Here is a 72,089-nt window from a genome sequence, read left to right as displayed (position 1 = left end):
GTCATGACAGTGCATGTCCCAGCATTTTCTATAGGTATTTTGGGGGCACCAAAAAAAGGGTGCAAAGCATTTTTAGATGGGTAAAACATTTGTTTTTACGGTTGAGTAACATCCCACCTTGGGCATTTATATGCCACAATGGGAACAGATCATAACATATACAAATGCAGTAGAAATGACCAACAAGCCAAAATACTTGTCATTTTAATCCCTGTGCCCCAAGGTACACAGTACTGAACACCACTAGTGCTGTAAAACAAGCACACCGTGGGCGTATTACAGCCACACTGGGCACATTGTGCATGAGCTGTAAAAAATGTCAGCTCAAGAACTATTAAAATACAGTCCAGCCTGCTGACCAACCCTCTGATTTACTGTGAAAAGGGAAGTGAAATGGGCCTGCTGATTCATATGTCTCTTACTAGCTTTTCTTTGCTGTCTTACACTCCATAAATGGATTTTCAGATTTTTAAAATGTGAAGAAATGCTTTCTACAGACAATGGCACACCATCGCTCATGCCTTTGGCAATATAATAGGCATTAGGAGAAGTGTGTGTAGTGCCATGGTCATGTGATCTCCATCAAAAACCACAAAGACACTCGGTCCAGTCAGCAGAGCGTGTAACCGCTGAAACGGAAAGTGAGAGGAATTATTAAGTGCAAATCACAGTGAGGTGCTTCCACTGAGAGCCGAGCTAATCACAGTAAATGATGACTTTAGAGAAAACACACCGGGGTTACCATAGTAGTGGCTGCTCTGGTTCTGATGTCCAGTTGTTGAAGGGTGGAGGGGTTAAGCAGAATGAATGCAGTACGTGTGATTTACATTCAGAATGAATCATTAGCTGTGTGGTCTCAGATAAAAGGCATCTCTTTTGCAATCACCTAGCGCGACTTCAGAGGGCTGAATGCACATCTTACAAGTGATACATCATGTGTTACTTGTAATGCAAATAGGAACATGGATCATAAAATGCACATCTACCAGCTTCTTTTTGAAGGGGGTATTCATCATGGTGAAAAAAAAAGCTAAATGTGTGTTTGTCCATGTGTTACATGCATTTTCGCTATGTATGCTGTCAGTACATAGGCGTATGTCTGACAAGGAATGTGTTAACGCATATAAATGTCTCACAGGATGGAGTGTGTAGGCGGTTATCTATTGTAGTCCTAAATTATAATGAGGGGAAGACATCCTCCCACAACCCCACACACCAGAATATCTCACAACACAGTGCCCATAATGTGTCTTCTATGTGGCTCATCCTCTCCTTAACTTGTGTTTTTGCATTGGAACAAAGTCCACCCAAGGAGGCACTCGATAATAGTTTCACATTAAGCTGTGACATGTAAACTATTCCCGATTAGGTTTGATGGACAATAAAGCCTTCATCGCGGCCCGAAAACTTCAGATGAGTCGAAGAAAATGGAGCAAGCGACAGCAGGCTGGAGTTTTGCAGTTTCCAGATAAGCCCCGAGTCTCTGAGAAAGACCTCTTCCTTATCTTCCACTCTTTTATTCATACGCTGCTGTGTATCCGCTCCTCTTCACACAGACAGGCTGAGACTGCAGAGGGAAATGTGTGACTTTGAAACGCTATACTTGTTAGACAGAGAGGGGAGAAACCGAGGAGGTCAGGAGTTATTTCTTCTCTCTTGCAAAAACTTGGACTACTATGTCTGCAAATTTCTTATCAATACTGTGACCTTTGTAGAAACAGAAAACTGTTTTACCAACTCTGAGTGTAAAATGTACTCGCAAGAGAAGAGACACAAGAGGTTGCACACTTCATACACTTGATACTATCACTAGCTCTAATTCTGCCAGTCTCTGTAGCATCACAGCCATTTGTTCAGCGAAACACTTAGCAGCAGCTCATGCAGAGTCCTCGGCCCATTTTTCAGCTGGAGAGTCGAGCCTGCAGAGTCGCGGCAGTCTGAGACCACCGATGAGAAAGAGAGCCATGAGGAATGTTCCTCAGCTCAGTCAGAGCCGAGTGGTGATGATAGAGATAATTATAATGATCGAGATGATGAATCAGAGCGCTTCAAGAGCCAAAGTGACAGTGAAGAGTTTAACACATCTATTATCCCTGGAGAATAGAATTCAGCTTCTTCTTCTTTTTTTCCCCCTCTGACATTGTGGTGAGATTCTTCCTCCCTCTGTCTTAAATCTGAAACCTCGATGAACATGTTTTTAACTGGACAGTTCACCTGGTGGGTGAACTGTTTTTATTTGTGTATGTCAAAAGAGGTTTAGCTCCATTTATGAAAACAATTGGCTTATTTCATTTATGCATGGATAATTCGCATTAACAGCCACAGCAGCAGAAGTATTCAAAATGTTTGGGCTATTCTTAAGCCTATAAGCTGTTAATCCATCAATCAATCATGCAGGCAGCTATTAATATTAGACAAGACTGTATTACTTTTAATTGACAACAAAGAAAAAACAATCTGTCCTGTTAAAAATGTTTAGAGTAAAGTCGGAATATGTTGGTTGTTTGTTTGTTATATGTTGAGCAGAATAAGATGAATGCAAAGAAATTTATACATCCACTAAGTAAAATCTAGAGATGCACCGATCTGCTTTTTTTTCAGTTCCGATCTGATACCGATACTGATTACAATAGTGTATTAACACAAATAACAGTGTGTTTGTTGTTGTAGGTGTTGCGGGTAAGGCTACACAAAGCTGTAGTAAACCTGGCATTGCAGTGTGCTGGACGCAACCGTTTTAAGGTGAAGTGTAAGAATTTGCCCCTTGATCTTTAATAAGGAGCTGTTCCATCTCGTCTGAACATCATCATTGTGGATGTTCGATTTGTGGATACTTGTAACAGTTCAGTCTGAATGTCTTGAGGCTGTGCGAGCTGAGAATGTTTAGCGTGCCCAACCATCTTTCATGATCAGGATCGTCAGTCTGATTTCGTCAATATCGGGCCCTACACCAATATAGGACCCGTCCCATCTCTACTAAAACTATCATTGACATCATGTGAAAATGTTTATGCTACATTGAAGTCAGCCAATAAAAATCAAACAAGAGTTCTGTGGTTCCACTTGTATGGTAGAGCATCCTGATGCTGGACCAAACCACAGAGCTGCCAACAGAACAAAAAAGTCAAAAGTCTTAATGAGTCAAATTACTTGAAGTAATTCACTCAAATTAATGAGTGAATTACTTCACAATCAAAAATGCAAGTTTGTTCAAGGGGTACGACTAAAACAATGAAACCATGGCAACGACATGAAAAGAGATTTTCAGACAGTCTAACATATTCTATGTACAGACGTAAGGCTCTGGTGTCACTGCACTGATGAACAGATTGCAGTAAACAACACACACTGAGATTATGTCGTTGAGGACCGTGAAGCAGTGTGCCTAATGGACGAGTTGGCATGTTGTAGTAGTCGTGACCATGTTGTGTTTGCCCACACAGCTTTATGTAAGCAGCAGCAGTTTGACAACTTTCTCCAGACGACAAAATGAGATGATAGCCCTCCATGTTCTGACACAGCGTGGCTGGATTGCATCAGTTTTCATCTCCTTAATGTTTTGTGATGTGTTTGAATACCTTTTCCATTACTTTTTTTTTTTTTTTTTACTTTTATTGCATTGTCTCTGCCTCTGTTTTTCATTCTCCTATGTATGTACTTAAAGTCTTTTTGAAATTCTCCATAAATGTTATTTGTAAAGCACTTTACTGTGATGCACTTAGAGAGGCACAAAAAAAAAAACCTTATCGTTGTGACAAAGTGGTTTAGAAGTGATACTAATGTTGCGCAAAGTATGGCTTCTTGTGAGGCAGCAACTTTGTCAGTGCAGAAAACAACTGTTCATGTTTCACGAGATATGTTACAAGCGTGCAGTAAAAGGAAATACACACAAATTGAAGCATCCAATCGGATAAAAATACAAAAACAAATTCAACTACTGTCAATCAAACATGCTGCTCTGCTTGAGCCTGAACCTCCTGCACTGATCTGCAGCTTCTATATGCTTTTATGTTTTATTGATCTCCTGAAATCTGTTCATGCACAGACTTTATATTTTGTACCATGCCCTCTGTAATTAGTTTTCCAGCTACTTTTAATATCATGGTTGAGTGACCAGAATGTGGTCGAAAGTGTCAGTCCCTTCCAGCGAAGATCTTGTTTGAGGTAAACCCTCAAATTCTGATCGTTTTGTTTGATTTATGGACCGTATAAACATGGGCAACTGTATGTTTTTCGAAGCCAAACATTGGTGATCCCCATATTATAAACGTGGACACTACCTAACTCTGGTCATCCTAGTGGAGTTGAGGCACGTTTTTAGCATCCTGGAAAACTCTACAACATGCTCATTTGTCAGTTAAATAAGACACAGCAGTGATAATGCAAATCTATGCAAACTCTTAGCCTTACTACCCCCCCTTTGCTCTTTACATCTTTGGTACACTCTTTTGTAAGTATGTTTATCGAAGCCTTTCTCAAGTGAACACACAAGGAACTGCAGTCATTTGCACGTCCACATTGGCTTCGCCTATCTTTTTCGACAGCAGACGTTGACAGCTAGGTTTGATTCCTTCAGTCTAGTTTCATAATTCAGTAGGAGAATGTGAAATGATAATGTAACTCTTCCTTCAACAAATATCGTGGTGTTTCCCTTGATCCAGACACATATTCCCTTCCTGGCACAACAGGACTGGTGACCTGCCTTCTTTAAATGCACAGCTGGTAAAAGCTAAATAATACAGAAAATATTCTGTCCGACCTCTTCAGAGCAAACGCGCTTCAGAGAAATACTTAACCTGAGTGCTGCAGGCGTTATTCACAGTCTCTTATGCGGCGGTGTTTTGGCTTTTAAACTACCACATATAAATTCAGTCAGAGTGTCTTGAAAGAATGTGAGCTCACTCTGCACGTATAGTTAAGACTTTGGTTCAACTTTTTTTTTTAACTGACAAAAAAAATCGGAATAAATCTATTTCTCTGCTCTATTTTCTACCAAAACAACCAGAAGGAAGCTTTCACAAGCAGAACAAAAAGACGGTTGCACCGACTTCTCGAAGCCTTGTTATCTCAAAAATCACAACTTAATTATCTTGTTATCTCCAAATAACATGCTCTCTCTTTCTGATCACATATTAATTATCTTGTCATCTCAAGACAGCTAACTTTTTTTTTTTTCTTTTTAATCTGCTTTACAAAAACACAGACCTAAATTTGTCGCTCATGTTTGGAGCTCAAGCGAGACTGCATGCTGGTTTGTGACTCCCTTCAGTTGTTCAGACACTGTGATGAACACATTTCAACAGTGTTGGACAAGTACTCTCATAATAACGCTGTCAATCAAAGAGCCATTACTCCTGACTCACTGCATAAATAATTACTTACCAGAGAGATAATTTAATAACAACTCTTGAACATGTTACTCCATCTCACATGGCGGTATTTATAGATGAGTCATGTTGTTGTTTAACTGGAGCTCAGGCTGTGTTCATATCAACATATATCAACCTTTTCCTATTTTTAAAGATTAATTTTTTTAAATAGGTGATTTATCCATTCAGCCATGGATTATTTCCCGCCTTCCTAGGGCCAGGTTGCGCTGGCAGCAGGCTAAGCGAGTTACCCCACACGTCACTCTCCTCAGCCATGTTTTCAAGTTCCTCTGGGAGATCTCAAGGCGTTCCAAGGCCAGGATGGATATATAATGCCTCCAGAGAGCTGTGGGTCTACCCCTGGGCCTCATCATAGTTGACATGCCCTAAAGACCTTCTTCCAGCAAGCTCCTCACCTTATCTTTAAGGATGAGCCCAGCCACCGGAGGAACCTAGTTTCGGCCGCTTGTTTTCCGAATAGGTGATTTAACTTCCTTCTTTAGAAATATGAACACATGGGGCTGCCGGTAGCCGCATGGTTAGTATGTGGCCTCATGTGTTGTAGTCCTCAAAGTGGGCGGCCCAGGTACAAATAAACCTGTGGGCCTGTCCCACATTTCATACCCCACTCGTTCTCTTTCCACCTGATCTGAGCCTATCCACCCTCCTGTTTCTAAAATAAATAAAAGCCCCAAAAACTAACCTTAAAAGAATAGATGTCAACTAATGTTTTAAAAGTGATCAAATTTAAGTTTAAATGTTGGCCATCATCCTATTGGACATCTGAACAAACTGATCAGGCGGGCTGGCTCTGTGGTCATCATGAAGCTGGACTCTCTGGTGACGGTGGCAGACAACTACAACTCCTCACTTGGGGAGAGGAGGACTAGAGCACATGGGACAGAGGGGTAGGAGTAGGAGCGTCCTTCCTTCTACCCTCACTGTGCAATAACACATGGACACTTTCACTTGTATGTGCAATAATCTCAACCAAGTGCAATAATCGCAATAATAATCATTGTCTATAGCCTTTTTTGTATTTTTTTTTTTATTCCTCCATGCGTATTTTTTTTTTTATTTTTTACGTTTTTTTTCCAAGGGAAGAATGTTCTATTATTTATTCTATCTTATTCTTTATATTGTTACTTTTTTGTTACCTGCTACATTTTATTGTATATGCTGCTGGAACCTAAATTTCCTTGAGGGAGTCATCCCAATAGGATCAACAAAGTTCAGTCTAAGTGTAAGTCTAATGTGACAGGCAGAACTGCTCAAAGCAGGCCCATAAGTGATTTCATTCAACAAAGTCAACAAATGAACGTGCTGTGCGAGCTGCGTAATTTGCACCCTGAATCATCACAAAACAAACGAGTCGTTCAGTGAGTAATCCCGGTTATGCACAATTAAAAAATAAAGACAGCAGAAACAAGATAACAGGCTTGTCTCATTGAAACACTTGCTTGGAGCATTTACATGCACAGCTGTGATGCCATCAGGGCAGAGATGATCAACAAGCTCCTCACAAGAAGACTGACTGAATAAGCTCAGGTGGAAGGAGTTTGAAGGAGAGGGAGGGCTACGAGCTGCAGGTGTTCATTAAAAAGAGCTGCAATCATCGTGAATATCTTGGGATGGAACGATACATTTGACACGGTACGATCATTATATTGGTTTCATGATGCCATTTCGTCCTGTTCTTATTTTCAGAATGAAATTCAGATAATATCTGTTTACATTTTTTTTTTAAATGAATATACTTTTTTTATTTAAGGGATTAACACTAATTGATAACTGGTAACACATTTATTGCAATTAGTTTTGAGATACATATTTTTGTCAAATCGATAATCCATATTTGTATCGGTTTTGACTTGACTTTGGAGGTGTCATTACATCTCTATGAATAACTGATGTGCAGAATGTCTATAAAGAAAGTGTGGTGAACTTGTTGGCTGATCTTGCAAAATGCAAAGAAGTGAGACATTATATTATCACATGGAGCTGCAGTGAAAATTCAGTAAGTGTATGCTAGCTCTGTTGTCCATTCCTCATAGTTACTATTCTGCATTAGACTCCGACTTCACATCCCAACTCATGTAGATCTGGCAACATCTTAAACTTCTGTCGCGCACAACACCACAGCCTGACATGACTTGTGTTTTTTAAATATGGCTTTTTTGTCTGCGTCCGCTCTATTCACATCATCATTATGTGCAGACTTACATCTCATCATGCATAACCAACACCTACCATTTTAGTCATGCCATGACCACTTGCTGATTAATTTAAAGGCAGGGTTGGTAATTTTTGAAAACTAGCATGATTTGTAAGTAGCATTACTTCAGTGCACCGTTTTCACCCAACCCTCTCGACTCTGCGCTCCCTCAAAAGCCACGCCCCTCACTTAAATCAAAATCAAAAAATCAAAACTTAAACAAGCTTGGTTGCTCCAGAAGCGTACACTGCTTTGCGTAGAATATACTTTGTTTATGTCTCATTAAGCAGGAAGTAAACTGACAGTAGAATCTCTGTCATCCATGACACGCTTTGAATGTGGGTTTTTTTTTCTGACAGGGTCAAAAGACAATTTCAACCAAATTCTTGACATTTTTATCTGGAGAATATTAACATCACCAACCCTGCCTTTAATTTTTTTTTCAGCATATTTTGCAAAAGGTCTACATTGTAACAATTTATTAAATCATGAGAAACCTCAATGATAAAAATGTGTGCAAACCTGCTGCAGTTCTCTGGACCATTCAGGTTCGGTTTATCTTCTGCATAGTTGCTCTTACGAGAGGAACACACTGGAAAAAAAATGTCCTTTATATTTCTGAGCTCTCTTTTTAGAAGAGGCATTCTAACACAAGACACGACACAGTGTTCCAACTCAATTAAGTTCAGTCTGTCTGTAGCAGCCAGCCAGCAGACGAGTACTGCACACGGTTAATGTCAAGAATTACAAAACAGCAGGAGCCTGTGAATTCGTTTGTAGTCAGTTCTGCTCTGAGTGATCTGAAACTTGTTTTTAAAGTGGATGTCCTCGCTCCACTCCAAAGAAGAATTTGGTACCATGAGGCCAGAGACCGATTGGATCACTTGTCCTCTTAGATATCAATGACAGGCTTTCATAGTGTGCATCTTACCGTCTGATCACTTAAGCTCGTGATCAGTATAAAAATAATGAGAGGGTGAAACTTGATTGATTGTATACTCAGTAACTATTTCAAGCTAACACCACTTTTCGTTCATGATCCTGCATTTACAGTACAGAGCGTCTTGCATGACTTTCTTTTTCAGTGCTCTCCATCAGTGACAGGGTGAACCGAGGCCTCCGGATATCTACGAGGACAGAATTTGAGCATGCACAGAGTTGTTCCTCGTCTCCCTGCTATGCCAACAGCTCACTACAAATGACTCCTGTTGGAGCTCAAAGTAGAGATAGTTGCTCAGGCTGTGAGGGCAAGCTGCTTTCTGCTGCCTTTCTAAAAGCCCCCCCTTCAGATGACTGTTCTTCTGAAGGGCCCCCATGGAGGAGCTGCTGAGGCTGCAACAATGAAGCAGTCCCCCTCCACCCCCCCCCCCCCCCCCCCCCCCCCCCGACAGACATTAAGTCAAAGCATTGTGTGAGTACCTCAGTGAGGAAAAACAGAATATATGTTGAGAGTTTATGGGGTTGTATCTTGTGATGGGTTTTTTTTTCCTTGGCAAGGACTTAATAAGAAGGGGTTCTATTTGCATAATTGTCCTTGTTTATGTTCTAACGGTTGTCTTCATGTCTGACCATGTGTTCTCTTCACAACGTGCTGTCTTCTCCTTACAAAAGAGCAGCTCCCAGCCCTTTTTTTCATCTCCTATGGAAAAGGCCTAAGTGAGCACTTATAGCTAGTGCATAGGGACTTGATTAATGGTGTTTGGATGGACTGCAGAGGTGGGTTTGCTTCTCTAAATCATATAGCACAGGAGGGTTTATTCAGCAAACTGAACGAAAACACAAAACTCTAATAGTCCCAGTTGCAGGTTAACGTGCAAAACAGTGTTTAGTTTTTATCATCATTAAGGAAAAAAAAAAAAAAAAAAACGAAGCCTAAAGGAGCATCTCAAAAAAGTGAAGTAAGAATACACAATTTCAAGTAGAATTGGAACAAATATGGATACAGCAATATATTGGCTTGTGTTTGGAGGAACAGGACAATGTCATTATATTTTTCCACTGTTTTTTTTTGCACTTGCCTCAACTAAGCTCAGCCGTCACCACGTCTCTGTACATTCACGTCAATTCCCAGACGATGTGTTTTGGTGAATTTCAATTGCAGGAGCATGACACATTGCGAGCTGAAACCGCCATGGCCTTGTAATGCATTTATTACATCCTCCAAAGAGGGTGCAGTGGGGGAATACATAGTTAAATTAAAACAAAGTTAAAGTCGATGGGTAAGGTTAGGTAATATTTCTGTTGTTGTTATCCATCACCGATTGGACTCTGCCCTCAAAGGATATGTTTGACCAGATCTCTCATTCAGCACTTCACAAATAATCAATATTTAACAAATACAAAAACGTAGACTGGTAAAAACATCTACCCGTTGGCTGGTGCCTCAAGTTGTTTTACAAAGATACATTTCAAACTACAAGCCAGTGGTTTAACGCTTTCACAGACAGACGTTATCGTTATTCGTCTAAAGCAAAAAACATTGAATTTGAACTGGCCTGTTTCCATTATACTGCGGGGATAGTGTCCGATTTCAACCAAGGCAATAACTCATGACTGGCAGCCAGTTCACTGATAAGAGGCTCTGGCCTGTAGTGTTGGTTTACTCTGCAGGAATAATACAGTTCAGAGCAGAGTTCATAAGAGGACATTGAGTGTGGCGGAGCTGCACTGTATGTACTGAACGGCACAAACACAGAGATGGGAATTAAATTCTCTGTAGGACAGGAATAGATCATATAAATAGTTCTCCCTGAAATGACTGTGCACTTGTAAGCACGTTCGCACACACTAAACACTGAGAGTAATTCAGGCTACATCATAAGGATTTGTTCATAAATAAAGACTGGGTTTTTTTCAGCATTTTAAGTGTTTCTGAATGTAATTCACACATAAAAGGGAAGAGTTCTCAATGGACCTTAATTGCTGTAAACAAATATAATGGTATCAGTGTTACTGCACCACTTCAGAAATGCTGCTGTTAGTAATGTAGTACAAAGTAAGAAACTACAAAGGTCGTCTACGGCGGACAGTAGAGCGTGGTAATGAATTTGCATCCTTGGAGAACACTATGTAAGAAGTTGATGGAGGAGCTTAAATCCTTAAATCGGTTGATGAGCTTCTTTTGGTTTGGATGATCGCACGCGTTACTTTCTTAGGGAAGATGAGATTCATCCATTTGGCCTCCAGGGTTGGGAGAACATAATAAAGAACAATAAAGTATTTCTTATCTTATCGTAAGTCAAAACAGCTGTCAAGATTTTGGACTCTCTTATTTTAGAAGAGACTGAAGACAGTGAGGCAAAATATGCCATGCAGCTGCTCACAACATTGATGATTGTTGCCCTCAGTGTTTCCCACTCATGGACAATAGTTGGCCAGGCTGCCCAGGTGGAATAAAATGCTGCCCAAGTTCATTACCTGAAATGACCAATCAATTGTTTTATGCAAGGCTGTAATTTCAGTCAAAGTTTACTTTGGTTGAACCTATAGTAAGAAGTGAACACAAAGCAGATAGATCTGCAGCCAAGACAGATACTGCACTGTTAACCACAGAGCATATGGGATCATCGGAGCTGTTTCGGTAGCATTGCACTGAAAAGAACAGAGAAATGTTGCTCAATGCTGAATCACTGAGCTGAAGGGGCTGGACCTCGTCAGACTGTGGGTTCACCATGCACAGAGCCGTGAGTCATTGCTGAGTCAGGTGTAAATCGTGTTTGTGGGTGTTCATCCAAGTTTTAGCTTTCACATCCAAAGATCTGAAATTTCCCTTTGCTTATAATTTACACACAAATCTGTATTGACAACAAATCTCTGCCAACAATCTGAATACATCATGTGTTCAAGGTAATATGATGTCTGACATGTCTAAAACAGCTTGCCAGATGCTGCTAAGGGTTGCATTAAGTGGATATCTCCCATGCTTGACAGAATATTTTGTTCAATGATGGAATAATCTGATGGCTGTCTGTCATTTTGACAGGATAGAAAATTGAGGGCGATCCAGTTTACTGTACTGCAATACTCTCAAGGCAATTTCTTTTAAGTCTGGCAGTTATGATGCTCCCCATGAAGTTTACGATGTCCCCATATGACGTGCAGCAAACGTTGGCATGGTTGTGAACAGGACTGACAGACCAGAGGGATCGAATGTACCTGTGTTACTGGGGAAACAGTAGGGAGAGATAATGCAAGCATATATGTGCTATGACTGCCAACAGCAAGTTTCAACAGCAAGCCTCACAATCCGTCTCGGGCCAGAAGCGCCACTTCGCTCCGCTTTGTTTTAGATACCCTTGCAAGTCTATTTTCAACGCTCGTTGCAATCACATGTCAGGCGAGACAAAATAGATCAAGACAGACAAGGAAGTAAGACAAGGCAACAAGAAACACATGCAGTCAATTTCAAAATAAAACACAATATACAGACTCACAATTGGTTTTTTTTTCTTGAAAGGTATGAAGTTCAATTGTAAAAACACAGACCGGGGACTGAACAAGATGTTTTTTTGTTTGTTTATGAGACTGATTTAGTAATAGCCTAAGGCAGGGGTGTCCAAAGTGCGGCCCGGGGGCCATTTGTGGCCCTTGAGTGGATTTTTTGTGGCCCTTGACTTCAAATCGAAGAATCAGAAGATTTTGGCCCCAGGCCTCATCAGATGGCATATTTTGTTCTTTTTTTCTTTTTCATGTTAGCGAGGGAGACCTATAAAAGCCTGACTATTCTTTCCAAAAAATTAGAACACAACAGTTTCCCACTGCAATTAGTTATTGTGTATTTAAATTATTTTTTGAACAGGTCAAAATACAAAAAGTTCCTTCCAATATTTAAAAAAAAAAAAAAAAAAAAACCCTGTGGCCCGTGAGCGATTCTAACGTGACAATTTTAGCCCGCAAGAAAAAAAGTTTGGACACCACTGGCCTAAGGCAATGTACTGTAGCTTTATCATTAGAAAAACTGAAGCTTAGATGAGAGGTATTGACACATTATGCCATCATTTGTATAACCCTGTTCGTCAAAGGACTGAGAGGGATAAAGCCTAATGCCACTTCAAGATACTTTATCTCCTGTTGATAACATTGAGAGCCTATCATTACTTATATAGCTGTGCGACGAGGCTGTTCATTTGTCATCAAGATAATTAACTTGAATATGACCCGAGTGTAGTTCTGATACCGCCTCTGACTTGTCAAGAATTGCGATGATGTTTAGTGTTCTGTCAACAATGGCGGTGTGAAGTGTATAATTACCCTTTTCATACACTCCCTTGAGTTGCAAAGCATTTTTCCTTATGTCAGATTCTTGGCTCTCGATACCTGTTCTGCAAGTGCTGCACAATGCTAGCAGTGACAAAGACGGAGATACAGAGTTATTCCAGGACACTGAGGATGTGTTGGCCTATTATAACTGTGGAGTAATAGGCTGACTGCTCCACTCATCCTCCCTTCGCTTTCATTATTCTGCACTGATAAATGACTCTCGCAGCTGCCCCTGATAAGAGCCTTCCCTACCTATTCATCAGCTCTCAATTCAAGGCTTTACAACAGTGCCATAGAAAGATCTACAGTAGCAGTTTTAGTGAGTCATGGCTGGCTATCAAGGAAAAGGATACCCCCACATCCACTGCATGTAATGTTCTCTTTAACAGAGTGTTGATCAATTCCAGCAACATGTAGGCGGGGGCACACACACTCGCAGACAAAGCTACACATTCTTTCTCAACTCCATTTTCAGATTAACACCCATTAAGATTTGAGTTCCTTTATTATCTTTTTTTGTTCCAACTTTCATGTGTCAGAGTGACTTCAAACAAGATACTCTAGAGCAGGGGTGCTCAATACGTCGATCACGATCTACCAGTCGATCGCGAAGGCAGTGTGGGTAGATCGCAAAGCATTATAAAGTAGACGTCAGCCTATCGTCCGTCCTCACTATGCAAAAAAAACCGGCTCCACGCCTCCGCATTTTCCTCTTAAGTTTCGTTTCATTAAAACCAAAAGTAAAGACGGTCGCAATGTGACTGTATTTGCTGAATGAATATTAAAATATGTAACGTAGTGTTAAAAGGCTGCATCAATCAAGTTATCATTTGTTGCAGCAAGAAAGGCAGAGGATCATCAGGCGAAGAGGAGAGGTGAGAACTGTAATAAGCTAAGAGAATGAGAAACATAGTGAAGGAGCCGACAGATGAAACAGATAAAAAAATAGAGATGTAAATGTAGCCGAGGCTGGAAAACAAAAGGACATGCAATGAATCAGAATATTTCAAGGCCATGTTCAGTGACAGTATGAATTATCCAATAATATTATTTGGGTGGATAAGTAATAATGTAACTAAACATGGCATTACAGTTAAAGTAATCAGTAATCATGACTCAGTAGTATACTTGGACTTTTCATTTAAAAAAATTGAACAGAGAATGAGACAGGAGAGAGACATGAAGACCAGGACCCAGTTACATACAAAGGCCAGAGTCATTCTCTCTCTCTCTCTCTCTCTCTCTCTCTCCCTCTCTCTCCCCCCCCCCCCCCCCCCCCCCCCCCCCCCCCCCCCCCTCACACACAACCTATACCAAACACTTAATATACAGGTATAGAGCTAAATTCTAAATAAATATATGTTTTGCATGTTTATATTAGGTAGATCATTTTGACTTGGTCATTTTATAAGTAGCTCCCATGCCGAAAAAGTGTGAGCACCCCTGCTCTAGAGGGTGATTGCCAGGTTGTATGAAATGTTTCAGTAAATAAACACGTGTATAATTCACTTTTTTTAGCCACCCTTAAGGCTATATAGTGTCAATGTCCGTTTGTATGGTCAGCTTTTAACGGTGTGATCAAATGCTGTGCAAGTTGATGTTCATAGTTTTATATCTTTCGACAAAGTTCAAGGTCGCTTATTGGTTTTCTTTCAGTGGAGCAGAGCTTCTCGTTTTCATTGGAGTCATCTCCATCTCTTCTCATATTCGTGATTCACTCTGCACATTTTACTCAATCAGAAGTACATTTTAAAATGTCTTGGTTTTATAAATATTAAAAGGGCTGATTCTACAGTCAACGAAGGTCTGTGTGTTCAAGTGTAAATGATACCAAATACACATCGATAAAATACAATAATCACTTTTCAATTCACAGGCTGTGTGGCATTCAGGGGTGGTTTCAGTTGTTCAGGTGGTTTCAGGTTTTACAGGTTGAGCTTTTAGAAAACTTATTACATTAAAATCATCAAGACGGGAGGGAGGTCTCACAAGAATAAATGTCACCAATATCCTGATGCTTTTAAATTCTCAACATATCATACCAACCGTCTTGGTGGTCTATAAATGTGTACTGTTTTTTTCAGAAAGTTTAGCAGGGACCCCAATACAGAGTTTAACAGCTTTGTGAAAATACTTAATTCACTGAATAACATTGTGAAAATAAAGGCAATCCAATCAAAAAACAACAACAGATTGGGCTTTTACTTTGAAAGGTTCAGTGTATCCGACTTAAGCACATAGTGCCTGAAAGCTGAGCTGTTGATCACTGTTTTGAGTGTGAACTGTTTGAGTTGCAGATTGACTCACCAAAATATGAGCACATTCAAAGAAGTCAGACACAACAGTGGCTTTAAAACCTAAAAATCTTGACCCAAGTATAAGCAAGTAACTTCAGGTGCACATTAACAAACAGCAGCATAAACACTCAACAACAATAAAAGAACCAGAAATTATTACCTCGTGTCCAGCGCTAAGGGTGTTTCAGTTACCTCTTGTAAAAAGTACATTGAGTGCATTTGTAAAGGTGGAAAAACAGAAGAGTGGTGCTTTGTTTTGAAGATCCATTGACTGAAATCACAACTATCAAAATGCTCATCATTTAATGGCTCGTCCATGTATGCGAGTGGCAGAGAGTCAAATACACTCAACAAAAATATAAACGCAACACTTTTGTTTTTGCTCCCATTTGTCATGAGATGGACTCAAAGATCTAAAATTCATTCCAGATACACAATATTACCATTTCTCTCAAACATTGTTCACAAATCTGTCTAAATGTGTGATAGTGAGCACTTTTGCTTTGCTGAGATAATCCATCCCACCTCACAGGTGTGCCACATCAAGATGCTCATCAGACACCATGATTAGTGCATAGGTGTACCTTAGACTGTCCACAATAAAAGGCCACCCTGAAATGTGCAGTTTTTGCTTTATTGAGGGTCTGGGGACTCAGAACCAGTCAGTATCTGGTGTGACCACCATTTGCCTCATGCAGTGCAACACATCTTCTTCGCATAGAGTTTATCAGATTGTCAATTGTGGCCTGTGGAATGTTGGTCCACTCCTCTTCAATGGCTGTGCGAAGTTGCTGGATATTAGTGGGAACTGGTACGCGCTGTCGTATACGCCGGTCAAGCACATCCCAAACATGCTCAATGGGTGACATGTCCGGTGAGTATGCTGGCCATGCAAGAACTGGGACATTTTCAGCTTCCAAGAATTGTGTACAGATCCTTGCAACATGGGGCCGTGCATTATCTTGCTGAAACATGAGGTGATGTTCATGGATGTATGGCACAACAATGGGCCTCAGGATCTCATCACGGTATCTCTGTGCATTCAAAATGCCATCAATAAAATGCACCTGTGTTCTTCGTCCATAACAGATGCCTGCCCATACCATAACCCCACCACCACCATGGGCCACTCGATCCACAACATTGACATCAGCAAAGCGCTCACCCACACGACGCCACACACGCTGTCTGCCATCTGCCCTGAACAATGTAAACCGAGATTCATCCGTGAAGAGAACACCTCTCCAACGTGCCAGACGCCATCGAATGTGAGCATTTGCCCACTCAAGTCTGTTACGGCGACGATCTGGAGTCAGGTTAAGACCCCGATGAGGACGACGAGCATGCAGTTGAGCTTCCCTGAGACGGTTTCTGACAGTTTGTGCAGAAATTCTTTGGTTATGCAAACCAATTGTTTCAGCAGCTGTCTGAGTAGCTGGTCTCAGACGATCTTGGAGGTGAACCTGCTGGATGTGGAGGTCCTGGGCTGGTGTGGTTACACGTGGTCTGCGGTTGTGAGGCCGGTTGGATGTACTGCCATATTCTCTGAAACGCCTTTGGAGACGGCTTATGGTGGAGAAATGAACATTCAATGCCCGAGCAACAGATCTGGTTGACATTCCTGCTGTCAGCATGCCAATTGCACGCTCCCTCAATGCTTGCGCCATCTGTGGCATTTTGCTGTGAGACAAAACTGCACATTTCAGAGTGGCCTTTTATTGTGGGCAGTATAAGGTACACCTGTGCACTAATCATGGTGTCTGATGAGCATCTTGATGTGGCACACCTGTGAGGTGGGATGGATTATCTCAGCAAAGCAAAAGTGCTCACTATCACACATTTAGACAGATTTGTGAACAATGTTTGAGAGAAATGGTAATATTGTGTATCTGGAATGAATTTTAGATCTTTGAGTCCATCTCATGACAAATGGGAGCAAAAACAAAAGTGTTGCGTTTATATTTTTGTTGAGTGTAGAAACATTGTGTTGCTCTGGGGCCGTTAGCAAACTCCAATGGGAGACAATGGAATCAAGTGGATTTTGTCACTAGTGCTTAATCACGTCCAATGCTGTTAGGCCGTTCATTAAAAACACAAAAAAAGGAGTTTTAGATTGGAATGAATATTGAAACTTTGTACAGTACAACTGTGTTGGTAAAAAATAAATCTATCTGGTCTTGCTTGTCAAGTAGCAACATGGAGTCAAGCTATTCATTCATCTTTTACTCGGGTTAAGGATCAGATGCCCACCAATCTATCGACATATCCATCAATGTCTATTCATCTATTGACATATCCATCAACTACAGATTCTTCCTAAATTGAAGGACTTACTACATGTCCATTTAACATCTTTGCAGAATGTTTTTTGCATCACTGGAATAGTGCATTTTTCCCATGTTGAATTCAGGACAAAGAATACCATCCAACATTTCAAGGAGCCATGGATCTCAAATTCATGCTTCCCAAGGAAAGCTTTTATTTTCAAAACCTCAACTGTTAGGGGAAAGAGGCCTTTCTACCAGACATGACTTCCAATGTAAATAAACACAGAGTGAAGTATGTTGTAGGGGTGGTAAGTATGCGTGGTGAGCTAAGGAGTTATTTTAGCTTGGCCTGGTTCCAAAGGAACAGCAATGAAGCAAACTCCTCAGCGCCTGACTCACTGCTAATCCTGGATGGGAAGGCATGTCAGCGACAGTCTGTATCTGCGCTGTCACATCCCATCGCTCAGACAATGTATCACTCCATTCAGAGCACATCCAGGCTTTGATGTGCCTGAATACTCCCAGTTACACTGTCTCTTTTAAGCCGTTAAGTGGGTGGATGTTGCTGACTCTCAATCTGGCTATATCTACATGGTTCCCTTCTCTGTGATCAAGCTCGCAAACTTCAAATAAGAGCCGCAGGGCCCGTAAGTGTGTTTGGCAAGGGAAGGGCATTGGTTTATGAAGCATAATTACCGTTAATAACCTGAGGGCTTGCAAGCGTTCTTTTCAACACTGCTTATGTAAATATTATCACAAGGCCCTCAGTAAATTAAACAGTTCCACTTGCTAGCATAGCCGGGTGCAGAAGTGTGTAGAGCCAGAGAGGAAAGCCTCAAGGAGCCTGATTATCGTACCAGGGAAAGATGCGCTCACTGTGGACGGACAGAAAGATACTCTATTGTTGTTGTTAAAAAAAAAGAGTTCGCTAATGCCTTTACAGACTGGAAAGCCGTCGTTTTAAAGCAAGAAAATAATCAACTTCATGGTACGATTATCTCACAAAGCCATTTTGCAGCACTGTCTACCTCAGTCTGTCTGCTGGTAACCAAGAGAGGTATTTGTGCCTTCCTAAGTTTGCAAAAGCATCTGTATGATATTCTGAGAGCAAAAACAAAATCTAAATTATGCCCTTCCAAATGTCTACAACCAGTGTGCAGTGATTTGAATTCTTTTTTCTCCCCTGAGTTATGCAAATCATGTTGGTGCACAAGGTGGCTATGCTAGTTTGATGCTAGTAGTTAGAACCAAGTACGCCTGCAGCTAATAAAAATTAGTAATGCTGTTGAGTTGGAACATTTATCGGAGGTCACTGTGTTTTTGTGTTGCCGAAACAGAAAAAAAATACAGACTGGCTGTGCTGTCTGGCCAAATGCCAGAGATAGATCAATAGCCTTCCTGTTATTCTTATACTTACTCAAGCATCTGGATGTATGAAGATTGGATTAATGAGCACTACATGCAACACTCGTCCCCCGTCCCACCATTGATTTGAGCTCATCAAAAGCTCATTGTGAGAGAGAGTGGTTAGCCTGAAATGATCTCAGCTGGCTTCAGTCAATTAGGCCGTGAATAAGCCTTCCTGCAGCTGACGCCTCTTCTTGTTAAGATGACAGTGATGACAGGGGACACTGAATAAGGGATATTGATGAAAAACAAGTTGATTAATATGTCAGCAGCGGGCTGGTAAATGATAAATGTCTCAGTGATGTCATTGGTGCTCTGGGGTAATTGTGAGAAATGATTTCATGCCAGACAATTAGATTTAAAACCTGCACAGCTGAAAATGCAACACGTGAAAACAACATCCACTTACTGCCGTAAGGATATGATCTATTGGTTGAGAGACCAATAGACAAACATCTAACAAAATCTATTGGTTGAGAGAGGTAGAGAAGACAACACAGAAACAAATGTTTTGAGATTAATCAAAATTGATCTGTTTTACAGGTTGATGTAGATTATTAGCAGATGCTATTTTGTGAGCTCAGTGTAGCTAAAAAAATTGACAGGAGAAATGTACCTAATGTAACGAGGAGCTTGAGGGAGTTTTAGGTGGCATGGTGCAGGATGCTGGCAGTCTTACTCAGCTCCACAAAGAAGGTGCTCTCTCCTGCAGATGGAATATTGGATGTTAAAAGCTTTAAAAATGTTAAAGCACGACACAGTTTAAGACAAAGACAAAAAGGAAGGAAAAAAAGTATCTTTACTGAATCTTCTGACCAAGAATGTTCCTAAGTGACCAAGAGTTGGTTAAACTGAAATTATAATTCAGACTAAGGCCGTATTCACACTTGACTTCTTTTATCATAAAAAAGTGCTTCTTTCATTGCTTTTTATGCGCTTTTACATGAATGTTCTGTAACCTTAACAATGGGATTAGCCTATGGCGCAACCATGCCGGAACGTATGGACGGCAAGGTTGAGTCCCGAGTGCATCTGTAAAATTCCCGCAGGAATTCCTTTGTCTCCACACTCCAGCTGCCCAAATGTGCTCTCTGAGCTGCAGACTGAGAATGCAGATGATGGGTGTTGACGGATAAGGGTGCACAGAGATGTAACGGACTGGAGCGGACACACAATCCACACACATCTTTTTGGCTACCAGTAACTGGGGATGTAGGTTCCTTGGGAAGGTAAACTCAGAACACTCAAGAAAACATGTTTATCCATTGAATTAACTTAACGCACACATCCCAACTTTTCACCATTTATCTCACTAAATCAGGTTTGATTATTGGATTTATTCCTCATCCTTTCTACAGATGGATTCATGAATAAGGGTCACAAATGAGTCTGATGTGCCTTTGAATTGAAGCTTGGTGGTTTTCAACACTGCTACTTAGGATAGGAAAAAGTCTGTCTTACCCCAGACCTCTTACAGGAAATGAAACTGTTTGGACAAATCAAAAGTTACAAGTAAAAATACAGCCAATGCTGAATTAAAATCCTTCAAATCCTCACCAAAGTTTTAAGTATCCTTTTAACTAAACCTATTTGGAATATGTTGCAAACTGGCGTCTTCCAGGCAAAAGCTGCTTAGTGCAGAGACAAAGATTACCAAACAATATTCAGTGTTGCATCAAAAGAGTGAGAAGAAATGTGTGTAAGACACCCATTTTCACAAACCTTTAGTTAAGAACAAATGAGCCACACCGCTTCCTACACTGAGTGCTTTACAGCAAGAAGAAATTAACTGCCACAACTTGTAACTCCAGTTTCCATTCTTACAACAGCATCGTTAATTCAAGCGTATGATAAGTGATAAGTGACGTTTGGCATGTACCACAGCGTGATGATTTATGGCTCAATTGTTCCTAAAACTCATTTTCCACCTCTACCTCAAACCCCTAAAGGACTTGGAACCACATCCAGAATAAATGTGCGCTGCATTTTATTTTAAAGGATACATTTTAAGGTCTGAGGAAGACAGTGTAACCTCTGCTTGGTGTCTAATTACTGAATTTTGTTTGAGTGGAGAGAAAAAGCTGAACAAGGGAAGCATCACACATAAAAAAAAGAACACAGAGCAATTCAGAGAGAGCCCAGGGATAGCATCCCCCCCTCCCTTCTTCTGCAGCAGGGATATAGCCCCATTTTTCTCCAAACAAAACAATAAAACCAGCCAGCCAGTAGTTGTTAATTTCCTCTTTGCTTCAATTGACTCCATAAGCTTTTTTTCCTTCCCCCCTTGGAGACAGCAGCCGCTACTCTACAGGTGAAAGCAGGGGGGGAAGATGGAGGAGGAAATGGAGAGAGGAAGAAAAGAAAGAGATAGAGTGCCAGCGGCAGAAAAGCAATCGAGGACTTGACTTCCACAAAACCCTGGAAGAAGTTAATCTAGACTGCCGTGGGAGTTTTTCATTAGCTTGGCAATCTGTTCCTGCGGTGAAGATGTAAGCTAAGTTATATTTTATAACTGTGAGCTGTGAGAATCTGAGTCACACAGAGAATAAATATGGGAACATTTCACTGGACAGACAGCTCCCTAAACTTTAACAGCCTCATGCTTTTGTAGAAAAACACTGCAGCATCCCAGGGAAAACAGATGGATAAGAAGAGTTTGTTGTCACTAAGTTTGACCTGTATTTATTTCATCTGTTGTATCTAATCTGCAAGTCAAGCATCTAAAAGCCATACTCAATATTTTGGAACATGACGGATCTTGTGAGAGTCACCCTGATGTAATACCCCTCCCCTTTTATGGCTTCAATGTTATTCAGGAATTTATGCTAATTCTGCAGCTCAGTTCATTGCGGCAACACAAGAGCGTTTATTAAACCCCTCATGTAAAACACAAGCTAGCGTGTCGCTGAGTAGCACATTCAATGCCAAATAAGGATAGAAGAGGCACAAACTGGAGCTTCTATTGCACCAGCATTTTTGGTCAAACGCCACATAACAGTAGCATTATGACCCGCTTACTTTCTATACGTCTTTTAAGCCAGAGTTATAATACATTCCTTGTTTTCTATGGAGAGGAGTGTGAACTCTCGTGATAGCAGAGCCAGCAGAGGCCCAGAATTATAATCAGCTCTTTCCCACAGAAAAGTCGTCCCGCACCGTAGCATACTCGTGATCCTTGGCAACTTTTAATTAGTGTTTGTCCTTCAAGCCTGTGCTCCTCATAGCTATAAGGGCCCTTAAGCCCTTTGCAAATTAATTATAAAAGACTCAGCAATCATAGTAATTCAATTTGGCCCCAGGCACCAGGCCTGGTCTTTGACCTAACGCCAGTGTGCCTCTCTATGGGGACAAGGGGTGTCACAGGGTGAGCCAAGGGCCTTAAAAGTGGTTTAAAACTGAAAATAATCTGTCCTTACCACATACATACTATAAATATCTGCCACATTATCCATTAGCCTGCTGTGCTGTCTTGATAGGGAAGACAAAAATTACTGAGCGATGTAAAAATGAATTTGTTCGTTTGTTGTTTTGATCTGCTAGTCAGATTTGTTTGAATAGAAAAAAATAGATATCTTCTTAACTGTTCAAGATGTCTGAAGACATGCTAGCAGCTCTTTTACAGTGTACTGAGGACAATGTTGCCTTGATCTAAATGCTGACATCAGAACACCTGGATGCTTGACATGATGGTGCCAGTAAGCTGATGTTCGGTTGCTATTTTGTAAGGACGGATGTTACGCTAAATAGTTGGCACCAGAATAAGTAGATGTTGAAACTATAATTGAATATTCGCATTAATTTATGCTGACAATATCATTTAGATGTTGTGTCTAAGCTGTAGCAGCAACCTGTCACTAGCTGGGGTCAGCTCTCCTCGCTCTACTGCCTGAAGAAAACCAGCAATGGACTGATGGCATCTCAAACGGAAAGTTAAACTGATGCACCACCACCAGGCCACAGCCTCACCACATTTTGGCGCAGGCTTGTGGATTGCAAAGAGGACAAAAGGCTGGCGGTGCTATGGTGCTATTGACACCCTCAAAACCAATATTAGATTGCTTAGTCACAGAGGGATGCACATCGCAAAAGTGCCACAATCTAGAGGAGTGGCCTTTAAAAATTATTTTTATTTAGAAGTCTGCTTGTCTATATTCAAATTGATGACAGAGAGCATTTCTGAGAAAACCTGACAGTATCTGGTGTGAAACCATTTCCCTCAAGCAGTGCAAGAAATCCTTTTTGCATAGAGTTGATCAGCTTGTTGATTTTGGCCTGTTGAGTGTGGTCCACTCCCCTTCACCGGTTGTGCAAAGTTGCTTTGGTTTGGGCAGCAACTGGAACACGGTGACGCTGTATATGTTGATCCAGAACATCTCAAACATGCTCAACTAGTGACATGACCAGTGAGTATGCAGGCCATGCTAGAAGTGAGATGTTTTCAGGTTCCAAGAGTTGTGTATAGATCCTTGAAAGGTCACGCATTGTCATGCTGCAACATGAGGGGGATGGGGGTAGATGAATGGCATAACAATTGGCCTCAGGATCTTGTCACAGTGCCTCTGTGCATTCAAAATGCAGTCAATAAAATGCACTTGTGTTTGTTATCCATAGCATGCCATACCATATCCCCAATGGTACCGCAGACGACTCTATTCACAACGTTGACATTGGCACACTGCTGACCCACATGACGCCATACACGCTGTCTGCCAACTGCCAGTTACAGTGAACACCAAGACTCATCCATGAAGAGAACACTTCTCCAAAGAGCCAGAGGCTGAAGGTGAGCAATTGCCCACTCAAGTGAATTAAATGATGAACTGCAGTCAGGTCAAGTCCCTGGTGATGACAAGCACACAGATGAGCTTCCCAAAGACGGCTCTGGGTTTATGCAGAGATTCTTTGGTTATGCAAACCAATCGTTTCATCAGCTGTCTTGAGTTGCTCGTCTCAGAAAATCTTGCAGCTGAAGATGTGAAGGTCCTGGGCTGGTTGGTTTACACGTGGTGTGTGGTTTTGAGGCCAGTTGGATGTACTGCCAAGTTCTCAGAAATAACTTTGTAAAAGGATTATGGTAGATAAATGAACTTTGATTTTACCAGGAACAGCTCTGGTGGACGTTCTTTTAGTCAGCATGCAAATTGCATGCTCCATCTGTGGGATAATGGCATTGTGATGTGTGATAAAACTACACATTTTTAGAGTGGCCTGCTATGGTGACCAGTCTAAGGCACGTCTGTGCAATAATTATGTTGTCTAATCAGCATCTTGATATGCCACACCTGGCAGGTGGATGGATTATCTCAGCTCTCTACCATAGATGTAAACACATGCTTTAACGGCATTTGAGAGAAAGAGGCCTCTTTAGTACACAAGTCGATATTATTTAATTTCCACTTGTGAAAACACAGACGTTACATCATATCGTTGTTCATTGCATTTTATGTTATGATGTGTTCTAACTTTGCCTTTCTATGTACAAATGGTCTGAAGCAGTGATGTTCTCCTGTGTTTGTGGAGGAAAATGTTTGAGAGCTGTGTTAAAGCTGAGTTGAAGCTTTCCAAGCAACGCTTCAAGACACAGTTTGTGATGTCAAGAGACACTCTTGATACATGACTAAAAATACTGCAAGCACAAATCAAGCTGCACCCAACCAATTACTTTGATCTAGCTGATCTTGAGCAGCAGCTGGCATATATGCACACACACACACACACACACACACACACACACACACACACACACACACACACACACACACACAGAACGCCGCCTCAAGGAAGAATCATCTTTTTCCATGTCTCTCCTTCAGCTAAAGTTCGTTCATAAATACAGAGCTCACCTTTTATGAGATTTTGTAAAGCTGCCAAAAGCTGCCATCATAATTGAGACTTCATGGAAATATTTTATGATAGAAAGAAAGAAAAAAAACCCGCAGCAGTGAGTGTAGTAAGACTCTAAAATAGCAGATTAATTTTCTATGGTACCAAAACATCCATAAAGTATAAAGAGGAGCTTCTATGGGTAATAAAGGTGGGTGTTTGATGTGAAGTCTAGGAGCCTCACTTTGGATCTAACATCATTGAGCTCTGCCCCTCAGGAGCTGAACTGCACACACAGCAACACAGTGGCTACCACCACTGGAAGGTAAGTGTTAAAGTAGGCCAATTAGACTGTGGGGATTGGCTGGTCTGAGAGCAAGCTGTGGAAAAGGAGGCCAGGACGAGAGATGATGAGCAGCTATTCTCCGCCTGCTGGCAAAGCCCGGCTGGCACATCTGTAACGTCACAACCACGGACCTGGAAGTTTCACCACAGAGTCCTGTTCTAGATCTGTCATTTAATAATGTGCGGAGACGAGAGGTCCCCTGAACGAAAATGATGGTTTGTCCTATCTCAGTAACACAGACTGACTGTAAATATCTGTGGAGGGAGTGGCTGACTGATCAATAGCATTGATTTTTACTTCAGTGTTTCATTTGGTGCTGACACTTGCAGCTTTCAAAACTCAATTATGTTGAGTATCATTTCATATTTTTTTTATCCCCTCCTCTGTGATGAGAGACAGAGCAGAAAGTGATCTCTATGGAGGGAAAAAACAAGGTCTTGTTCCCAAGACAACAGCGATACAGACACCTGTTATTACATCACAAATCAACTTCATCTTTCGGTTATATCTGTCTCTCCTCTAATTGCCTTCAGTTTAATTCTCCAAAGCCTGATATAAGTGAAAGCCATTATTTGTACAACACTGCATCATATAAGAGCTGTTTTTTGCCAGGCTCATATATGAAAATCCTGACTATTAAGCGATAGGATTTTGTTGAGAGGTTGTGAGGATTTAGAGGAAAGCAAGTCTGGCAACACATCATAAAGGCACATTAAGGAAAGCGGTGCAAGCGTTTAAGTCTTGTTATAGATAAGCAACAGTTGCTCAGTAATGCAGGCCGTTCAAATATTTGATTTAAGTTTTATTTTATGTTTTACAACTGTTTTCTGTGAAGCAGTTTAAAGAGCAATAATCGGGATTTTAAAGGAGTATGCAAATGAGTTTGCAAATGTATGAGGAATGATTAAGTGATGGGTTTCTGTTGAAACATGCTGAGCATAATGGCTGGTTTTTGGAAGTTAACACTTAAGCCACCTCATCGGTTAGCATCGGCCACTCAGTGTTAAAGCTAAATTGAAAGTGAATTACATAAAAGCACAAACATAAGCCAAACCATCGGAGCATTAGAATGAAATATCAGTCACCTGTGAGTGACAGAGAGACTTGCTCTCCCCCAGACAAATTCAAGCACCAAAACTCTTTCTTTTCCTGTGTTCTGATCTATTTTAATGCACCAATTTGTGCCTTTTCTGCACGTTTTACGATCACAATGCATGATTTAAATTCTGGAGATTGGAGAGTTGCATTGTTTCTGCACTATGCCAGCCTTGCATAATTTCTAAAGCTATCTATGAAAGTTCAGTTTAAATTGTCTTTTTAGTCTCTTTTTAGTCCACAGAAAACGAAAGAAGACATCCGCCAACACGGCTGTTTGTTCATCCCAAACAAACTCAGTCCACCCAAAGAAGGTGAAAAAAAACAATCCAACAAAGGTAGTCAATCGATCACTGATAAACCAGACTAAAAAAGAAGCGATCTGACCAGGATGCGAGCCAGATCGGGCCGTATTTATTGTGCCCGTGTGCTCTATATTACAGCCTAGATTCAATTATATCTTTCTGTTTTATAAGCAAAATATAAAACTTATTCCTCTCTCGAGAATAAGACGCTCTCGTTGGCGCCGTCATGTGTGTTTTGCGTGTACATCACTTGGCTCAGTCTGCGCCTGTGCAGCTGTTGGCAGCTGTCAGAAACCGGGGTAGGGCATTTCTGAGTTCTCGGAGTCCATGTCAACGCACTCATTGAGTTTGTTGACATGGACTTGGGTATCATGGTTTTTTTGGGGGGTTTTTAGGTTTTTGTGTTTGTCCATGCAAACATCATATCCTGATTTCAGAAACCCGATTTTGCTACCTGGAGAAGTGAGATGAGTTATCAAAAAGTACACACGCCGCTTATACACCTGGGCGACATGGCCAGGTAAGAAACACTGCACACTACGTGTTCCCCCAGGACACAGGCATGGATGCTGCATTTCGCTTTAACTGAACGGTTTTAGTACACAGCATATCGCCGTCATGTGCACTCTTAAGATGCAATTAATTTGATTTCATCTTCAGATAGATATCAAAAACTCAGCCAGACATTTCAGCTAATTCGTGGTAGCAATGTCAGCATAAGCTGCTACAGCTTCAAAATGTGTTTGGGACAGATGGAAGAATGGATGAGTGTTGGTTATCACATAGAGAAACAACTTCTAGAAACGCGAGAACTCCAAGGAGTTGAAGGGGATGAGATGGAGAGTGAGCAGAGCATGACAGTCAACACTGCAAGAGGATAATTATTGACATTAGTGTCACTACTGTCCCCCACCTGCCAATCAACAACGACAGAGCTATAACCCTTCGACATTGCTTTCCCCCTGCAGCCTCTGTAGCATAGGAGCTGAGATGTAGGCGAAGCCCCCCACCTCCATGTTTCTGCTCCACAGAAGCACTTCATCCTCTCCCAAACAATCTTTATTGTGAACCAAACAAAAAAATGAGTGAGTGGTGCCAGAGTTTGAAATTACAACCTTACAATCTGCCAAATGTGGGGAGAAAAAAAAAAAAGAAAAGTTGGCTGAGGCAATTGAGCCATCAGTGGAGCCCTGCACAGACTTAATGAGAAATAGCAACTCGCTTGTGTTTTAGAAAAAAAAGAAAGAAGAAAACAGCAGGATGTGTCGGGATGGATTTATGTCCAAACATCTTAAACAGAATGTCTTATTGGTCAAGCAACATTTAATTCTTGGGGAAAATAAAACTGCTGACTGGGAAAAAAAATCGCTGATTATTCTGTGTGGTCACCTTCATTACTTCACTTCACTTCTACAGAGGATGACGGATGGAATGCATGGATACTTTTTATTGCCAAATTTCGTGGTCAGTCCAGAAGATTTATCGTTGCGATGATTTGTTCCGTTTTCTCTGCCCACATTTTGAACGTATATCAAATTAAATGCCCTAATAATAGAGCTCAGCATTACAAAAACAGAGTAGTCTGTTAATTATGTAGCCCAGAGAGACAAAAAGGAGGTGAAGGACAGAGTTTTTTGACTTCCCTTCCTTGCTCCTTTAGTGCATTTGGATCATGAACGGAAAAGGTCAAATGGGGACAATGTGTGTGTGTTTCCATCATCAGGTGTTTGTGTAAATCTATGTGTGTTAAATAAAAGATTATAGTGTTTTTAACTGGGGATTCAGCCCCCGGATGAACCCCTAAACAATTTGTAAGGTAAATTAAATTTAGGATAGACGCAGTATAAAGTAGATCTACTCTGTAAAATCCATAATCACGATGTAACAGATGCACGGCTGTCCTCTGAATGATTTTGTATAAAGACCTAAAAGCCAAAGGCAAAAACAAAAGAAATCCTTTTCTTCCATCACGCAGAAGCAGCACAGTTTGTCTGTGCCGTGTGTGTGTGTGTGTGTGTGTGTGTGTGTGTGCGTGTGTGTGTGTCAGTTTCAGCCCTGTGAGAAGAGGCCGTCGTTTGATTGCGAAGCACAGATATGTGTATATAGCAGGGCCTGGAGGTCAGCGCGGTAAACAATACTCCCCGTGATAAATCCTCTTGTCTCTGCTCTGTGTGTGCCTCGCTCTCTTGATTTATTCCTTCAGAGAGCACGAGGGGAAGGCGAAGAGAACACAGAGATAAATAATTCACAGGGACATTAACATCAAAGAGGGCCGCGGGGAAACAAAAACACGGCCATTTGGGTCGATGTGCCGTTTTGGATTAAAGCAGACATAGTGTGTGCGCCCCTTCGTGTGGCCTTGCCGAGAGAGAGCATTGTTGCAAGGCAGGTGGACGTTTCAACATGCGCGCAAACACACACATACACACACACACACACACACACACACACACACACACACACACACACACACAGCTACACACAAACTGGATCACCTGCTCCATTTCACTGCTGCAGATCAGAGAGGAGACTGGGACTAATTGATGCTGATGTTTTGTATTACTTCAGATGCTATCGCTAATCCCCTGAGGAAGACAGCACACTCAAAACCTGCTACTGTTGTGTTGATGATAAATAAGGAAAATTAGCCCCCAGTTGATTGTCTTGGTGGTGTACATGCCCACAGGGACACGTCTCACTGGTGAATAGCTCTGTGTGGAGGCAAAGTCTCATCAAGTGCTGTCATAACATTCCCATCCTGAGCAGCAGAAGGGTCCTTGCTAATTGCCCGAGGTTGTGATGCCTCTCTTTCTTTATAGTTTCCCTCCCTGAGTGTCTGTTCGAGCATTCATTTAGTGCAAGATCAGCCTCTGGCCCGGGTGGAAATGAGGGCTAATTATGGAGAAATAAAGCCTACAAGGCTTATTTAATTGGAGTGAACAATAAAGGTTAACTGAGCAAAAATGATGAAGTGTTTACTTTGCAGGCATTGCATATATAAGACAAGGTTTGTGTTGGGAAAGAGACGTGAAGAATGAGAGACTGAGAATGTACACATCCATTGTTCCTCAATCACCACTGATTAGTCAGCCATTAAGTATTTGAATCCATAACAGATATATTCAACAGATTCTCGCAGCGGTGGAGAGAAAAGCACTCTCTCAGCTCCATGGAGGCCGGTATATCTTCCACTTACACACATGCAGCTACTTTAAATATAAAGAGCAATGCTGACTCAATATTTACAGGCATTCAAACATGACTTGCAAAATGCTGGCTCAGTGTTTATTCATAATTTCTAAGTATGCCCGAGCCCGTTTCTTTCCTGTGCCCTGATTTCTCAATCTTGGCACACACAGTATGTGCTATAAAAAATATGTACCAACGAGCCACTCGGATAATAGCTGCTGACCTGTGGAGACCAAAAGTACTGAAGGTAATGAGTCTGGGAACGGACTCTACAGATTTGTTTATGTAGCAGTGGAAAATAGAAGAAGAAAAAAAAGCCACACATACACGGCATATAGTGCCTTGTTTGGCTGCTCGTACTGTGAGCAGTGTTTGGTCCAGATATGACTCAGGAGGCAGCAGCTGGTCACAGTTTAAAGCTCCGCCACAATCCCAGTTCTCTGAATGACCTTGAATAATCCCCTGAGACTTTCACTTATTTATTCACATCGAGGCGAGTGTGCTCAGGCTGGAGAGCTGGCACGTGTACCTTCTCCTCACACTTTCTGATGTCCTGTATTTATGTGTTAATATGGTTTACTTAACCATATTAAATCTAAGATCCAAGTACTGATGGGACATGATCCAGGACATTGGGTAGAGCCTGTTTGGTGGTTTAAGGGTCATACGAAGAAAAACACCGCACACATGGTGTATAATATATGACTGAAGGTTAAACAATTGAGTAAAGATATAATTAATCATAGATTTTTCATTGCAACTGAAGTACAGCTTACTTTAGTAGACTCTTTGGTCCACAGCATACAGACTGTAAATATTTGTGGACGACGCCTGAGTGACGTCCTCCATCTGTTACTGCAGGGGTCTTTAATCTGTTTTTTTTATTTTTTAATTGGTTGTAACATCCGGTGCTTCAGCAGCCTGCCTCAAGCCGACCCTAAACGTCTGCATTGGCTTCATTTTTGAACACCCGAGGTTGCCGCTTGGTCACAAGCAACGTACATCTGAATGCAAGTATGAAACAACCATGAATCGAGACAGGAGGACACAATGTCAGAAAGTGCCGACAAACGGTTTTGAGTCAGATCGATCAACATCAATGATCAACATCCTCAACAGATGCCACATTGATAAAATCCATTAACACGACAGTCAACATCTTCAATATTATCATTATCATTAATATCATCTTCATCAACATAATCAGTAACATCAATATTATTGAGTTCTGTAGTGCTCAATAAAGTTAGAAAGGGACTCTTCATTGACACCTTTACTGTGTCAACCATTTCATCCAGCTCTGTGTTACTTTTATCTTTGATGAGTTATATCTCAATCCTAATTATTTACCCTAACAAGCCAGTCCCTGGTGGCTGGGCGCACCCTTAGAGAGGGTGAGGAGCTCGTTCACCAGGGAGGAGCTCGGAGTAGAGCCACTCCTTCGTCACATCGAAAGGAGTTAGTTGAGGTGGTTCGGGCATCTGGTCCGGATGCCCCGGTCGCCTCCCTCGGAAGGTGTTCTGGGCATGTCTTTTCGGTAGGAGGCCTCAGAGTAGACCCAGGACACGCTGGAAAGACTGTCTCTTGGCTGGGCTGGGAACACAGAGCTGGAGGAAATGTCCTGGGCGTCTCTGCTTAGACTGCTGCCCCCGCGACCCGGCCCAGGATAAGTGGCAGAAAATGGATGGATGGAACAAACAAGTCAAAATGAAGATTCTTGCATTAGTTATAACCGTTCATATTCCTAATGGGTTTTTGAAGACCATCTGACCTCTCATTTAGCACCACCATCAATTTTTGCCTCAAGCACAGATTTCTTTCTTATCCACTCAAGCTAATCATTATCAGCAGGATACTCAATCCCCCCGATGTTAACTCTATCACATACCATACTGGCTCCTTTAATACAAGGGAAATGAAAATCTAATGTGCAGGTTACAAAAAAATGTGACCAACCATGACAGCGGCCCTGAGGGGAAATACTTTCTTTAATAATTCAAGTTTCAAAATTCTTTGAATGATGCTTTTCCTCCACTCTGAATACTCTAACTAATTACATCCATTTAAAATGATAAACCATTTTCATCCTATTTTAATGCTTTATTCACAAGATAGGAAACATAATGTACCAATGTTAAAAGACTCATCAATATTTTTTTCTGCCCTACAAATTCCACTTTTCTTAAGAACAGACAAATCTCGAGTCATTCTTTTTCTGGCAGAAATAAATACTAAAGATCCCTTTGTATGGTCATTGGATAATGGAACCCAATGGTACAAACTTGAAGACATTGGCAACAGATGTCATGGCCTATTCATCCATCTCAAAGGGCATTATTGATTATTTATTGAACCCAGCAATACTTTCTATCCATTGTTATGACTGCTTGCTTAGCCCTATGTCAAACATGTAAACTGAGCTTGAGCATAACTGGAGAGCACTTTTGATGCTGTATTTGACAGCATGCTCGTTGGTGTGTTAAAGTAAATCTTTGCCTGACTTTTGTTAGGCTGCTGCCTGCTCTGTCTGTCTGTCTTTCAGTTTGACTGTATGTGGAGAAGTGCGGGCAGGTGTGATTGACTCGTACTGTTGCAGAATGCCAGCTTGTCTGTCAAGTGCATACAGTCAATGTCACTACATCAGTCTGCTTGACTGGCGGCTCTGTAACCCTAGGGAAGGAAGCAAGGTGTCACAGAGTTCAGCTCACACCCTCATGAAGGCCGCACTGTCTTTCCTAAAGATAGAAAAGGCCACGGTGTTGTAAGCTCATGTGCCAACACAAACCAACAACTTAGCACATTGGATATTAGCAACTATTAACACGTAGTAACACATGGTGACAAATCAAACAGATTGGTTCCTATTGTTGGCAGAGCATGCCGTCTCAAAGCCTTTTACCCAATAATTTAAAGCATCAATGAAACAGTTCTGAAATCAATTCTGGAGGACTGTATTTTTCATTGGCTTCTTTTTTCTTAAACATTTCAAACAGTGTAGTAAATAGTGTTGTTAGTCTGTATGATATGGATTAATTTCCATCAGAACGTTTTGGGAGAGGAATTGTCTGTATTTTTTTTTTATTTAGTGCTTTCCTCTTCACTTCCTCATTTATCAATAGTATTAAAAACAGATCTGGGGGCGCCAGTGGCACAATGGCACTGCACTCATCCCCATGCATTGAGGCAACAATCCTCGTGCGGATGGCCCGTGTTCGTGTCCATCCCGTGGCGTTTTTTTCCGCACATCTCTCCCCACTCTCTCTCCCACCTTCCGACTCTATCCTCTGTCCCCTCCACAACAAAGGCCGAAAATGCCCGAAAAAATAAACTTAAAAAAAAAAAAAAAAAAAAAAAACAGAAAAATAACTCAGATCTGTAAAAGGCCTCCACTTTATCTAGCACCATCCACTAATGTTGCGTCATGATCACAGATTTAAAGTCTTCTACACATCTCTCCTCCCTTCTAAGGGAACACCCGCGAAGCAGACCAATCATAGGCCTACACCAACCCAGCGAGCACCTTTTGATGTAAAGAGGCAGCAGAGATTAACTTCTGGATCGGATGTCTGAGCTCCTAACCTCTGAGGCAGAAACAATCATCCCTATGAAGGCCACTCACATCGGAAGGAAATATCAAAGTTTGTTTCTTTACATCACTGTTGTGAGCTCATGACCATTGGTGAAAGATGGAAGGTGAATCCACTGATAGAATGAGTGCTCTGACTTCTGATTCAATATGGTACTATGACATGTGAGCACTATTGATTGGAGCATTAACTCACAACCAAATTTATATATATATATATATGAGCATGGTATCCAGCTGTTCATGCAATAAAATACTTTCTTTCATTGACACAGATGAATAAAAGCCGTTTCTCGCAGGCGACAGTGAGGCTGTGTAAGTGCGCTCTGCTTTCACTCTCTGCAGGCGATGGGCGTGTTTGTGTGCTGTTCCGAGCTGTGCTGGCACTCCCACAATGCATTGTGGGCGTGCCAAACATTTAAGCAGAGCGAGAGCCAATCAAGAGGACAAGAATGGTGCAAGCTTTGGATCTGATATTTGAGCATGCTCTAATTTCTCAGTAAATATCGTGATTATACGGATCAGCAGAATCTTCCTCTCCATTGTAGGATTACTTGTGTTTGCTATTGTAATGCGGTTTGAGAACAAGCTTAGAATACTGATGGTATCATGGGTGACATATTTACAAGAGTAATCTCCTCCAAGGGTTTAACAGCACTTTGTAGAATGACTTATCTCTTTATCCTATTTCATTCAAGTCTACTGCAGGAATCACAGTTTCAACACAATGAATGCTGATGATTAATGACTGACTCAAATCTCGTCATAGATTGTTCCATCAAATACACTTACGATCAAACTGTTTATTATGTAAGAACTGTTGTTACTCCGTTTTTCAAATTTTACTGGCATGTCTTCCTCTGTTGGTTGGTTATTTTTATGAAAGTGCATCCACACTATTTCAAGCATCAGTGGTGCATTGCAGGAGCAAACAGAATGAGGTGTTGTGTTTTTGTGCTACTTAGAGATCAGAGGTGCAGCTTAAGGACCAGAAGATATACATCATTGCCCCTGGGAGGCTTGGCATGTGATGATGACCAATCAAATCCCTTCTACTTAACGTTTTAAGTGGGAGACTGCTCTTTTGGAAACACTATGGTCTGGTCTAAAGAGGAGAGACGCTAAATGATGATCTAATGTAATGACTACGAGCCAAACACTCTGTCTGCAAATCCATAATCCAAAAGAACCAGCTTGAAACATCTAAAGAGGATGTGAACTTCATGAACTTCCATTAGCTTTATATATTTGACTGACCATTAGAACAGCACAAGTAACAGTGAGTTATAGTCCAGATATAATAAGGGAAACTAAAAGTGACGTGGTGATCAGACAGACTGTTACAATGATAAATATCTAAGCTTTGGAATAGGATCTGCACTTCATGAAGAGCACTTGATCCTGTATCATCGACCCAGTACAAACATTCAAAAACAATATTTCCTCACATATACAAAGACGAAATATGACCTGCTAACATGCTAATAAAGACATGCTAATAAAGACATGGACACACACTCTCATGCTAAGAGTGTGTGTGAATTAGTGTACTCATGTAAACATCCTTACTTTGAGGTGCCATGGAGGCGTCATCCCATCCCTCTTTATCTGCAGCACCTGGGCCCATTGCTCCAACCCAGGATATAAAAACCCAGCTTCCTGTGTGTTAGTGCACTCTTTATTGCCTCACATCACAGAATGCTTTCACACAAACCTCACATACTCTCATAATGTAATTAATTATTTGTTTCATTTTATAAACTCTGACTCATTTTATAAATCCTGTCTTTTGACCCACGAGTCAGGTTATGACAGCATGCTATAACTTTGTACACCAAACTGTTTCAATCACTGAATTGATGTTTTAATTGTTGTAGTGAATTGTAAGTCTTTTCACTGCAAAGGATAGCTTTAGTTTATAAGAGTTAAATACTAACCTCCCCCCCCAGCTCTTTCATGAACATCTACAACCTTAAGGATGAGAATGATGATGGTTTTGATAAGGATTTAAAACAGGAGGACACAACGTCTGTCAACAGCTTAAAGTCTGATCGAACACACAGGTGCAAGGCAACAATCAGCATCACAGTCCTAAATAATGTCATTATCCTCGCTTGTGTTGGACTCACTTTCTGATGTACATCTCTTTGGATAAAAAGAGTCTGGCAAATTCATTGTAAAATGTCAGAACTGTCTTTTGGTCCCAATAGTCTTATAGTCAGCATGATACTGAGTGAGTGTGAAATGTTGGTTCTGCAACATTTGGCAGTACACACGAAGCACAGCTGCTCCTGATCAGAAATTGTCTTCAAAACAAAACAACTTTTGTCCTGATATAAGCATTAGGTTCAACTTAACGATCTCAAAATTGAAACCTTTGAGACTACAAGTAAAGTAAACTTTGTGAAAACTCATTTTTAGTTCAATTTCCTTCATCATCTTAACTTTTGTTCTTTCTGCTACCGAGTTTCATAACTTGCAGTGTGTTTGTCAGACAGAATCTTCCCGTGATATCACGAAAATAAATCCACAAAGCAATCCAGATGGAAATACCAGAAAGTTTTCAAATGTTTTCACTAAAAAAGCAAAAAGGATAAGGAATGCAGCCGTCTCTTTTGATTTCACAATCATGAACTTCAATTAGTGAATAAGCCAAAACTCCCTCGCTCACACACCGTCTCTTCTTCTTCTCTAATAGCCATCTGGCTATATCCAGTTTGGGGGGGGTACGTTTTCTCAAAATAATTTAAAATTTAATTAAATAAAAACATGATAGAAGATCCAACCAATTTTGTCATGATTGGTAAACATGTTTTTGTATTTTTGTCCTAATGGTATCGAAAATTAATGTGATCTAAAAATGAATGGTTTGATTAATTGTTTTCCTCTACTGTTTCTCTTTTTTGGCGACTCTCTTCCACAAACAGAGAAGCACACACTGTGGTTGCCCTATCACACAACACACGTGTGTCATAAACATGATAACAGAAAATGGCCACTCAGACGTAGTTTAGCCTCTCTCTCCACACTGAGGTTTTCCCTTTCATTCTGATTGTTTATGTCTCCTTCTGGGCTCCTGAATCACACTGAGGACTCGAGATGCTTTTCCAGCAAGAGAAGGCGTCCTAAAATGCCCTGCTACTGTTACCATGACAACATGGGAAGAGCAAAGCCCAACCGGGTCCAAAATGCCTCCCTTGTTTTTTTTTAACCTGCCCAGCGAACCTGATTATCAGCTCGTTGAAAGCTGCACCTGCAACAAGCAGCTGCTTTGGTGTGTGCTGGAGAATGTGCTGTATGAATCCATTGGTCGTTGGACAATTGGATACTGTATAAATGTATTGGTCTTTAGACAACTGGATGCTATGAATTCAGTGGTCGTTAGACAACTGGACGCTGTATGAATGAGGTTAAGTGACATTTGTCCATCAATCATGGTGTGAGAAAACTTCAACTTTCACTAAATATAGAGGAAGGATTGTGTGTCTATCAGTCCTTCACACACTTCAGAACTGTTGTTTTCTGATCTGCTTCCCACAGGGCTGGTGTAATTCTTAGGACCCCTGGGAGTGTAGTCTCTAGTGTGAACAGGACTGGATGAGTGGTTCTGGAGAATGCTCCAGGCAGCCACAATGCAGCTCTTGAAAAAGCAGCTCAAGAAGCATTTCAACAGTCCAAGCGATCAGCTGACAAGACTGTAGGCAGCAACACGGGGAGAAGTAACAGACCCCTTTTTAATAGATCACAAGGTAGCAAATAGGGGAATTCTTCGAAAGGACAATGTCAAGATTGATAAGACAACATATCAGTGGGTTGTTGTAGAAATCATAGTTAAGAGGCTATGATACACGTACAGTACTTGATTGTAGTACACATGATTGTAATTATGCTTTAAGGCAAAGAAAATTGACCCTGAATTAATACTCCCACTCAAGTCCAAAGTCCTAACTCTAAAGTGTTCACAGCCTGAAGGAAAATGAGTTCAGGCTTCTTTCAGTTGTTTTCTGTAACGAGCTGCGTCTTGAATAACACCACACAATGTTGATGCTAATGTTCAGTTACAAGGCTCATGCACACATTTCCAGCCTGCAAATCAGATGTGTACACCAGGCTTCACTGTTTCTTCTCATTATGCAGTCTTGTTCCTGTGTCTCGCATGAGGTGCTTCATGTAAAACAATCCAACAGTTCACAAAAACTCTCATTCGCATGAAATGAAACCATTCACTGGACCATCCATTCCAAAATTGCAATCCGGGGAGGCTGCAGGCTCTTTTTCTTGTCTGTTTTAACGATGTAACGCTTAACTTTCCCCCTCTGAAGAGCAATCGTTATCTTCTCTTATCTGAAATCTAAATGGCATTACTCACACTAATCAGCTGTCAAACACGTCCTTTCTTTGTACTGGATCTTTTCAAGAGACAGTAAATATGTAAAGTACATTACATAAATATAAAAACAATTTAAAAGTAGAATGATTTTAAAAATGTATGAGTCAATAGAGACTTTATTGTGCATTTGTGGCTGTTTTTCTCACTTTCTCTGAGGCTCATAGGCTATGACAGCTTTTATCAGATTTCCTCCTTGGCACCAAAGCCGCATGAAATCTTTAGTCTGCTGCAAATATGTTATGACCTTTCTTGCAGGTCCTTGTAGAATACCACAGACAAAGCAGGCTGCAGGCTCAAGGCTTTGGCTGCGATCAATACTAATCAATTTGTCAGTCTGTTAGCTAATGACAAGCTAAGAACCGGCTGCTGGGAAAATGTGGCTTCCAGACCTCTTTAATTTGTCATAATAGGAGGGCAGGGGAAGCAAACCTGATTATCTGGCTCCCGGTCTCTGATTCCTCATGTGTGGCAGATATCATTTGAAGCCGAGCAGGGTTATTTAAGGAAGAATGCCGCCTTTTGCGGCTTTATGCTGTCAGGTGAATTCAATTTGGAAATTGGAGCATTGCTAATCACATTTTTTGCGCCAGTCAAACTGATGTGTGCATGTCCCTTGATACCTTTAGGAAAACAAAACACCGTAAAGCCATATTTTAAATGGTGATAAAGCCTACAACATATATTACAAATATCATCCGTTCAAATGTGTGAGCAGCCATTGTGGTGGCTGGTGAGATCTGATATTTGATTTGTCTCTTCAAAAATGGAACATGCAGGGATGTAATCTCTCTGAAACAGGTTGTCATAGATCACAGGTGGAGATATGTGTATAAAAACACTACCAAAGTCTTGTTGGTGGATTTGATGAATTCTCAAGGCAGAGGCAATCGTTCAGATCGGGTCGCTAGCCCTTGACTAGGTCCGGCCCTTTCAGTTCGAGATGAATAACAGCATGGAGGATGTATTGGATTGTGCCGGGGTCTCTTGGCCTGTCACTTCACCCCTTCAGCACCCAGCAGCTCCCTGGATCGCTGCTATAGAGCTGCAGAACAGAGGGCCCATTAATCAAACCCCAAAGGTCAGGAGCTAAACCCAATTTACCCGCATGCTCTCCCTGTCGCTCACAAGAGTAATGAATATGTTGGTGGCGAACCAGGACGAGCCCAGCTGAGGAGCTGTTCAGAGGGATTTAGTCTTTGTGAAAAATGTAACGTGGTTCGCCTGCAGCCCATGTGTTTCCCAGGAGGGAGAAAGACAGTGTAACTCTGTAGTTAGTTCTCCATTCTCTTTTCCTTTGTATTCCTTATAAAGCAGGGAAGATGAAAGTGAGTAAATATAACCCCCCACTGATTTGGTGTGAAGTTACGGGAACATAAAAATGCTCTGAAGTCTGGAGGCTTAAATATTCATCAAAAGCAGAAAGAACGCAACAAGCAGCATGCTTAGTTGTTACATGATATCAGCAAAAGAAGTGTGCATAATATGGATGTCAAACTGTATATAGGATATCATAATCTAAAAACACCCAGCAGCTAGTCACGGTACAAGAGGCAGATGCCCTTAAGTCTGGCAGTTAGCTTTTATCCCTTTGCAGCCCCTCTGCAGTCATGTTGGCAGGAAAGCAGATCACAGAGCGCTAGAGGAAGTATGAAAACACATCTACATTGGCTCTTTATAGTAATGGGGCTGAGTAGACTGTGCTACACTATTTTGTCCTATTATCACCAATCAAATCTCTATACCAGAGTTAGCTAAACTAGAAAATGTAGGCCCATGAAGCCTATGCTGTGTCTATGTTTCCTTTTCTATTCACAGAATGGATAACTGGAAGACTACAATCATTTATGATATTGCATGGTTTGCAAAGTATTTGATTTAAAGTGTACAACTCTGCGGTTTACAAATGAAGATATGACTCACTATCATTGGCCCATATATTGAATCAGATACATTTATACATACTCAAAGAAAACATCCAAGCATTTCATTAATGACTTCCCTCAGATATTTTCTCATGAGTAGAAAATATGGTCAGCTACTGTGCTGGTGAAGACACGGAAAACACAAGGATGTGATGTAACTTTGTGTACTATACTGTTTCAATCATTGAACTGTAGGTTGTAGGAGTCATTTTGAGATTCCCAAATTCAGCTGACCGTGTTAATCGTCTGAACGCAGACTACTTGTCCAAACCCTACACCTCCTTCTTGTAGTAAGGATTTCACAGACACAATATCTCAGATCCCATGATCAAATGTGATTGACGCTGTCAGCTTGCTTTCCTGTCCTGTGTTCTGTTTTGCAGTGAAATCCAGGCTGAGAAGACGGATTATGTGCGTCTTTATATTATCTGCAGCATGAGCTGAGGGTGAATTGTCAGAGTACGCCAAAGTCCGGTTGGTGATGCTTGCTCTCATTTGCTGCTTTGGGTATTCTGTTGGAGGCGTTCCAACCAGGAATCGTCAATATCAATCATGTTTGATTATTATGATTCTAGATAGAGCAGGCTCTGACTCGATCATGACTAGAGCATTAAAACAATCATAGTGACACCGCACATTGAGGATTTATTTTGACAAAAAAAAAAAAAAAAAGATCATCAAACCTCGAATTGGGCCACGCCCCTCTTTGATCATTATGAGGGGGAAATCATGTCCAAAATTGTCAAGTGTGTTGCCAGCGTTAAAGATGGTTGTACGATTTAAACGTTCACAAAGGCCTAAAGATTTACCAGACTGTCAGTGGCTAAATACTCCACAATTTGAGCACAGAACTGTTGGTACACTGGAGCATGTATCAGCCTTGAACTTAGTTACAAACATTCGACAGTTATTATTGTCTCTCTGTTATACTTCAAGTACATCAAATTATTACTTCAAATCTCTGTAATTGGATCTCCAGAGAATCAGCTGAGCAGCAGCTTGTTTTGTTAGGCTTTAATAAAATAACGTCAGCTGACATTAGCTAAGCATCCAAAGGGGAGAGACAATTTACATTTCATTTTTTATGTTGAAAATGTCAGGCATGAATTTATTCCCTCTTTTCCTAGTCTGTAAATAGCAGCACTGTCCCCATTTTAAAGGGAACTGCTTTTGTGAGAATGTGTAGATTTTCTATTCAGCAGTTAATATTATTCAAACATAATTCAGGCCTTTTTAACTGTGCAACACATCTCCTCTCCTCCTCCTGCTCGTCCTTCATCGGTCCGCCTGTTTGTCATGCATCTGCAGAGAGCGTCCTGTCACTACCGTCAGCTTCCTTTCAGCTGTGAGATTCCAATGACTTTCCCCTCATCCATAATTGAGAGGCCATGCCAGGTGCCCGGAGAGCTGGAATGAATTAGCTGGAGGTATTAATAGCTGTCTAAAAATACAGCTGCAGGTCTATTTCCAGGGGCCCTCTGAGGAGAGGTGTTCCTGCCATTAGCTGTGTTGAAGAGATGCTTTGGAGAGACAAATATGAGCAATTATGTGAAAACAGAAAGTCAGAAATCAGAAAGAGACAAGTGCTTTTTTTCCCCAGCTGTAGTGAAACAAAAGTGAAACTGAACTGAAGTAGAAAAACTAAAAAAATACTTCTCTAATGGTAATTATGTGGTGTCATTCTTATTGTCAGTGATGTCCTACTCCGAGCCCCCTTTTAATTAAATCAAGTCACCTTCTCCACTCATAATTCTACAATCTGCTGTACCATCAAATGCCTCCCACACAGTCTAATAGAAACAAAAGAAGATCATGGGGATAGTGCGGCTGACTTGCAGTCTAACGAGGCAGACACATCTCAGCTCTAATGATCTCAATGAACTCATCATTGTCTCTCTCCTTTGTGTGTGGATGCCTCCGCTGACCTGCCGTAATTACACCTTTCATTAGCCATTAGCAGGGATAGCCTTCTAGCCCTGGCGGATTGATCGGGGGTTCACAGGGGTGCTGTTAAACGACACTGCAGAGGAGGACAGGAGCACATCCAGCCGCCTGATAAGGGCAGGTACTTCAGGGAAAAAGGGAATGATGGGAGAGATAATGGCACTGAACATCACTGCAGAGAACATTACAACTATCTCAGGTAACACTTCATATAAAGATTACATCTATGAGAGAAATTCATTGCCTCTAATAAAGGCTTATCATTTTACCTCTATCTATTCAGGAAGGAAAATTGGTACCAGTACTTCCTTTTTATCTTCTTTGAAATCACTGCTTTCAGTCACTACAATCACATTTGGGAGGTCTACTACTCTAAGGATTCAAATAGCTGTAATGCCTGTTTTGTTGTGAAAAGACACTTTAAACTTATAAGATTTTAAGCTACAATAAAACAAGTGACAGTTTGAGAGAGTTCACCCTACAGCTCAGTTTGAATTGCCTCTATTAGCCGTGAAACTTAATAGTTTAATAGTTTAGACTCGAGAATATAAGGGGTAATGGCAAGATAAGTGAAGCATGTGGTAGGTTAGAATGAAGCCCGGCATACACTGTGTGACACAGTTGTGATGTGAAATGCGCTATTACATCACCAAACAAAAGGCTGTGTTTTAAATAGATGTGTGCTCATGTGTGTATGTACATGTAACAATTAGTGTCTGAAATGACACGCGTTTGATTTTTAAACACCGGAGACCTACTGCAGAGGTTCACACACATCCACTGACACAACAGCCTGCTGAAGCTTTATGTGTAAAACAACAGGAATCGGTGGATTAAAACCAATTTCATCACAAACAGATTTTTGTTTTGAGTTTGTAATACAGAGGCAGTGCTGGAGGCTAGCATGGCGCTACTTGTTGTTGAACAAAATAAAAGGATTTTTTTTTTTAATCTATGCTCATAATTCCATTTATATACTGCATTGTTTATTGCTATATGGTCCATCATTATCGCAACTGCACAATTTCATTAAATCGGGCATCACTACAACTTGGAGACTGTATTGATATGGCTGCTGTTATGGTGGGGGGGTTTTTTTGTTTTGTTTTTACGCCGTTTGTCAGTTTGTGCAAGTAAAGTCAGGAAAAAAAGTCCCTGAGTCAGGAAAACTGCTTGTGGTTCTTCATGATTGTCTGTAATGCTTCAGTGTAAACTGCACAACTAACGATGCGCGATTGGACAGAAATTCAGCCCAACTTCAAATTGAGTCATACAACTCCCTGAAATTGCAAAGTGTGCGCCAGGCTTAATGTCTGGCTAGCAAGTAAACTATGTGTACAGTAGTATATGGTTGTAACCAATCAGCAACTTGGCGGTTTACTGTAAAAGCATCCATTAGGAGAGGAACAGATACCTGTACTTAGCTGGCTTTTTTTCTCAACACTAACTTACACAGTGAACAACTCCTGGTTATCAAAGTTGGTTTTTAAAGAGCAATCGCAGACAGTTTCCATCACAGAATGGTGACAACCAAAGCCCTGTCGAAAGGAAACACCCCATGTGAACCTTTGTAGACTATACAGTCGTAACCAAGGCCAGTCAGTGGTACACCACAGAGGCAAGCCACATGAATCCTAACAATGCAAGCTGGAAATATCAATGATGAACTGCCTCTGAAAACACTGTTCCCAAGAGACTTCAAGTTTATCATGTATCCAAAAATGTATGCAGAATTATTTCAAATTCATTTTGTTTCATTCATGTAATTTATACTTCCTTCCGCAAAAACTGGGCTGGTCAAATCATTTGTTAATAATGATTCAAGTGATAGATAAAGTAAAGAATGTTCTTCTAAATTGTACGATTTAGAAGAGCTAAACAGTCATTGTAACTCTTACTGATATTGTGATTTAAATAACTACTGCAACACTTTTTCTCTTACTTAATTTACTACAGTACCTGTCTTTTTTCTAAGTACTGAATTGTAACCCTGTAATACATTGTAAACTTTCAAACACAGTATAACACTTTTTTTTTTTTACATTTTCTGATCTCAGCGAGGGTTCCCTGCCAAAAAAAAGAAAACAAAGAAGTTTGGGAACCAGTAAACCGATACTGAGGGGTCGGATCTCCGACAGACTTGGGAGAAAACCTCCCACAACAATCAGGAGCAATATTTCACGAGAGTTTCCGCACTCAGCTTGATTCAGAGAGTTTTTTTACGAGGCTCAAATGTGATTTCACAAAGCTGCACACACAGCTTCCAATTAAATCACTGGCTGTTGCAGAACTTTGTACAGTACAGCTAGTATGACGTGAACAGGCAAAGTCCTGCGAGAGGCATGCCAAGAAAAGCAAAATATCTGTAGCACTGAGAGCTGTCGTATCATATAACTCTGTAAGTCATAATATCCACAGTGTGTCATGAGTCATGAGTGTCTTGTCAGTGCTGCAAAGGGACATGAGACAGCTACCAGTGTCGTCAACCAGGAACATGAGCAATACCACCAACAGGAAATGAAAAGGAAGACATTCTGAGACAAAAATCTACGCCATGACAAATGAAAGATTAGAGGTCTGAATGCAGTCTTCAATCAGAGTTTAAAAAAAAAAAAAAAAAAAATTATTCCCTTAATGAAAATGTCACTGTCAGTTTTAGGCTTGAGACCAGCAGTTCAACTGTGTATAACGCTGGTGGCCTAGTGGTTAGAGCACACGCTTCATGTCCTCCAACTGGTTGAATTCGAATCCAACCCACAGCCCCTTTCCCACGTCTTTCCTCGCACTCTCTCTCCCTGTTTTTTAAACTCTGTCCACTGCCCTACTGTATATCTAAATGAAAGATAAATAGCCTCAAAATAAACCTTCTAAAAAAGTGGATGGTAGGAATGTGTATTACCACACATTTGTTGAATGACATTTTGATGATGATTCAATGTACATTTAGTCATTTTTCACTGATTCCTAAAAATAAAAATAAAAAAAACCCTTCACAAATGAAGCCAATGCGGAAGTGCAAAGTCATGCAGTTTGTTGAGTGTGCTTTTCAGGCTGGCAGCAGAAGCATCAGAAGTCCCACACACACCACTCATCAAAGCCTGTTTTAAAAGCAGAGATGAACATTTTTACACACTGGTACAAAGGAAACGATTGGTCTGATTAGCTCATTAGCACACACTGTCTGGGGGGTACATTTTTTAATAACTTTATTTCAGAGCTCGATGAAGCATAAGGGTTTTTCACAATATGGCTTGTGGCTAACATGATTGAGGTGCAATGAGACAGTTTGTAAAGAAGCATTCTCATAAGTAATCCTAATGCACTTTTAATGTCTTTAATGTAATGTAGTGTACTTTAATGTAAAATGCAGCAGAGTTAACTTATAACTTTAAGATTACACAAATGAAAAATATGCTATTTTACACAAAAGCCTTTTTGGTAAAAAGGGATATTTCAGGATTTTTAACCTCATCAACCATGACAAATGCCTACAACTGTTGCTGATACTCTGTGTTTTTCTGGGGCAGATGTCTTCCAGCAATAGGAACATTATTTATCATAGTTGTTGACCTGGAAGGACTACAGTCTGTGTCAGCCTGGGTGTCTCCCCTTTGCTTGTAATTCCAGCGAGCTATAAAAGTACATTACAACCATTGAAAGTGGCAGCCTAAATATATGGCAAAATGTCCTTTCTAACACTTAACAGTTCAAATCATTTCACAGAGTGCAGCCAGCTGAGATCATCAGGTGAGGTTTCATTGTTATAGAGGACGAAACAACCTAAACCATTGAGGAATAAAATAATGGGTTTAACCACGATTGTCATCTTTTTCCCCCCACAAAATATTTCGCCCTCTGTGTTTTCCCTCTTATCTCTGTCATTCAACATTCTTTAAATAGGTCAGGTATCATTGGATTAACCTTTGCTGTTGTGTTTAATAAAGACCCGATCATAATGTCCCTTCAGGCGCACGTCTAGAACACTACCGACATGTAAATACTCAAAGAAAATCACAAGAGCTGTGGGGGGAATCATCTTCACTCTCTGCACTGAGCAATTCTTTATCCTGCCAAAATTCATCCGCCATGCCTTCCTTCTCCCTTAACTAAATCCGTCAGCTCCCTTACAATGTACTGACAGGCCCCCTCATTCAGCATCATTCGATTATCAATTCTCATTTCGCAAGCGGCGGCTAAGCTCGTTTCAGATTTAGATCCAGGCCTTCAAGCAGCAATAGATCACCTGTCACTTGTCAGAGCTCGATGGCACAAAAGGACAGAAAAGCGTCAGTGGCTTTGGGCAGTCCGCCAATGACAGCAGAGAAATGACTTCATTTTATATGCTGGAATTGGGACTTATAATGGAGGTGACAGAAAGCAAATAACTTTGCAGCGTGTTCGCTTCTGAATGTGAGCAGCTGGGTGTCGAGTACAACCCTGGCAGTATCGTGCATCTCTTTTGCAAATCTCCAATCAAAAACTGTCTACATGCTCCAACTCTTATTATTTCATCGTGACAAACTCAGTCATACTACGTGGGAAAACTTGAGTTTTAATACTCAGTCTCTTGTTAGAAATCAAATCAGAGTGCCAGTGTGTGAATCCAAGGATTGGCAGACTCATTCTGCTGCAAGGAATATCTCTCTTATAGGATTAGCATAGTCATACCACTGAGTAGACATGCAGCATTATGACTATTATGAAGCACTTAAGGATGAGAAAAACACTGCAAGCCCTACTTGTGGTTTCCCTTAACTGCATGAAAAGCTCAAAAAGCCTTCCCTCTGCTCTCTCTCCAGTACTGGTGCAGTTGAGGAGATGTGTATTCATTTCTGCGGGGGCCTGAGAGTGGATTGAGTGCTCCCCTCATCCCCCTGTCACTCATCCACCCTGAAGGGCACGTGGCTCTTCTATGGCCTCTTTCTCCCTCTCTTTCCCCCCCTGACAGACAGCTTCTCTGTTCTATTACCCTCAGCTGTAATTTCATGTCAGTTGACAGGAAAAAGGCCTATTTACAAATTTAACACCCAATCTTGACACCTAAGCTGTAGCTGTCAGCCGAGATGAAACCTGCAGACAGGAAAGTGGCGGGGAAATGTTACGGCGATATCGATTCCCACAAGGCTTAATTGAAACATTTACACAAATCTGAGCCAGCGTGTACTCCACTGAATAAATACTGCTTGTTTTCTGCCCGGTGAACAAATCTGTACGCTGCAAACATAAATTTGCAGTAAGCATCCTGCTGAGAGGAGACAGACTATTATGGCCCTTCCAAATGGAGTATCTGCTCCGCTTTGTGTACGACCCTGCCTCTAATGTAAAAAAAAAAAAGGGGTCCCACTTCATTTATTCATCTCCTTACACTGCCGTGTTTTCATTTATTGGCACTGGAGGCCGACAGCAGGATATTGATTGTGTGCTTTCCTCTGGGGATTCATGTGAAAAGGGGATCCATCACCTCTCCAAAGCCCACCCACGTGAAACTTCCCTGAGACAAGCCCTGTTCTCCAGGGTGGGCCCTTCTGGATGCACAAAAGCCCTCTCCATGTCTCTCACTGGACCTTTCAACAGACAAAAAAAAAAAAAAAAACTTAATCCAGCATCTTAATCTCAACCCAATTGTGGCTAAAAGCAACATCCACTGTGAAACAAGCTTCAATAGGGAATTAGAGAAATAGCCATTTCCTTGAAAGGTACTGTGCAGTGATTTGCGTTGAGTGTTTGTCGGATTCGAAGGAAGAGGCAAGTGGGGGGCAAATCCAGAGCCAAAACATGTCAACGCCTAATCCATTTCTTCCATTGATATATGTACGGCAAGCTTAACAGAGATTTAAATAATTCAAAGTGCTTGGACTGCCAAAGCTCCATAATCAGCTTGCGAGCTCAAGGAAGCAGCACGATGGAGTGTACAGTAGTGTAGAGGGAGACTGACTGCTCAGCCCACATGCATAATTAAGCAGAGGTGGGGGTTCTGCTTTGGGGAGAGAGACTCGTTTAATGACAGATCAGAGGTCAGCTCGTTGGTGCTTGTGCAGTATTTCTACTTGGACAAGCTTGTTTACATGAGCGGCTACATAACGATCTGAGAAGTGTGGAAGTGGACGGGCTGCTCTGTGGAGTGTCTCGTCAAGGCTGCGGCGTGTTGTCAGCAAATGTGCAGTCCAAAATAAGGCTGAGTATTTCAGGCAAGATTTATGGCTCCATATGGTTCGCATTAGTGGAAATTTAATAGATTATCACAGATGGAGTTGTTTAAAGCCTTATTAGTCCATGGGACATGGCTTACTGTATTGGTACTCTGCTTTTTAGTGTTGTTCTTTTAGTACACACACCAGACTCGGCTTTGGCCACAATCAGGATCCAGGACGCTCAATTTCTTACTCTTGAATTTGACAAATGGCATTGGGGAAAAATCCATATTTTCCTCAATTTTATTGGTTAATGAGGTATGTGAAAAATCCCAACATGGACGCTTCCAATAGAATGAGTTCAGGGTTTGAAATTTAGCAGAAACTGATGGCACATTGCCCCACAAAAGATTATTCCATTGCCATCAAGTATTCTCTATTCAAGCATTTCTTTTGTTCTATTGTTCGCTTGGTAAAATTCAAGAAAACTGACCAGGTCTAGACAGAGCTGCTCATACAGCTGGACTATGATGCAGAGGCATCATAGTCCGGGGGGGGGGGGGGGGGGGGGGGACACATTACCTTTATTCGTGTCATAAAGGCCTCTGTGAGGAGTCATGAATATTAAAACTGCCAGGCAAATTTCTTTGGAGTGCCATATTTCTTGCATTAAAAGACTTGACATTTGGCACAAGCAGTTCAATAGTTCTTATATCACACAGTTCAGTTATGTTTTTTTAACTTTACAGTTGACTTGTCCTTCTGTTCATGACCAAATCCTGCAGGGCTGGTGGCATCCCTATAATCTCCAGCCAAGCGTATTTTGGCTAATTAGCTGTCAGCATGCTAACTAGATTACTTTATGGTTTGCACATTCAGCATTCTATCTGCTTATCATCAGCATGTTATTTATGTCATGTTAGCATTTAGCTCAAAGCAGCATGGTGTATAGGAAAAGCTGCACAGATTTACTAACATTGCTCAAGACTTGTACTCATTTGGATCTATTTATGTATCATGAAAAACCACATATCTGATTTCACTTAGACATGAACAAACCTGTACAATCCAGTTCTTGGACAGAAAAGGAACCAAGTCAGTCATTCAGTCAGTCACTGTAATCCAGTCAGTAGGCCAGTGTGTGTCCGACCTTACCCTGTGTCCTCCTATGGCACGGCCCTGTCCTCCTCTCTCAGTGCAGGGACCCAGATGGCATGAGGAGGCAGTGACCAGGCCAGAGGCCTGTCTGTCTGTCACACTGACAGCAGCTCAGTGCCAGAGGCTCATTATCAGGCAGAAGCCAAAGCAACAGAAATGACAACAACAGTCATGCAGCCTCCAGACATCTGCAAGCAGGCGAGCACAAACACCACATACCCATCTGTAACTACTCCATGCCTTTAATCAGAACAAAGAGGCTTTTTTTTTTCTGTCGCCTGCTCCTCCAACCGAACAGTAACGCTCATCGAGAAGAATTGCTCATTCATAACAATGTTATCACCAACATCAGCAATGAGAGAAAAATTATTGTCTGCTAAATCTCTCAATCTGCCAAAAGAATAAAGTCAAGAACATTTTCTTCGGGACAAAAGTGTAAAAGAAATCAACAATACTCCCTCATAGACCCGGCACACTGAAGGCAGGATCTTGACAGACATACTAAACAAACACACTTGACATGTTGTGACAAATACCTGGAAAAATGAGCACAGTCAACACAAAAAAGGAAAGAATAATGAAGCTATTGTACTGGAAGAACCAAACAGCTAAATCTGCTCTGTGTAACACTGGCTGTGTTTTACTGCTGTTAATCAACATGCCTTTGCAGCTTTTGATTTCCAACAGCAGAATGTGAACAAATCATTAGAGCCGCTCGATCATTTCGCCTGGCACCGAAGCACACAGGCAGATTACTTATGCAGCAAATTAGAACAAGCTATGAGCCTTGACATTCAGTTTAAACCGTCGCAAACCATCTGTACAAATTATTTTTGGAGCATCTGAGGTTTTATTTCATCTTTTTTGTTGTCTGTTTACATTCCTCAGAGCCAAAAGATGATTAAAAGTATCTTGTGCATGGAAATGATACGGCTTTATTAAAGCAAGACCTGAATCATAGATATTTTTGTCTATTAGGGCATGGAGAACATATATCTTAACTGTCACTTTTCATTTAAGAGCAGCATTATTGAGGCATAAGACTGTTTTTTCTCTCAACAGGAGAGAAATATAAATCCTTTGGGGATTTAACATGTATACACTTATTGCACACAGTTTATTTTCTGTCAGTTTTCTACTTGTGTCGTGCCATTTTTAGAAAGCTGTTTTGGTGCAGAGACAACTTACCAAGTTTCTAAGAGACAACATGTTGTCTCCTATACAGCAAACAGATGGTGCATAACATACAGCAGGGTGTGAACGCAGAGCAGCATTCAGAGCTACGCTGAACGGCATGAAACACTCAAAATAATGTTGGATAACAAAACGTCTCTCGAATCAGACTTTCATTTCATTTCATTTCCAGAAGGCTAAATTGATTTTTTTGAGGGAAAAAAAGAATTGTTTGGCTGACTGGAACTGTAATTGCAAGACAAGAGAATTACAAAAACCAAAAGCACAGCGTGGAGCTCAGGCAGGTTTTGAGCCTAAGCCAGTCAAACATGCACCTAACTATGCATAACTTTCATAAAATAAAAACGGATGAGGTTGAACACATGTTCATTTCTGCTGTTAAAACAGGATTGTTGTTGTGTTTTTTTTTAATCTGTGTTTTGTCTCGAGCTGACATTAACAACGGCACTTGGATTTACGTTTCAACACGGGAGGTTGCAGCTTGGCATAGATACACATATCCACTAAATGAACTGTGTGTGTGTATGTTGTGCCTTCAGCATTGTTAAAAAAAACCAAAACAAACAGACTTACTTTTGTAAATGACAGAAAACTTGAGATGAGAAACTATTTGCATGTTTTCTCTGTTCAGTTGATGCCCCTGTAACAAAATAATGAAGCTTTTTATTTAATAGTCTTTTGATGTTCTGTTACAGCTGCAGAAATGTGTGTTTTTCTGTCCCCTAGTGGTTGATTATGAGTTCGGTTTCAAGTCATGTGAGAGGAAGTAGTTGAATTGTTTTAAACGATGGAACTCTGTGATCACGCTCCACAATCCATCTGCATCCGTCTTCATCGCCGTCTTTCAAGGCGTCGTCTGGGCCATTGATTATTCTGAGTTCATCTGAAGTCATATGAAGACATTTATTACGTTTGCAGTATACTTGCAGTGTGTTTCACTGAATCATTTAATTTGAAGTATCATAACAAATGGTATCTCAAGACACTTCACCAAAAGAGCAGTACTCTTTGTTACACTGTGGTATGAAACACAACTAATGTGAAGAGGATGTGGACAATTTCTTTCATTCAGGGATGGGACGAGCGAGAGAGGCAGTAGAGTTGTAGGCCTATGGTTTTTAGATCTGGGGCGGAGTAGGTTGAACCTTAAACACTATCGTCGGGTGATTTTCCCTCTCTTTTTTTTCACCTTCTTCTGTAATTTTTGAACATTTTTATAGGGTACCCCCCATTTTCATGTACTTATTTTCATGTTAGACATGGCACACTTGGAAAACAAAAGAACTCCATTTAATTTTATCATGTATTGTCATATTTTTTATTTGGGATAATTATATCTGGTAAAAATCACCCGGTGTTAGTGATGGTGTTACTAATTTAAACGTTAGTTTTCTAGGGTTAATGAACTGCTTATATGACTTTTATTGGAGGAATTAAAGCAATGAGTTATAGTGAAAAAGTTGAGGATGGTAATTCATGGAGATGTAATTTAGTGCTGTTAAAATGCACACGTTGTCACTGCGAGCTGAGAGGTAGAGAAGTTAGAATCCAGAAAACGATCCAATCCGTGATAAAACGTGATCCAATCTGAACCATTAATATGCAATATTTTCCTCTGCTATTGTATTTCTCTACCAACAACCACAGAGAGAGTGCACCTGTGACCCATTTAAGGTTAGTATGGATGAACCATTTGAACCGAGGGCTACAGACAAGATAGGCAAACATTGTTCCTTTAAGTCTTTTCACATGATTGGTTTTCAGAGACAAAATCAGAGATTACAGTCGACTTTTCCATTTCATCCTTTTCCATCTTTTGGAGCATAATGCAACTGATTAAATTATGTTTGTGCGTCTGCCCAGAGAAATGCTTACCGGTAAATACCTCAAAGTTCAATGTGCAGAGGAGCACAGAGAGCCCTCGTAGCTTCATTAATGTGCTGCCTAATTGTGCCATGTAATATAAGCCCAGTGTTTGTTGACTGTAAACTGGCACATTATGGGATTGTAGTCCAAGCGTGAGTCACTGAAAAATCCTGGAAGGCTTGTTGCTCTTGAGAGCCTGTGGTGATGTCAGGAGAGATACAGCCAATCAGCTGAAACAACTCCAACCCAAAGTAACCTCAGACACACACAGTATTAACATGCACAAAGTGTGAGTGAAAATCTGCCACTGCATATAGCCTGGCGAAAACAAACAAGTGTCATTTATAAAATGCTGAGGACTAGCATGATCAAGAGAATCTGTTGCCAAACTAACACATATACTGAGAATATTCACACAAATACACAAACACACGCACACATCCTGCCAACAGACAAGCCACAGCTGTGGGCTCCGAGCAGTGCTCAAGCCTGCACAGCACAGCATCATGCCTGCTACTGACTGACAGGACCTGAGGGCTTTCCTGCCCTACAATAACATATTTTCATAATCATCCTTCTTGCGGCTAATAATAACATTTTGGGGGAATTGTGGCGTGGAGTAATGAGGGAGCAAATGCACCTCAACATCTCTGCAGGGAGAGTCTGGCTGGCAGAGGCCTTGCAAATGCTGGTTTTTAAAACAGGCTGCACTCTGTTTAACACATCAACCGAACGTGCTGTTGGTATTCAAATGGACTTGTTTTACATACGCTAGTTTTTATTTTTCCTGAAGGGAGCACTGGGAAAGATTGTTCAAATCTATTTTAAGTCTTCTTCCTTCGTACACTCTGACCTTATCTGTCAGAAGAGGACAGGGACATATAATCTTCAATCCCAGGACCTTTTCTCATTGTTTGTTCCAAAAGTCCGAGCTGAACTTGGACGCTCATTGGACGCCTTTAAGAGGATGTTAAATGACTTGGAGGCTGACACATCTGGCTGTTCATGTTCTGTTTGATGTGTTTGTGGACGATCTTGATTGCTGTTTAAATGTGTTATCTAAAATGTGTAATAATGTATTTCTGTATTTGTATGTTTGGCTACATGTTGTTTGTGTCTGTGTTTATTGAGCTGCTGCCTGTCACAGCCAGGACACTCTTGAAATGTATTAAAATGTTGAACTTTTTAATCTCAATAAGTGTCTTTCCTTGTTAAATGTAATTCAATTAAATGAAAAAGAAGGGCACTTTAAATTCAAAATGTTTGCAACCAAGACAAGGTGGACCTACATGGTGGATGATTTGGAGGGTTGGTTCAGGGGGTATGAAAACCCTGATCAGTCTTTTAGTTAAATCAACACAAAGAAAGAGTCAGACCTTAAAAATCAGGATCAATCAATTGGCCATCACTCACTAAAAGACGACAACAGCACTGCCCCCAGTTTCTAATTTACCACAAATTACCACACTAGAAATTCCAGTCAGATTTATTGTGTTGTTCCATGTGTAAAAGGGGACACCACTTTTACAGTGTTTTCGAACATACATTTGGGTAACCTCAGTGTCTGGCGAACCACAAAATTTAAAATAAATCCATCCAGTCCTTTGTTTGTGGTCTGCATAAGTCACAGAGAAAAATGCTTGGTTTCAATGTTCTCAACTTGTGACATCACAAGTTGGATTATGGAAAAAAAAAAGAAGAAAGAATACCCTCCCCTCCCCTGGTATCTCCACCCATTTATTCAATCCCCAGTCTACTTTTGCTCAGGTCTGCCATGATGTCTATCAGGAAAACTCAGGGGGGGTCTCATTGCATTTAAAGAGACACACACAACAAAATGAAGCGTTCTGAGAGGAGTGGCAGCGCTCACGTCACCATGCATGGAGGCTACAGTCCTCATGTGGGCCCGGGCTCAACCCCATCCCGAGGCCCCTTCCCGCATGTCATTCCCCCCTCTCTCCCGATTTCCGTCTGTATCCACTTTCTCTCTCTCCCAAATAAAAAAAACAAAACAAAAACACAAGATGGTACATCTCAAGAGGCTTAACCAATACAAATAAAATACAAAATCTCCAGCCTCGTTTTAAACTCTGCGTACATATCAGATCTGAACCTCTTACCATTTTGAGTCTTTTAAAATAAAGACTTGGGGAACATTTTCACTTTGACAGGGTGCATCCGTGTTGTACGTATCTCCTTGCTGAACGATACTTGATTCAAATTTTCTCCAGAGTTCTCTTTGAGGAATTTTTATGATTTGGGTATACCGAGGTATTTTAGACCAAGAATTGTCAATGAAAACCAGAGCTGTCAATATGTTAGCCTGTCTGTATTAATTAAAACCCATACTCAAGTTCAACCATGCGAATGATAGAGAGAGAAACCTGTTTATCTTTGCAGAGGGGAATGCAGAGAAAAATAATAATCTCAATCAATATCTTCATAAGAAATGGCAACGAGAAGGAGACTTTGTAGAGGTGTGAAGGAGACGGCTGTCTTATCAGATTTATTTATGACTAAGAAAGAGCGGACAAGGACGAATACAGCAACAGTGATAACACGACTATCATCTGATATTTTCATGGACATGTTGATGAGTATCTTACCAAGCACATGATGTACAGTATGTCTCATGTAATGGAATTAACAGGAGTCCTATCTGAACATCTTCTTGTCATCTAACCTGACACTGAACACATACATTTTCAAATCTAGCAGTGATGCAGCCAGAAAGAGAACAGACAGCTCAGTACTTTGACCTGCCAACGTAACTTCTTCAGTATTTGTTAGAAATTTCTCTCTCTCCTTTCCAGCATCTCACAAACAAGTGGATCTTTCTGTACAAGTCCTGTCATGTCTGACTAAAGGAAGGAACATTTATGACTACCTGACTGACTTGAGGAGGGCCTACTACCTACGACACATCTTGTCTGAAATGTATTATTACTTAATATGTTTCATGGGGGTGGCAGAGGCTTTTCTTCATTCAGAATAGGCTAAATCAGTGGTGTCCAAACTTTTTTTCTTGCGGGCCAAAATTGTCGCGTTAGAATCGCTCACGGGCCACAGGGTTTTTGTGTTTGTTTTTTTTAAATATTTGAAGGAACTTTTTGTATTTTAACCTCTTAAAAAAATTATGTAAATACACAATAACTAATTGCAGTGGGAAACTGTTAAGTTCTAATTTTTTGGAAAGAATAGTCAGGCTTTTATAGGTCTCCCTCGCTAACATGAAAAAGAAAAAAAGAATGAAATATGCCATCTGATGAGGCCTGGGGCCAAAATCTTTTGATTCTTCGATTTTAAGTCAAGGGCCACAAAAAATCCACTCAAGGGCCACAAATGGCCCCCGGGCCGCACTTTGGACACCCCTGGGCTAAAAGGTAGACACTCCTGTAAGTTAGGTTCAATGGAAGTAATGTTAGGAACAAGGAAAAGGAACAGAGCCAGTATCAAAGTGTCAAAGTTTCCGAAAGGGTCATTCGATCCGTAGCTATTGTTCTTTGTTATACTTCTCTCCAAGCTTGTCAAATATGTCCACTTGGAGAGCTTCCCACAGTATTAAAATGTTTCTGGTTCAGACATCATTCTAGAGTCATATCGGGTGATGTGTTCAAGCTTACCTTTTGGATGCACCTTTGAGGTCAGGGCACATTGTGTGAAAAGCTTGAGGAGTCCTTTCGGGGGTTGAGGCCTAAGGAGATGGACGTGTAGAAACGACATGACTTTCCACGAGAAGAGCCAATTTCGGTTCCTGTGTGGATCAACTTTACTCGTTTAAGAAAGTGACTTCTTTTTAAGCTAGGTTTCCCAAATGTTTTCTGCACGTCAGATATTTTTGAGTACAAATGAGTCCTAGTCAGTCCTAAAGATATTTCCTGACCTCTCTGTTGGCTCTGTTTAAATTCCCTGTGTGCATCTGCTGTCTAAACTTCAGGTAAAATTGTAAGTAGTACGATCAAGCATAGGGTGATAACCATACAGTACACATAGTTGAGTATACTGTATGTACAGTAGACAGTGACAGTTGGGTTAAGGTCAATGCTGGCCTTCATCCGACCGTATTGCAAAGCTGCACAGCCTGGCACCCAGACTCCATCACTTTTATGGAGGAAGATAATAAAAAAAAAGGTCAAGGAGTAGATTTATTGGAGCTCTGCTTATAGATGGAACCTTTTCTTGCATTGGCAATACACCTCCTGCCTGTATTCATTATGGATGAGGTCTCTCTTGGTGCTTTGAGGAAAGCCTCTTTCATCCCCACAGAGACTGGAGAACTTTGAACCCTTCGTCTCCCTGCAGCTCTAACAACGCTAACTGTAACAAAAGCAAAATGTTACATGAATGAACTGCTGGTAGAGCACTTCTCCTGGCAGTTTATAGAACATTCTAGCATGTGTGTGTGTAAATGTGTGCTCAGCAGGCCTTAATTAATGGAGGCCCTGAGGACCTGTATTGTGTTATGCATGAGATTAAAACAGCCCTATGAATATGTTATACTGTATGTTAAAGGCATGCTGTGCGTAGTAGCAGTGAATACCAAACAGCACACACACACACACACACACAAACAGCAGCTTCTTTATGGTGAAATTTATGGACGGCAGAACTCAGTTGGCTGTTGAAAAATGTGCGAGTGGAGCTAAGTGCGCCTTTCCAGGGAGCGATTCCTTGAGTCTGTGGTCCTTATGTCTATGGCTGTTAACGGCTGCCTCTATTGCAAAGTCAACATCCAGCTTCAGTCTGAGAGTAAAATACCTCCACTGTCGACATCGTAAGTCTGTCAAAGGAGACATGAAATATGGCTCTCCTCAGACCACCTAAGAGTTGAACCCACAGTGAGTGCTGAGGTTTGTGTTGCAGCTGGAGAGAGGGCTGCAGCTGCAGTACGATCGTTGCACTCTGCTTTTGTTCCTCATCTCCCTTCACTCGCTCCTCCTCATCAGCTTCGGCTTTGTGGCTGCAGTGTGGACAGGAGATAGATGGTTTTTTTTTTTTTTTTTTTTTTTTGTAGCAGCTGATGAATCCATAAAGAGATTACTACCCTACAAAACCAGCAACATATAAAAAGCCCCGGTATTGATTGCACCCTAGTTGGATTCCTGCTGGTTTTCCACCCACTAGTGCATGCCTGGAATATGAAGTCATGAAAAAGCCCTTTGTGCTCGAGTTGGAGAGATCACTAATACATGTGTAAGATTTTTTTTCTTTTTTTTTTTTTTTTTTGAGTGTTTCCCTCAGCTCGGCTAAAGGATTTTTCACCTGAACATTTGTGCTTGTCATCTCGGCTCCAGCTTTGATGTTTTACATGCAGGAGCTGTTGCACGGACAGGAGAGTCATGAAAGATGGAAGAAGTGTAAGAATTGAACAAGAAAGATTTTCTTAAGAACATTGTGCTCTGACTTGTAGCATCAAGGGTGTGAGCTATGATTACTTTCTTTTTTGAGTTTCATAGAATAACTTTCACTTTTAAAGGTGAAAGTAGTCAGATACCACGGCCCTTGTTCCGTGTTGCATCTGTTAAAGGAGGAAAATGGGACTTTTTGAGCCAGTAGAAGTCGGACTTGATCACCAGAATGAAACCAGAACTACTCAAGCTGCATTGTTATGCTAGCAGGCAAAATGGTTGCACTCTTTAGTTTGCTTGTAGCTTCAGACTGCATGTAAAGTACAGTAGTCTACATGACCGTGATCTAAAAAATGCTTACGTGACATTTACACCAGCAGAGAGTACAGAATGTTACTCTTCTTTTCTCTGGTCACTCAATTAAAGGACGTTAATATGACCCGTCCTTGTAAACACGGTGTAGATACGGCTCAGACAACATCCCAGACAACCGGACGTCACACTCATTGTAGACAGACACGACACACATATTTTCAGAGGATGAATTTAATTTCATTAATTTTATTCATATTCCGCCTTTAAAAGAGATTGATGGTTGAAAAGTTAAAACCTTAAAAAGGAGAAAATGAAGAACTACTTTATGAACCTTTTGTACAGAATTCTTCACTTGAATTTCTTAAGATGCACACATGCAAAGGGTGTTCTGATAAGGAGCTGATCTGCTGCTTACCCTCGAAGCAAATGAAAAGGAGCCTGACATTTTTTACGCATAGAAAAAAAGTCATTTTTCCTTTAAGAGGCCAAAAAAAAAAAAAAAGCATGCGTTGTCTTTGGAAAGCCTCCAGTAACAAATCTCTGCACCTCAGTGCACATTCAGACGAGTGGAAAGTGCTTGACACATGCCATTAGTGTTTTCTTTGTTATTGTTGTGTCAGCGAGGGGCCCTCCAGCTCCCATCACATCACAGGTTATCTCTCTGCCTAGTAAACACTGTGACCCTCTGACCCCTGGCAGACGGCCCACCTGCCGGCTATTCTTCACCTGCTGCAGCGCTGTTTCATCCACTTGGAAGGTCACTGCCTGTCAGCGTGCGCGCATACGTTTATGAGTGGTTAATGTTTACACGTGAATGTTTTCCGGTCCGGGTGAAACGTATTGTAGAAGCTCTATTTATGTTTTTGAGGTATGATTCAGATATTTAACAAACACATTTAAACTCCATGTACATCAGAGAGGCTTTTCCATTTAGAAAAAAAGGTCACAATTTGATCAAATAAACCTTAAAACAGCCACAAGAATGATCACATTAAATCTCCTAAACACTCAAATGATTGTGCCTGCTAACACGTCTCTTTCTCCTGCAAATTGGACAACCACTATGAACTCCTATGGTTTAAATCATGCTATCAAAGGATTCAAACTAGAGCCGCAGTTATTCTATTAATTAAATTCATCCTGTCAGAGCGTCAGCCACAGAGAATATCTCATTTTCAGCTCAGCAAGACACATAAAAGATACTCCTAAAAAGCGAACCCTTTTGGTGATACAGCATCTGCTGTTAGGGCAACAAATATGTTCGTCTTTGTTTACGTCCAGGACAGGTCGTTCCCTAGGGAGGATTCATGTGTATGGCATATTATAGCCTCACAGGGGTCACTGGGCTAATTGGCATTTTAGGGCCCTTCACTTAGTCAGAGAATAAGCTGATGCTGCATGTTCTTCTCAGCTAATCCTTGACTTACATCTTTACAGCTTACAACAAAAACACCCGGGAGGCCCCCTCTATACTGTTGCCCTGAACAGATCCACTGGACTTCCTTTGCTCAAGGGAACCTCAAATGTTAGCTGCTGAGGGAAACAAGAATCCTTACTATACCCCATTCAATGTCTTGATTCATTTCCATCCATCAGGCAGCGCTGTTGCTGCAATAAATACAAAAAAGAACAGTGAAATGTGGTGAGAAGAAAAAGCAATATACACAAGTTACCAATTAGGGGCCTGATTTACTGAACGTTTGCGTGTATTAAAACGGCAATGTGATTTACCAAGACGGGCAAAAATTTGCGGCGATTGTGACGGTGTCTGAATTTAACACCTTTGAAAGGAACGTGCTAATCCAAGAGCCCCAGTGTTACGCACTGCAGGCTGCAGTTAGGAGGAGACATAGGCACAATAAAAGACGTGTTAACATGTTTAAATGACAGTAAAATAAATGGTATGCATTTTTTTTTTAAACTTGCTTCAATAATAGTTTAAAAGAAAGTTAAGGTGTTTGCCTGGTGTGCAGCAGAAACATGTTTCTCCCTCATCTTTAAGATATACAGGATATCAAGCAGGTTCCTCTATGTCAAACATGAAGGACCAGGGAGCAACAATAGCCTCGTGGTTATGTTGTAAAAAAAATTAATATAATAATAATAATAATTAAAAAATAAATAAATAAATAAAAATAAATAAATAAATATATATATATATATATATATATATATATATATATATATATACACTCTTTAATCTCTGCTGGTCTTGAGCACCATAAAGCTTCTCTCATATCAGATAGTTGTGAGTGATTCAGGGTGTGTTCACTGACCTGCAGCTGAAATTGATGCCTTAAGTGCTGTCAAACTGCTCAGACACTTGAAGGGTGCAGGATGGACAGCTAATGAAGGCTCTGAAACACGCTATACGCTCCTTAAAAGCAAAGAGAGCTGCAGGTTCAAGTAAAAATGAGACATTGCACAGCAACACGTTGATTCTTTGGTAAAAGAAAAAGTTTGCATTCGGAACCGAAAGCCCCGTTCGCACCAAGTACTCAGGGTTAATTCGGTTCGGTTTAGCACCTTTCTAATGGCATTTCCACCGTCTGTTAGAAGGACGCTACCATGTCTTGGATGAAAAAAAAAACAAACAAAAAAAACCAGTTCTACTTTCAGAGCATTTCTGTAACGATGTAACGATTATGTAACGATGAATCGTAAAGCAGTTAAAAATCGATTCAAAGGTGTCAAGATTCAAATCAATCAAAATGAATCGCAGTGGTATGGTGAAGGGTAGCAGCTGTAGAGTAGAGGAGGTTGGTTGTAACAAGCAGGGCAGTGGAAGCATTTTGGCTTCCCAAGACAGAAAATGAAGGAAGTCGAGAAGATAACAGACAGGACAAAAACAAAGAAAGCGATTCTCTCAAAATGAATGGTGATAGAATCGTATCGTATCTCAGTTTCATGAATCGTTACATCCCCATAGGATATTTATGAAACGACTTCAGTGCACGGTAAATTCCGCCACCAGAGGTCTCAATCAATCAGGTCCATCAAAACAAGAACAGAAGATTAGGTTGAAGCTGCTGGGAATCATGGGAGTGGCATCTGCTACTCGATCAAAATATTAAAGACAGAGGGATGACAAGACATCAGCGACACAGTATTCAAAAAGCTGGCTTCTTTGTGGTATATATTACAATATTTACACACAGACATCAAAGATGAAGTACATAAACGCTGTGGATTTCTTCATACGCATCAAATATATCTTATCAGTCATATGTTGTGTTAATTGTCTGTTTAAGTCGTTTTCTGCTTTCAAATCAAACGGTCTTCCACTTTGAATTCCCTCCGCTCAGCGCTCTGACGCACGCAGGGAGAGATAGACACAATCAGTGAAGAGAGAGTGTAGATGAAGCGACATATTAGTGTCATAAACCGATTAATGTTCAAAGTTCTGTTTTAACAGCATCACCAGCCCTGTGAAAGTGACTGCTAATTAAACGAAAGGTTATTGTCTGCGTCTGTGACTCATACCTCACCGTGTGCACTGCAGGTAAAGCTGCTAAAAGCAAAACAATGAGCGGCAGAGCTGCTCTGTTAGCAGTCAGCACAGTATACGTGTGGTCACAGCTCATTATAATTAGCACTTGTCACAGTGGCAAGTTTCCTTTTTTGTGCTTTGACTCGATTAAAAGTCTTTTTCAGCCATGGTGTTACTCTGTATTTGTCATTAATTAAGAGCTTCAACTTAAATCAGTTGTAAAGGCGGTGTCAACTACAAGGGACAACGTCGTCTCCCTCCTCGACTTCCTGCATCAACAACCGCGCCAATAACACGAGTGCCAGAAGAGTCAGAGAAGCGAAGGCTTCCGTCAAGCTGATGCGATTCACTCTCCATGCTCGCGATTGGTCCTGCTGGCTTCCTTCAAATGAATTCTTTCCTTTATTCAGTCTTGTTTTATGCACAAATCCTCCAAAAGGAATGTAACTCTGTTTTGAAGAACCATGTGCTTTTTTTCAAAGAATATACTGGGTTGTAGATCAGTCCTACCCACAGTGACACCTCCCCCGTTTACCTGCAGCGGCAGCAACAATCCACCTTCCTGCTCATTCCTATTCCCTGCTCAGGCGTCCTCCCTCTCTCCTCTCCACTCTTCAGTCTCTGCGGTCTGTTTAATGAGCTCACTCTGAGCTGTGTTTAAGCTCATTAACCTTTGTGGGTGGTGAGTCCCACTGAGAGGGAAAGCCATTGGTACACACACAGAGATATAGAGAGGCACTCAAACACATTAGCTTAACTTATTAACACTGTGCAATTTAGACTCACAAATACTTGAAAGCTCTGAAATATGACAAAAGAAGCTTTGCCATTACTCGAATAATCATGTCTTCAATAAACATGATTTAAAATGAGAAACATTATCTAGTAATTGTATTACCTCACAAAGACCTTTGGGGTTTTAACTCCCTATAAATGTTATTATGGAGTGTACAACCTCCTGATGGCCCCCCGTCTCTTTAAAACCCTTTCAATTGTTGCTGAGCAACACTTTACTCTTACAATTTAAAATGGCAAATAAATAGATGAAGCACTTTTTTTCAAAGACATGTTTTAGACAGACGTGGACGACTGGTATTTGCAGCTGAAAAATCTCACCTTGCTGGCTAAAACAGCAGCACTCCCTTGAAGACTTGATTAGCAGGAGCTAGCTAGCTTGTTGAGCAGAGATCAGCTCTATGAGTTGGTTTACTAAATAAAAAACTGTGTGCGCTCAGCGGTCCGTCAGCACCTCGCACTACAGTGCAGTTTGCTGCCACTCATACTACGCTTAGGTTTCCACAGAAAGCACTGAGGAGCATGCCAACAACTGCTTCGTTTCAAAGACGCTGGCCATCTATTTTCAAAGGAGCTCGCTGCAAGCAAGCGTCAAGCTGGACAGGAAGTCAGACATGGAAACACACAGAGCGTCCATTCAATTTAAAAATAAAACACAATATACGGACAAACAATCATATTTCCCATCACTTTAGCAACATTAAGTCAAAACAGACACCAAAGGAACAACAAATAAACCTTAACAAGACAAAGTATGTTTTTCACTTTATTCCTGCGCCGTCTTGTAGTTCTCCTGTGATGTACAGTTACTTATGTTCGGAGGGAGTGTGGATGTTTGAAAAGAACAATAAAGTCTTAGGAGTTAATACACACACACAAACAATGTGGAATTAACTTGCGGATTACACTGAGTCAAATCATTTAGAAACAGGAAGTATGGTATCATCTCAGGGTGTTACATCCTCTTATTTGGTCAAATGAAAAGTGGAAGTGTGTTATTCTGTCTTCAGAGCCTTTATCTTTCAAGCCATGGTGTGAGCGAACACAAACACATTTCATTTGCTTCAGAACAAAGCTAAAGCTGCAACAGACATCTTCAAAAAAAAAAAAACCACAAGGTAAAAGTCAAGCATGTTCTTTTCCACAGACCACAGATAAGACCGTTTAGTCAGTTCATATTCTGACAATCCTGTACATCTTTACATCTTGTTACATCTATGCTTCTTTTTTTTTTTTTTGCTGTCTTTTCTTGTCTTTGCCATTCAAAACAACTACACACAATCATGTGAGATGCATGAGCAGCAGCTTTGACAGCACATGCTCCATCAGCAGCAGGATACATACGAGTGCGTGTCACTTTTCGAGCCACATTCTGCCCTCCCAACACAACAGGCCATGTGGAAACAAGAACCTCTTTCCACTTCTGACTTTTGACCTCAAATGGAGCCACATAGCATGCAATAGCTACACCATTTTTTTTATTCAGCAGTTCTCATACATCCTTCTATTATTATCTGGATATTATAGGTGAGAATTCTGCTGGAGCTCTTTATTGTTATTTCTTGCAAACTAAACATTGCTTTTGTCCAACTCCTATTGTTTTTATGTCTCTGTTGTCTAACATCGTTCATGTCAAATTAGCAGTGACTTAAAATAACATTGTTCCACTGGTAGTGTGCAGTAAAGTAAGCTGTGTGCATGTGAAATGAGTACACAGACTGACAATCCTGTGGTAGAGAAGTATCCCTCCTGTCAGTCTCCAGTGTTTCCCGCGGGACTTGTGGTTATGATGCTTACACGTTTCTTCAGTACGGCTCGGTTGTTTCTGTCCTTCTGTCTCTCTCTGATTGTCTTTTACAGCCACTGCTCCCCGGGGAGGAAGCCGTCATATTGTTTCTCCCTCCAGCAGATGCTCTCCTCCTGCCATAATCTGTCTGCCGCTGAGCCAATATTATTAAGCGCTGATTTTTTTATTTTTATTTTTTTTTTTACAAGGGGTGGGGATGTGCGGGCGGGGGTGTTGCATATTCACATCTTCACAGCTCAGTTCACTTATTCGGTGGCAGAAAAGGTTAAGAGCTAGTGAGACCGGAGGAGAGGATTAGTGCTGTGAGAATTGCTTTTTATTACTGTTAAGGTCACAGCCGTATTTAAAATCCATGAGAGAGCAGCGTCGGTGGATATGAGGCCAGATGGGAGAGCTCTTCTCAGCGCAGCGCTGCAGAATCAGCTCTGACTTTGATTTAATTAAAGCAACACTGTGAGGCTTCTTATGCATACCAGATAATCACACAGAGGCGGCTGATGGCTGATACAATGGTATCAGCAATCGCTCGGAATCAAAGGGTTTCCACATGGAGAGGAGCAGAGAGCCTGTTTGTGCCATGTGATATAATGGAATGAAAAAGGATTACATCATCTTTTGGATGTAGGTGGGGGTGATATAGAGAGAGAAGACTTGGACCGCCACCTGGTGTCCATCTAAAAAACTGCACCCTTCAGTGACGTGAAACCACCAGTGTAGGAACAAAGCTCCCTGTGGGTGCTGCTGAATGACAACATTTGTTCTCCCACACGTGCTGCGTGAATTAGCAGCAGCAGCAGCAGCAGCAGCTCCTCTCTGCTACATGAGACCGTGCACAGAGGGAAGAACGTCCACCATTCTCCTCCTTGTGCCATCATTTTAAATGGTGCTTGCCCTCTATCCATGCATCCTTGCCCTGGCTGAATTGTTGCAATTGCCAACATGCCATTACACAGCTGTGTGATATTTGCAGAGCAGCAGCGTAATGACACAGAGGAGCGCATATCTGGTGCTTGTCATTGCTCGGGGATTAGGAATCCTCTTCTCAAGTCAATATATCTCTCAGGAGCCTGCAGCGTGCAGCCATAAGGGAGCCATCGGGTCCAGTGAGGCGCTGAGTCGGAAACATGTTTTCACATATTGGCAGCAAAGGGAGTGTGTTTGTGTTTGCTTGCAGCAGAGATGAAATCTCCGAAGAGTCCCTTAATGCCACTTAAAACTAATAGCAAAATGTCTTAAAAGCCTCGACTGATACCTCAGTGTGAAGCTGCATGAGGCACTCCGTCTCAACAGCATGACTCCTGCTTCACTCCTGCTTACTTATCAGCTGGTTTCTGTAGCAATTCAGACTCCATTACCATACTGCAAAGACAATCATGGGTACTTTACCAGATGTATTACATGTCTACAGGAAAGAACTGGTGTCTTGGTGGTTGAGAATCACTTGTTGAGCATCTTGTGGCTTCATTTTTTATTTTTTTTTTACTCAGCATTAGTCTGTCTTTTCCTGAGCACATTCTTACAACACATTCTGACTTGTGGCTGACGAGCCTACTGGATGCTGCTCGAGATAATAAGCCAAAAGGAGGTCAAGGACTCTTCTCAGATGGTCACACATACAGGGTTCAATGGGCACAGGAAAAAAAGCTAGAATAAATAATCGTACAGATTCATGCAGACAGGATTGTCAAGGTCTGACTCTTTTTTACAGTTTCAACAATGTTTGTCAAACCTACTTGGCATGAAAAGCTCAGGTATGAAAGCGGTTGACTTTGAGGTTTGCAGATCATTCAGGGCAGCTGTGACCTCTGAAGATGTTCCCTTGATTGTTTTTGAATGCAATTTTGAAAAGCTTGAGGCCCCTAAACCCATCCTTTAACAGTAATCAAAAGATGAGATTAGATAAGATGCCACTTTATTGTTTTCCTGAGGGGAATTTCACAGGCCGCAGAGTCACAAGATGAAGGCTCATGGGAAAGAAGAGAAGGTAAACAAAGCTTGGATTGACATAAATAACAAAAGAGCATAACAGAAAACAACAGAATAAGAAGTAGGACAGGGAGTGTGCAAATATGTTTTGAAAACTATCGTTCAATCTTTTGAAAATTGTCAGTCGTCTCTCCACCTGAAGGCCAAGGGTTCAATCCCCAGCTCAAGCAGCTACGTCTGATGTGTCCTTGGGCAAAACACTGAACCCAATTTGCTCCTGCTGCGTTGTTGGCACCGTGTGAGTGTTTATTAATGGGATTAGTGACCTTTTATTTTTTTTTTAAGGTTCCTTTTTTGGCCTTTTTGTGCCTTTATTGTGGAGGTGGGTCGGTGGACAGAGTTGGAAAACAGGGAGAGAGTAAAGAAAGATCCACAGATTGAACCCAGGTCGCCTGCCTACAGCCTTCACACATGGGGCGCATGCACAGGGCTGCAACCAGCGCCCGCGGTTTGGTTTCTTCTGATGGTTACTTGACATACATGTAGAGAAACGTCTGCCATCAGTGTGTGAACGGGAAGGTGTGACGTCAGGTGTTATAGTGAGTAGTCAGAAGGCTAGAAAAATGTTGTGAAATTCATGTTTTCCAGAGTCTGGTTGTAATTTAGCACTACTGCCAGATGTTGTTGTGGAGCATCTGAAAGCTGTTTTCTAACTGCCAACAATGAACAAAAGAGGAGGAACGCATAAAGGCAGACTGTGCTGTTAAAACAGCGTATGGTCTTCCAGGTTCAGGCTCTGAACTGTAGAACAATGCAGAGACTTCAGCAGCCGTCAAGAAGTTCTGTTGAAAGAATACATGAAAAATGAGGTCAAGTGCAAACTTTGCAAGTACAACAGGCATATCAAAGTTCTTCAACAGCTATGCACGCGTCTTTCGAAAGCGAGGCACCCAGCAGAAGGTCCAACCACAGAACATCAATCAGATGCAAAGTCAACTTTTAACTTACAGCCTCTGCTTTAGAGTTTGCAGTAAAGACTTTGACATGAAATAAAGCCAACAGAGTGTCTACCTTGCATCTGTTAGGTTGGCTTATGGTCGATAAGGTCTCAGTGCAAACTGAACGCTGTCTAACCACAAGTGCACATCTCTAGTGTTGAAGTGGCTTTTCACGAAGAAATGTGAATACAAGAGCAAATCAAAAATAATCCTGAGGACATCTGAAGTGGAGAGAAAATATTGTGAATGTTTTGATTCATTTGTTTGAGCCTCAGATCATATTTTAAACTTTGACTAAACTAAAGGGGAATGTTAGACCAGTACTTGGCCACATAAAACGATGACAGTCATTTGGAAAAAGGAAATACTGGGGGCAATCAACCCGCACCAACACTTAAGCAAATAACATTTTATATTCATTTGGTCCACCGCCCTGCACTGAGCCCCGTCTGAAACGTTAAAGTCAAATTGTCTCTTGAATACACGAGAGTGGTTTTGAAGTGATTTTCATCACTTTTACATTTTTTGAAGCGCTGACTGGTTGAGAGATCCCGGCAGCGGCATAAACTATGTCATCCTGGACGAGCCAGGCTGCTCATTCTCAAAGAAAATGTAGCAGAACTAATAACTCCAAATATTAGTTCAATCATTCAGAGCAGCTAGCTGCCAGCTCTGAACACTCCACAGGCACAGATATTTCATCCTCGCTTTGTGATTTCACAGCCACCTCACATAGGCTGCTTATGATCTCATTTCGGTTGCTAATGTATTCCTTTTCTTTTTTTTTTTTCTTTTTTCCTCCCCTGACTCACTTTGTTCTCCGGCTGCAAAGTGTTTAGTGTGCTAAAATAATGATTTCTGAAAAGTGGTGTTTACAGGCTTGAATGGGAGCAGGGACAGCAGACCAACGGAGTCCTTGAAGCGGCATGAAAATTTAATTAGGTTTTCAGTCTCAGCCAGTGATTCCTGGCCCTTTTTCAGCCTGGACATCCTTAATAAAGACACCTGCAATGTGATTTATGTTACACAGCAGACATGGCTACAAATGAAGGAAACCACTTGTGTATTTCTGGTTTTATTTGGATTCGCTATGTGCTCTCGATTTCTTTACGGCTTCTCCTGTGCTGTGTGTTTCTTTTGATTTCATTGCTTTGGTTTGTAGAAGTGTTTTTTTAAATGATGTTTTATCACATAAAAGAGAAGGTGTAATTACATTCGAGTAATGAAAGGCTTTATGTGGGGATATTTTCAAGGACACAGGTCATTTGAAAACAAACTGTATTTAAATATCTGATGCAACATGAGTGTAAGACAGCGTTTTGTTTTCTTGCAACACTGTGGTTCAAAAAAATAAAGTTCAAATGGCGAAGTTTAGAAGAGAAGGCATTCAGTTAAAGCATTAAGAGGCCGCTCTAAATTATTATTCAGGTTAAGTACTGTACGATGCTACTGAATGAGCACATTTTAATAGCCTGGGATCCCTGAGGCTACAAAATCCATTCACATTCCACACACAGCAGCTTCATTTACTGACCTTGAAAAGTCTTGTTTATACAAATTGAAATTAAACGGCAAAGAGGAAGAAAATCATTCTTCAGCTTAATGTGCCGTCATGAAGTAAACAGATCACACAGGGAGAAAACGACTCCTCCTGCAACTGAGATAATGAGCGTTTCTGCTTACTTATTCAGAGCGTGGTTACGCTGGAGGGCCCCGGGCCCTGAAACAAAAGAGCAACAACATCTGCAAAGTGTGTGTGTGTGTGTGTGTGTGTGTGTGTGTTGGGGAGAGGGGGGGAGTGCACAGGAGAGTTGTGATAGTCTTTGGGTTTTAATTTCCGTATAAGTTGTAATAATGGGGTGGTGTGGACGGAGCGTCCCCAGGGATGGCTGTAAAAGCTTCCGTCCCAAGAGCCCTCTATATGTCACCCAGCTCTCAGCCACCCTGCTGCACACAAAGGCCAACCTTTTGAAATGTCAGCGCGATAAAACTCGATGGATTCAATGTGCTGGACCTGGTGGTGTCAAACGCTATTAGTTTTAAATTCTATTTGCGATGAAATTGCTCTTGAAAGGTAAAGGGATCTATAAATGTCTGGGGTCCTGGACCAGGCTGTTGTAAATCTCTCTGTGCGCTGATGACTCCTCTCCACAGGTTTATAGGGCTGGAATGAGAGTGTCTACATGCTGTGTGGAGACATCGTGTCCCAGCGAAACTTGGCTAAGTAATGGAGTGGGTTGTGGGAGCCCATGCATTTCACTGCACAGCGGTGTGCTCAAACGGCGGAGAGAAAGAGCTGTCCTTTCCACTCTTTCCTCTCCCTCGTTTGTGGAGGCCAGCAGAACACGGATTCGTTGGGACTGTGATGGCTCTATCGGCTCTGCTTTGCTGCGGCCGCTTTCATCTCAAATAGCTGCTGTTGACTTCTCTTTGCACCATGACAGAGATGTGGGAGAGGAATAAAGGGAAACAGTGAGCTATATAGAACAGAGCTTCAGTGTGTGAGGATTTAAATGAGTGTAATAGACGGGGTGATGTTTGGGGTGGGGATAAAAGAGTCAAAGAGGATAAATGTATCCAAACGGACTTCAGATCTCAGTCCTAAACTGCCAAGAAGACCAATCAACCTCATGATGGAAATGAAAGCTAGTTAATGTTGTGATATTTTATTGTGTGCCAAAATAAATTCCAGTCCAGACTTATCTCATAGGTGTAGTGAATCTGGCTCTTTTTTGTGAGCCAGATCATTCGGCTCAGCTCACTAAGAGGAGCTGGCCACAAACCACTTGTACCTTTTATAATTCCGCCAAATTAAGCGTTGATTTCACTGTTATGATTTGTATGTGTTCATATCACTTCAATTATTCAATCAGCCTTTGTACTCAAAAGTAGAAATAACATTTTCTAATATCAATAAATTGCCGTAGCCAATTGTTTTCATTGCATTGACTCCCTCCTGTTCAGCACACCCGTCTATGAACGCTGCTGTGTTGGAGCCCTGTCCCTCCCTGCATGCTGGTACGATCCTTTTCTATCCTCACGTGATGGTTGCGCAGCACGCATGTGATATTCATTATTATTAACTTTATTTGTAAAGGGACCATGTACAATATTAAACATAAATGTTGCTGTTTGATGTATTGCTCCAGAGTTAGCTCAGAGCTAGTTTACATCTGCAGTCCCTCGGTTATAGCTAACGGTTAGCTAACAGAACAACTACCATGTTAAGGTCCACACCGGGACTTGGACCAGCGACACTCGGGTTCCCAACCCACTCTACTCTTCAGATGAAAAAAAAACACATCAAATTAATTTACTTTTAGCGAGACAGTTTGCTCTGGAAAATGTTTTTTTTTAAGTTCCAAATCTATTGAGAAAGAAGAAGAAGTATTTAGTCACAGGACATGAAAGAACCAAAAGATCAAAAGTGTTTGTTCTTTTTTTCCATTCAAAGAGTGTCACTGTTCTCTGACACTAACTTATCTGTCATTCAGTTTGGCTCTGTTGGATGGTATGATGACAGAACGAGAAAGAAAACTTGATCTCCTCATGGAGCCTCATCACACGGGTCCCACGTGTGCAGAGGGCGACAAACGAGAGCTTCAAAGTGAGTATTTGACATCAGCCCATGATCCGGCATTGAAATCAGGAAGCTCATGTTTATAAGATATATCCTTACTAAAGGCAGATAGTGAGGCCATATGACTGAACGACTTATCGAGTGAGCATGAAAGAGAAAGCCTGGAGGTGGATCTGACTCAGAAGTGATACTTTAACTTTGCGTGATTAACTAAAACAAAAATACTGCTTCTGATCCTTAAGGTAGAAATTGCAATTTGATGAAATCATTCAGTCTGGTCCAGCAGCATTTTAAATCTCAATAAAAGATGATCTGGCTTACTTTAAAATACTGTGAGAAAAGGTGAACCTTGAGCAGCAGTGACACACATTCTTTTTAATACTTCACTGACACACTTCCTCTCCAAGACAGAGAAGGATGGGGGGGGGGCAGCTTTCCACTTCCTGATTCTGTGATCAATGTGGTTTCCAGTGTGATGCTGACACGGTGAAGATATAACTGTTGGTTGATTTTTTATGATAGCCTGCCACACAAGCAAGGACTGAAGAGAACACATTAAACTGTGTATTAAAGAAGAGTCACACTATTGAAGACACAATGGAATACAGGTTGTGTGCTTGCCCTGACCTTTGACCTACCTCCTAATCTTATTAGGATGAGATTTCAATATATTTTTGGTCCATTCAAAGACTTTCTCTGGATAAGATGGTAGCGTGATGGGAAATATTTGAAGGTGAAAGATGTGATGACTGTCACCTCTGTTATGTTGGATGCACTCTCGAAAAACAATCTTTTGTTATTTTCATAGTTTTGATTCATGCTTAGCATCTTTCAATGAAAGCCTGCACACGTATGTGCTCTAGTTCAATGTTTTTGTCGAGAAATTGGGAAGTTATAGGTTTTCACCTCACCTTTCGCCTTTATTTTGAGCCCCTTGGCACCAACATGATCCCCTCCAACGCCTCATCCCTAACCCCTCTCCACTCACGTTTGTGAAAAGATCATTTTCAATTAAGCACAGGTGGCAGACAATGCCGCAACTGCCTGTGTCCTGCACTGCTGTGCTAGCAGGCTAATGTTAGCACACTTTGGGTAACTCATAGCTTTATACAAATTAACACAGACTGACGTGATCTAAAGACATCCAAAAAAGTACTGAGTACCTTTTACTTCTTTAGTCCTTGGCTAAAACAGCTTTATACAAAAGGCAGTGTCGTCCATGTAAACGTGATGTCAACATGACCCCGCCAGTACAGCATGCAGACTCACTGTAGACAGTCATAACTCCATAACTGTGTCTAAAATGTTGCAGCTTCTTCCTTGAACACTGTGGCCCTTCTGCTGAACACAATCCACACATCGATTTCATAACTCTAGGAGGACCACAGCTGCTGTCTGCATTGTGCAGTCGACCTCATCCTGCCGGCAAATCATCAGTGTCCGCTTGTTTGTGTTTTCATGCCATCTCTCCACAGTCGTGATTGCATTTGAACCGCAGCGAAAGTATAGCGTCAGAAAAAAAACAACTGGAGCATGTCTCTCTCTCCCTGATGTGCTATAAAGGCCTGTTACAGTGCACAGATGCTCCACAGCCGCTGAGGCTTCCAGGAAATCATCACTTACAGAGAAGGACAACATCCTGTAGCTGGGTGAGCCTCTCCCCGTGTTTGTGGGGTTGCTAAATTAATGGATGCGTCCTGATGCATTAGCCGGGGCTAAAAAATGAGCCAAATATGAAGCATGCGAGGACACGCCACAGTTACAGGCCACAGGAGTACACTGCAGTGTCACTAAAGCCGTCTAATTTAAAACCTCAGGAAGGAGCCTCTAAACACCAGACGCTCCCGTTGTAGCCACATAGTGCTGCAGACGACTCTTGATTCTATGCAACTGTGCTTTTTCTGCAGGTATGCAAGTTCAGCCAGACCAGAAAAAGGAGAGAATTTCCAACACCTTTAACATTGTAACTGTCGGGCCTGTGTTTGTGCAGTAGAACAGCCAGACGTCAGGGTGAGCCCTGTCCTAAGTGCAGCTGGGTGAAAGTCATACAGCCTTCTTCTAAATAAA

This window comes from Symphodus melops (genome assembly GCF_947650265.1).
Source record: "Symphodus melops genome assembly, chromosome: 1".
Lineage (NCBI taxonomy): Eukaryota > Metazoa > Chordata > Actinopteri > Labriformes > Labridae > Symphodus > Symphodus melops.
This window is presented reverse-complemented; position numbering follows the sequence as displayed.